At 39.2% G+C, this 72,089-nt stretch overlaps 2 protein-coding genes across 4 annotated transcripts; one reads left to right on the top strand and one right to left on the bottom strand.

Moving 5' to 3' along the window:
• Positions 1–1,327: 1,327 nt before the first annotated feature.
• On the bottom strand, positions 1,328–4,861 carry LOC149818181 (E3 ubiquitin-protein ligase, putative (DUF177)). Its single transcript, XM_089986514.1, has 7 exons — positions 4,653–4,861; positions 4,136–4,327; positions 3,871–3,960; positions 2,480–2,563; positions 2,242–2,322; positions 2,098–2,143; positions 1,328–2,014 (listed from the first exon to the last, which is right to left on the bottom strand). Exons 1-7 carry the CDS (start codon positions 4,821–4,823, stop codon positions 1,944–1,946), a joined length of 735 nt encoding a protein of 244 aa, XP_089842640.1. The 5' UTR covers positions 4,824–4,861; the 3' UTR covers positions 1,328–1,943.
• Positions 4,862–20,776: 15,915 nt separating this feature from the next.
• Positions 20,777–63,523, top strand: LOC149818180 (uncharacterized). 3 transcript variants are annotated; one of them, XM_089984831.1, is made up of 13 exons: positions 20,777–21,081; positions 21,242–21,661; positions 22,808–22,885; positions 47,713–47,870; positions 48,451–48,526; positions 58,163–58,230; positions 58,406–58,655; positions 60,670–60,831; positions 60,960–61,063; positions 61,151–61,204; positions 61,302–61,385; positions 61,623–61,786; positions 63,179–63,523. In XM_089984831.1, exons 2-13 carry the CDS (start codon positions 21,295–21,297, stop codon positions 63,324–63,326), a joined length of 1,713 nt encoding a protein of 570 aa, XP_089840957.1. In that variant the 5' UTR covers positions 20,777–21,081; positions 21,242–21,294; the 3' UTR covers positions 63,327–63,523. The 3 variants fall into 3 exon arrangements, with proteins under 3 accessions (XP_089840957.1, XP_089840956.1, XP_089840955.1); XM_089984830.1 differs by having other exon boundaries at positions 60,957–61,063; XM_089984829.1 differs by having other exon boundaries at positions 60,670–60,840; positions 60,957–61,063.
• The last annotated feature ends 8,566 nt before the right edge of the window (positions 63,524–72,089 follow it).

The following is a 72,089-nucleotide window of genomic DNA, read 5'->3' as shown; positions in this document are numbered from 1 at the left end:
ATTTGGAGACACATTAAATGAGGCACCTGAATCCAAAAGCCAAGAAGTCCTACCGGGGGGAGAGAATGTTAACATGACGGCCTTTGGGATAGATCCCTTGAGAAGAGGTTGTTAAGTTTCTACGATTTGACTTAGAGAAAGAACTCCATTGTCAGAGGTGGATGGATCATCTTCCTTATGCGGTTGAAATGTGGTGGACATAGCCACCATCTTCTTCCATTTTAGGTACACCGGTTTGATATGTTCGGGTTCTTTACAAAAATGACATATAATTTTGCTATAGTTTCTTCCTTGATATCTTTCATTTTGACCACCATTTTGTCTTGCTCTTTGATTTTGATTTTTAAAATGAGGAGGTTTATATGTTTTCAAGTTGTTCCCCAGTCTAGAAATGACATAAGCTCCTTTATTTTCTTCTTGGTTTGAAGATATTGCAAGAAGACTCAGATTGATCTTGCTCATACCCATACGAGTTTCTTCTCTACTTAATTTAGTAAGAACGTCTTCAAGTGGTGGAGAAGTGAAGGAGGATAGAAGAGAAAATCATATTTGTTCAAACTCGGGTTTAAGCACATTCAAAAAATTGAAAAATTAATTTTCTTTTAGTTGCTTGTGTCGAATCTCAATGGCTTCCTCACTTTATTTTGGTTCAAGCATAGCAAGCCCATCCTAAATAGAGGATAATTCGACAAAATATTCCCTAATAGTCAATTCGCCTTGTTAAAGGGTCAAAGCTCTTTTCTGAAGATAATATTTATGGGATAAATTCCTTGAAGTGTACATCTTTTCAAGGTATTCCCATACTTGAGATGCCTTCTTAAAATTCAAAATTTTTTCATTGATTTGGGCTTCAACCGAAGAGAAAATCAATGAAGGATTTTATAATTCTTTATTTCTCATTCCTCATGTTTATTGTTGTACTCTTAAAAGACTTTTTCTTTTTTTTTCCATCAAGAACCTTAATCTCACATTTTTCAATAGTAGTGATTTTAGGTTCGGGTTCGAGGATAGTGCCTTTGACATAGCCCCAAAGGCCTTTCTCTTTAATATGAGCTTCCATATTTCTAACCCAAACATGATAGTTTGACCCATTAAGCTAGAAGCCAAGAGAAAAGTGAGAATCTTTTTTCTCCGTGGAGAAAGTTTATGAGAAAGAAAGAAAACTTCAACAATAGAGACTTTTACCACAAAGGGTCTTTTAAGCTCACTTGAAGAGATGTATTGCACTTAGTAGTGGATTGTAAGAGCTCTCCTTGCCAAAAAAGAAAGATTGAGAAAAGTGCACCCATTTTGAGGCAACCACCATAGTATGGCAAAACACAAGCTATTCTTCCAACCTTGCTTTGATACCATGTAAAAATATCTACAATGAGACTATGTGCACAAAAGCACAATATTCTTGATGTGATAAGTGTGCACAAAGGCACAAATGAACACTCACACAAGTGCACAAAGGCACTTATACAAATGTACAAAAATAAAAATAGAATCACACAAAGGAGAGTTTTACAAAAGCTTATTTTACAATGAAGGAGAAGTCTCCTATTTATAAGAAACTAAAGAGAGCCATTGGAGGGGCTCCCATATGTGAACGTTGGAGCCCCTCCAACAGTCATCTTATTGACCGTTGGAGGGGCCCAACATTCACATGAGGTGGGTCCCTCCATGGCTAAAAGGCAAAAGAACTAAAAAATAAAAATAAAAAAGGAAAAAATAAAAAAAGGAAAAAAGGAAAAATTACATACATATTCAAGAATAAGAATATGCATAAAATAGAAAAAAGATAGATTTACCCTTATCGGGTATTAATATATAAATATATATGTATATGTATCTCTATATATATATATAAATATATATAGGAGATACATTTTAACAATATGATCTTCTATACTTCCATCAGTCTGACCATGGAACCCTGTTCAAAGTGATAACTTTTCTAGTCACATGACTCTCTTGATCTCCAGAAGTCTTGACCACCTCTTGTCAAAATATGTTTCCTTTGCTCCAATATCTGCAAAATGTAGTTTGTTATGCTCTCAGGACAATTTCTTATACCTAGTTCAATAGCATAAGATCTGTTTATGAAATGCGCACACTGCAGTGTTGGTGCCAATTTGTCGCACGCCTCCGAGCAGGTTTCCTACAGCACGAATGGTCATCTCAGAATTGTATCATCCTTGTTTTTCATGGTTCGGTGTAGAAGATTAGAGGGTGTAATATAGGAGCCAAGAATACTACCTTTACTGAGGTATATAACCGAATTGTATCTTGAATAAGAGAATCAAGATCAGCTTCTGTCCCAGGTTTCACATAGATAACCTGCAATATGGTTCTGTTAGCATGTAGTTTTCTGTTTATATTCAACAGCCGTGTTAGTGAGCATGTGCATTCAGATACTAAGAGTGTATGTGTGGGTGTGTCTGTGTTGGGAGGGGCTGGGGATGCATGGTTCTGTTGAGGTAGCGAAGAGACTTAATGATGGATCATCTCCGCCGATCTCCGGCATTGAATGGCTTTCTCTGCTTGAAGGTAGAACCCAGACATTGAATGTGGTATCAATCTGTGACACACAACAAAATATGATTACATTGGAAATTTTCAGATATAGAAGCTAGATAACAGATATTATCACTTTTTTGCGCAATGTTAGGATTAGGATCTCCACTTTCATTTGTGTACAAACCATTTTCATGAATCATTCATTAATAGAATTCACAGTAACATGGCAGAAACTCTGAAAAAATCTCAAGAATTTTCTGTGTTCTTTGGATTTGGGGAAAGTTATGTAAAAGAAATTACTAGCATGTAAAGGGTACTTCAGGCTAATATAGTTAAGAGTGCTGACAGATCTAAGCTATTGTCTACTTGAACCAACTTATCGGATACAATGATTTCCAATTTTGTGTTGCTCATGCGCTCCATTCCCATGATACTTTCAAGTCAATTATCAAGCACCCAGTTAGCTTTGCCCGCAAGGGCTCCACCTTATTGGCTAGGGGTGACCATGGTTTACTGCTTGACATGGGTCGACCAGGGTACGAAACCCATAGGACATGTCCCTTCCCGCAAGGTCAAAGCTGGGTAAACTCCATTGGTTTTACCAACCAGAGGCTTGTCAATGTGCGGTTGGTGATTGAGGGGGAGGAGGAGATGGTGATGGTTTTCCCTTGGCCTAGCAAAAAAAAATTACCAAGTACTAGTTACTTCCATGCTCTTGGTTTGTTTGGGAAGTGGGAACCGAAGCAGTTATGGGGAACCAAGGTTTTCAGATCTTATATTAGGCTGTTTGGGAAAAAGAAACCGATGGATTCATGAAAATAGGAACGGAATCCGCATCAGCTAATTCCTTCCAAATCTTTCTTCAGTCTTCTTCACAGAGGAGATTATTTCCAAATCCTTCTTTGAGGAGTCGTTTGATTCTTTTTTTCCTTTCAGTTCCATTTCTCTTGGATTCCCTCCATGTCATTTCCATCAATTCCTCCCAATCAGACCCCAACTAACTTTAATTGCTGGATTTTCTGTTTATATCATTTTAGCTGGCTTTCCCACAAGGACTAGGCCTTTCTGGTTAGGGGAGACCACTGTTTGTCACTTGACATGGGATGACCATGGTTCGAAACTCACGGAGAGTGTCCCTTGCCACAAGGTTGAAGCTGGGTGTACTTTCTAGTGGGCAGGGGGGACTTCAAGGGTTTTATTAACAACCTGAATGCTGCCAATATGTGGTAGGTGATCGGGAGGTTTTTTACCAAGTACCTAGTAACAGAAAAAAAAATCATTTGGCTTGCTTATTGTCAGTGATAACCATAGATAGAGATATTTAAGGATCTTTGGTATCATTAAAGCAAGATAGATCTTTGGTGATACCTCTTTGGTGTATAAGGAGAAACAGTTTCTGCACTTCCTTGTGAAGGATGAGGTGATCTTTCCATCAATGGAGTAACCAAAGCCTGCATGCTGGTAAAGAAAAATAACTGTCATTATCTTATAAATAAACTCTCTAATTTCAAGTTCCTAACTGTTCCAAGGTTTATTAAGTGGTCAAGATTAACCAGTTCTTATCATGTGAGGATCTCTGCAATTCATTTTCATATTCCTATTTACCATGCCTGTTGGGGGTGCTTCTGCTAACCTTTTGAATAGCTAAACTGACAAAAACCTCTTCATCTCCCTGGCCTTCTTCTGCCAGGTCAGCTAACTGCAATTCTCTGAGAGTCAGAACAAAATCATACGTCCATTGCCCTTGATATCTGCTATCAGATGCCGAAATCGTAATGAGTCCGCGAGTCTGCCCCGGCTGCAATTTTGAGCTTTTCCTTGAATACTTTGAAAACAGTAACAGAAAGCAAAGATCAGATGCTTGATGTATTTCGTAAATTGATATACTGAAAAATTAGTGGCACAATACTTGAAGAGTGAAAGAAAAAAAAGAACAGAAACCAGACTAGGAAACTGAGAATCTTGAGGGATGATAGATAAATTGTTGAAAGAGTGCATAAAATAAAACTGCTTCCATTTGAAAAGTAGTGAATGGCAGAATAGATAGTTGATGTAATAGTAGTAAATGCTTTACATATGTACATCATAGTTATATTATGAGAAAAATAAGAACTGAAGTATAAGAAATTAAGAAATGGGTATTTTTATACCTTAAGGAGTTCAGTTTTTTTTGGTGAAGCTTCTTCATATTTGGAGCTGTGGCATTGCAGACTCCTTTTGTTTGTTAAAGGTCTATGGTGAAGAGTAGTTAGTTTTGGAACTCGAGTGTGTGTTGTGTTGATTGTTCTTGGCAATGGGTGGCATAGTCCCTCCATTTTCATCAGTCACAGATCTTTAGAATGGTTATAATGAAAGAAGAGAATGCAGATCTTTTGAACCCCTCAGCCTTATCTACATTAAGAGTGGTAGATGGGGAGTGTGGCTCTGGTTGCTTTTGTTTTGAATTGGATAATTACAAAATACCCCCTTTTCCTGGACAAAGTTTGCTGAAATACTCGGTCCAATGATTGATGGCAAATTTGTTAGTTCATTCAATGAGTCAAATGGATGAAAATTTGTAAGTGGTGATGTCAATGAATCAGATTTGGATCCGAAATGAATCCAGTTAGGCGCTGTTTGGGATCGGCAATGGGGAATCCATGGAATCCCAGTCGTCTCCGTCGATTGGAGTCACTGTTTTGGGAGGGGAGATGGGAGTGGCGTTGGGACAGGCGATGGTGTTATAAATGGGCAGATTTCAAAGCCTTAATCAGATTTAGTAAAGCAAATAGAATCAAATTAACGCCCAACATAGGCACTGGGGTGGGGTCCTAGCCTCTGAGTTTTATGCCACCTGCAGGACGATCGTAGGTATGGCAGACTGAGCCAGCGTTACCAGGTTTTCATGCTGGGTGTGGTTATATGTCCAAAAAATAGAATTCAATTAATAATTGGGTTTGGATTCTGTATTCAGATTTGCATCTGAATCTGAATTTGAGTATATACCAAACCCGAATCCAAATGATTATCCAACCTGATTACATATGAAATATAACTGATTAGCAAATGGTATTCATTATTACCTTTCTCCCATCCGACTCTGGCTTCGAATCTGATTATGCTAGATCTGATAAGGTTAGATTCAGTGATGCTCAGATGCTCAGATCCAACACTAGTCCAAGCCATTCGCATCCCTATTTGTGAAATGGGCCACCAGTAGCAGGATGCATATTATGCTTGACTTGGATGACCATTTGTTCATTAATTTATGCGGAGTCATAGATCCTGTGGGTGCAAGTGAACTTTGGTTTCTACCTGAATCCAAATTGGATCCAGCCCATATTATCATATTTGGACTGGTATATGTGCGAAACTGGATTTGCTCCTAAACATATGTAGTTAGTTGGGTATGTTTGGACTGGACCCAGAATTCGATAAGCATGTAATTTTGGATCCAGAATGGAATTGTGTCTAAAATGAACCCTTTTACTTTTTGTTAGAAGAAAATGTTGGATCATATTTCGGATCACACAGTTTCACAGCCGTCATCATGATATAAATCAGGAAATACAACAAAGTATATAGCATGATCAACAGACGACCGAAACAATAACAGGGAGCAAGCATGACAGGTTCCGCATAAAACCAAAATCCAGACAGCAGCATATAAACAAACATATGCACATAACACAATAAACATAAGAGAAACATGTTAATATTGTGTAAAAGGCTAAGGCGTACGGAAGTACTCCCCTTAGAGAAGATTTGCCCCCACATACTGTGCAAATCAGGGTCCGACGTCCTTCCCCCATGATACAATAGCCACGACGAACCGAACGGTGCACTCCGGCGGGTCGTCCTTCGAAAACAACCTCCACGAACCAAATGTTGTAGAACACCCTTTCGGAAAAACTCAGGAAAGAGAAAAAGAGAGCAATAGAGGAGATGGGAAATCGCAGAGCTCCAGAATTCGTCTGTATCAGCCTGTGCGTAACCCCAACCCTCACCACGCTTTTATAACCCATGAACGGTTATGAAACGTGGAAGGACCCGTTACGGATTCTGAGGAGACGTGATCCGTTAACGGTCTTCGAAAGATCGAGACCCGTTACGGAATCTGAAGGGCCATAACGAGCACGGAATACGAGGAGTCGTGACTCGTTATCCATTCCCATAACCCGTTACAGAATCCAAAGAAACTTTGGGTAAAAAGGTACTTTGTCTTGATTGGATATGGCCCTAAAGGGCCAATTACCCGAACCCGAACCCGGCCCGGCTCAGCACGACACGACACGGCACGGCGGGCGCGCGCGCGTGTGTGTGTGGTGGTCATCCCAATCCCTTGTTCTCTGGAACAAGTGTATGAGTTCACTAGTTGCTTATAAAGCCTTCAGAAAACTCAAGCAAAAGCAATATGAGACTATTCCACCTCATCAAGACTACTTCCTTTAAACAACCCATTTTCTCCTTTGAATTTTCTCTCCCTTCCTTCTTACACCTAACGTTCCCCCACAAATTCAAAGAATGAAACGGGAGGAAACCAAGGTGCAAGATGAGACAATCTGCAACAGGACATATCATGCTTTCAGCAATGGTACCTTCCGATTTGAACCACTACCTTAGTTGACTAACTTTACCCCCACAGGAACGAAGTGAACTGAAGTCTTGAACTTGAACCTTTGGTGTAGGAGTGTCCATCAACAACAACATGATAAAGGTTCTGGTTGTAATCTTTAGGGGCGGCACGTTAAAGGCCATGCGCCCGAATCCTGTTTCATGAGTGACTTCAGGAATAACCCAATTCCTTAAATTGCGGCCACACAGTCACACTCACATAGGTCGGCTTCTCCAAAGATGCATTACTAACATCTCGCCTATAAGGCTTTGAACCCATTAAGAGTTTTAACTCTTCCTTAACTTGCAGCTACAGCATCTTTCCAGAGTAAACAGGGGAACAGACACAGATGCAAGGTATCATATTTAATAAGGTGTTATCCAGTTCACCCTACAGCTTGTTATTACCACATTGAACCTACTTTGTGGGATCTCCACTCAGATAGGTTGGGTTGCTACTGTAGATGAACTACTGATGGGTTTCAGTCCCATCCCCTATCTGGATTTTAGGACTGATGACTTATCTAGTCCTTTCGTTAATGGATCAGTTGTGTTCTCTTTGGATCCAACATAGTCCACAACAACCACTAACTGAGACATCAGTTCCCTTACAAATTTTATTCTGACTTGGATGTGTCTTCTCTGTTTTTTGTTATATTTTGTGCTTTTAATCTTTGCAATAGTGGCCATATTGTCACAATGCACAGATATCGCAGGAATTGGCTTGCACATTAAAGGGAGTTCCTCAAGAAGTCCCTTTAACCATTTAGTTTCCAATCCTGTGACATCTAAAGCATAGAGTTCAGCCTCAAAAGTAGACCGGGACAAGATGGTCTGCTTTACTGATCTCCAGGCGACTGCGCCGCCACCCAAGGTAAATACATACTCTGTCACGCCATAACTGCCAGAGTTCATGGCTATCCAGCTTGCATCACTATATCCCTCAAGAACTGCAGGGAATCTATTGTAATGCAAACTCAAGGATATAGTACCTTTCAGGTATCTAAGTACCATGTCCAATGCCTTCCAATGAGTGCGATTTGGACAACTTGTGTATCTACTTAATTTTGTCACGGAGAACGAAATATCCGGTCTTGTGCAATTTGTAAGATACATCAAACTTCCAATAATCTGGGAATACCTCAATTGAGACACAGGAACATCAGTCATATTCTTATGAAGAGGGATAGAAGGGTCATATGGAGTTGCTACAGATCTCCCTTGGTTATAGCCAAATTTCACAAGTACTTTCTCAACAAAGTGAGATTGAGAAATGGTTAACCCTTCAGCTGAACGAGTCAGCTTTAAGCCTAAGATCACATTTGCAACACCCATATCCTTCATATCAAACTTACTTCTAAGAAACAACTTTGTCTCATTAATAATTCCCATATTGGAACCAAACAGTAAAATATCATCTACATACAGGCATAAAATAATACAACCATCACTTTTAACTTTACAATAAACACACTTATCAGATTCATTGATAACAAAGCGAAATGATAAAATAATATTATCAAACTTTTCATGTCATTGTTTAGGGGCTTGTTTAAGTCCATATAATGACTTAACAAGTCTACAAACTTTATCTTCATTACCAGAAGTCACATAACCCTCAGGTTGATCCATATAGATCTCTTCTTCAAGATCGCCATGTAAAAAAGCGGTCTTCACATCTATTTGATGGACCAAAAGATCATAAATGGAGGTCAGTGCAATAAGCACTCTAATAGTGGTCATCCGGGTAACCGGAGAATAGGTATCAAAATAGTCTATTCACTTCTTTTGTTTGAACCCCTTGGCAACTAGTCTCGCCTTGTACTTGTCAATGGATCCATCTGGTTTCAACTTCTTCTTAAAGATCCATTTGCACCCAATTGTGGAACTACCACGAGGGAGATCAACCAGTTCCCAAGTACCATTAGAGATAATGGAGTCCATTTCACTCTTGATGGCATCTTTCCAATGCTTTGCTTCAGGTGAAGCCATTGCATCTCGGAAAGTGGGAGGATCATCTTCGATAAGGTAAGTGATAAAGTCACTTCCCAAATCTTTGGTAATCCTTGGTCTCTTGCTCCTTCTAGGTTCAACCACTTCCTCAGACTCACCGGGTCTAGGATGGGAACACGATGGTTCTACCCCCACATCTGTCATCCTTTCCACATGTTCGGGAATGGAACCAGAAGTTGAAGGTATATCTAAAGAAGACAGATTCTAAGGTACACCAACTTTCATGGGAAATACATCCTTAAAGAATGTAGCTTCTCGAAGCTCAACAATAGAGTTAACATCTATGCCAGATATCTCAGACTTAATTACTAAGAACTTGTAGGCATAGTTGTTCTTTACATAACCCAAAAAGACAGCATCTACTGTTTTAGGACCCAGCTTCTTCCTATTGTGCTCTGGGACAAGTACCTTAGCAAGGCACCCCCACACTTTAAGGTATTTTAAGCTAGCTTTCCTATTTCTCCAGAGTTCAAAAGGACTACTATCCTTATGCTTCTAAGGTACTCTATTCAGAATATGGCAAACCGTATTCAGAGTATCCCCCCACATATAGGTAGGTAATCCAGAACTCCCAAGTAGAGTATTTATCATGTCAGTTAGGGTTCTATTCTTCCTTTCTGCAATCCCATTGGATTGAGGAGAATATGGAGCTGTAAACTCATGAACTATTCCAATAGACTTGCAATATTCATCGAGTTTATTAGAGGTATATTCTTCTCCTCTATCAGACCTCAATCTTTTAAGTTTTCTACCAGTTTGTGTTTCTGCTTCATTCTTATAAATAAGAAACTTATCAAAAGCTTCATCTTTTGATTTTAGCAGATACACATAACAATATTTAGTGCTATCATCTATAAAAGTGATAAAATACTTTTTATGATTTCTAGTTAACACTCCATTAAACTCATAGATATCTGTATGCACCAGATCCAATATTTCAGAATCTCTAACAATCGTATGGAATGGTTTCCTACATTTTTTTGCTTGCACACAAATTTCACATTTTTTAGTTTTATCAATGGAATGCTCAGGAATCATTTTCAAGTTCATCATGCGTTTCACAGAATTGAAATTCACATGACCTAATCTATTATGCCATAAGTCAGATGATTCTATGTTATATGCAACATTAGATAATGAATCAAAAGAAACATCATTTTCTAATTTATCACTGCAAACATGTTCAACACGAAGTTTGAATAAACAATCATCTAAATATCCCTTGCCAATAAAAGTTTCAGAATGTAAAATAACAACTTTATTACATTTAAAGTTAAATTCATAACCCTCTCTAACAAGACATGAACCACTAAGAATGTTCCTTCTAACTACAGGCACATGGTGCACTCTGTGTAAAGATAGAACTCGTTCTGAAGGAAACTTCAGATCCACGCGTTCAATCCCTAACACCTTTGCAGCCGTTGAATCGCCCATAGTCACAGATCTGCCTGCAACAGCCTGGTATGAGACAAAGACAGACTTATCAGCACAAACGTGCACATTAGCCCCAGTGTCAACCAGCCACTCAGTTGGCTCATAAACGTGATAGATTTGCGGGTTAACAGAAACATACCCAGTACTGGTCCCAACGACCTCAGTCACCATGTTGACTTGAGGCGTTCCTTCTGTGGTCCCATGAGCTTTGGCCTTCTTGGAAGGACATTCCTTAGCCCAGTGCCCAACCTGCCCACAGTTCCAACAAGGTTTGTTCTTTGCCTTTTTTCTGGATTTTGGCCTTAGGTTTAAACTGGTTTTTCATTGCAGATTTCGATTTTTGTCATTTGTCCTTAAAAGCTCCGATCATCATGTTCACCTTAGGCGGTTCAGTTGTCATCACGATTTGTTTCTGGCTGCTATGCTCCTCTTCAATGGCAATGGCTACCATAAGATTATCTAGGGAAATCTTCCCTCTACGGTGCTTGAGAGACATACCGAAGTCTACCCAAGACTTAAGAAATTTCTCTACGATGGTCATAACTTGAAACTTCTCAGAAAGTTTCATTTCAGCCTCAGCCAAACTATGGAGCAATAGCAGAAACTCGTGTGCATGCTCAGTGACCGACTTGCCTTCTACCATCTGATATTTCAGAAACTTGGCCACAGAGTACTTTTCAAGACCTTGGTCTTCGGTATTGTACTTATTGTCAAGTTGGTCCCATAGACCCTTAGCAGTGGTAGACGAAGAACAGTACACATCGAACAATGTGTTGGACAGAACCAACAGTATGCAGCCACGGCATATACTGTCCTTTTCTTTCCACTGGACTGCCGCAGTGACTGCATTAGGGTCAGGGTCAGTATCAGAAACCGAAGGACAGTCGATTTCAAGAACTGACAGCAACCCTATCGTGGTGAACCAGATTTTCATGCGTTGCTGCCAACGCTTGAAATTCTGACCGATAAACTTTTCCGACATACCAGACATGTCCACTTTTGGAACAAACGCAAAAGAAGACGACATGCTTCGAATCTTCTCTAAGATTGTTGGATCATATTTCGGATCACACAGTTTCACAACCATCATCATGATATAAATCAGGAAATACAACAAAGTATATAGCATGATCAACAGACGACCGAAACAATAACAGGGAGCAAGCATGACAGGTTCCGCATAAAACCAAAATCCAGACAACATCATATAAACAAACATATGCACGAAACACAATAAACATAAGAGAAACATGTTAATATTGTGTAAAAGGCTAAGGCGTACGAAAGTACTCCCCTTAGAGAAAATTCGCCCCCACATACTGTGCAAATCAGAGTCTGGCGTCCTTCCCTCAGGATACAATAGCCACGACGAACCAAACGGTGCACTCCGGCGGGTCGTCCTTCGAAAACAACCTCCACGAACCAAATGTTGCACAACACCCTTTCGGGAAAACCCAGGAAAGAGAGAGAGAGAGCAACAGAGGAGATGGGAAATCGCAGAGCTTCAGAATTCGTCTGTCTCAGCCTGTGTGTAACCCCAGCCCTCACCACGCTTTTATAACCCACAAACGGTTATGAAACGTGGAAGGACCCGTTACGAATTCTGAGGAGACGTGATCCGTTAACGGTCTTCGAAAGATCGAGACCCGTTACGGAATCTGAAGGGCCATAACGGGCACAGAATACGAGGAGTCGTGACCCGTTATCCATTCCCATAACCCGTTACAGAATCCAAAGAAACTTTGGGTAAAAAGGTACTTTGTCTTGATTGGATATGGCCCTAAAGGGCCAATTACCCGAACCCGAACCCGGCTCGGCTCGGCACGACACGGCACGGCAGGCAAGCGCGCGCGCGTGCATGTGTGTGGTGGTCATCCCAATCCCTTGTTCTCTGGAACAAGTGTATGAGTTCACTAGTTGCTTATAAAGCCTTCAGAAAACTCAAGCAAAAGCAATATGGGACTATTCCACCTCATCAAGACTACTTCCTCTAAACAACCCATTTTCTCCATTGAATTTTCTCTCCCTTCCTTCTTACACCTAACAGAAAACAATCAAATTTGCTCATTTGGACTGCTGTGGAGGTCCAGATCGGTCCTGGATCTGAAACATATTACGATGCCTGACATAGTTTCAGCTGACTCATAACAAGACAGAACTGAACAGTTAGCAAGGTACGGGCTTCCAGGCATAATGGATGAATGGGTTGAATCTGGACCTGGTATATTGAATCTGGTAAATATCCGGCTCAATTGTGTGTGTGACTTGGATCTGTTTATGGTACTCACCAGATCCATCTTTTCGTAAATAACAAGAATAAAAAGGTCGTAAGGAAGCTGCGCGATCTGACCTGGATATAGGGCTGGTAAACAAGCTGAAAGAGACGAGCTTGAACTGTTCAAGCTCAGGTAATTCTTGTGGTGAGCCAACTCGAGTTCGAGCTGGCTTATTTATAGAAAAAAAAATACTTTTCAGTGGCCCACCTTGGTTTCCGATGGTGAAAGAAGAAAAGATGCAACTGAAAGATGGATCCCAATCGAGAGGTCATGGTGGCGGAGCTCTGGGAGCCAGTTTTCAGTGGCCCACCTTGGTTCTTGGTTGCAAATTCCATGCTGGTGTTGAGACATGAACCCTTGTTTTTTTTTTCTGATCAACTGGAGGGGTCCACGTGGTTGGTAGGAGCTGTCAGTGCGCGTCTCCCTGTGGTGGGACGTTGCAGGTTCAAAACAGCAGTGTTAAGTTGAATAATAAATGGTGCCTAACCCAGCTTGCCTTTCAAAAAAAAAACCTCATTTTTTTTTAGCGAAGGGTTGGTGACAGGAACATTGGAGGGTCATTGCAGTCTTCTTATATTGGGTAACCACATTCTAGCTTGAGTTACAGGCTCAGTTAGACCAGACGGGTGTTTGAGAATTAGTTTCTAAACTCGAGTGTTTATTGTAATATTTCAAAAGATGATCGTGTACTTGTAATTTTGTAAAAAGGCAGGCGGGTATTTGTAATTTTTTCTACATTTTTAAAAAGTAGCGACTTGCTGAATCCAAGAAATGCATGCAAATTAATATTAAAAAAGCTGCATTCAAATTAGAGAAAATTCCATTTATGCCTAATTTCAAAAACGGGTTTCACTTTTCTCTAATTTTTGATATAGACTATAGTAATTCTGGAAACACTTAAATAAGGGCCTCACCTTAAAATCCATCATTTGTTGTGAATGGGTCAGGTTTGGTTCGGATCAAGGTGGAACCAGACTCAAACCTGATTTGAGATGATAGTATCGAATCCAAACTCGGGTCTAATCAAACCCACTACAAGAGAAACTATACCTGGATTCTATAAGGATTACATGAGCCAAACCTAGACTGTACACAATAAAATAATATATTTTAATAATTTTTACATTGAAAATTTGTGAATCTTAATTGGAACTCGGGTCAAGCCCAGAACTGACATGAAATTTCACAAACCATACTAGCTCCATATATTAATCGAGCCCTTTAAGTCCAACCCTTATTCTAATCGGGCCTTCTTATTTATCAACAAACTCTAACCCTATGCGGTTTGGTATGACACGGGTTTGGGTCAAACCTGACCCATTGACACCCCTGTCTTCAAGAACGTGAATGTAACGCTTTGGATTTTCAAAACAAAGCTAAGTTGAAAATTTCATGATTTTTTTTCTTTGCAGTGGAATTTGGAAAAGGTTTTTCAGCGAAAATGCATGATAATGAGTCATCAATTTTAAAAAACTTTGGGCAAGTTACAGGTATGTGGTCAAGCACTCATTGACCACCAAGGTATTCCATGTATCAAAACTACTTGTTTATTACAAACATCATTGCTTGAAAAAATAATATTTAGTTTTATAAAAGAAGAAGTACAACACTGTTTGGAGAAACCCTAAAACTCGATGTCGCCTTGCTCTGTATATCACATCACATGTTCAACACCTAAAATCTCTATTAAACGGGGTCATAATCACTGCTGGTCTGGTAAGCATTCATCCACACATTCAAACAAGTATATAAAAATACATAGACCACTCAGGGTCACAGTTCGCAACAACGACGCTAAAGTCTTCACGACTTAGCGTATATCGCGAAAGCCTCCTGAGGGCTATGATTGAATATCTTACTCAAGTCTCCATGACTTATCGTAGACATCTTCAAGGCCTCATTTGGGATGTCAAACCCAAGTCACCATGACTTGGCACATTCGTATCCTACGAATCCAAGCGTGAGCTTAGCTTAGTAGTGCGGATACAACACGGATCTTTGCTCTATCGATCCAGTAGTATATCGATCATGACACCTTTCTCAAGGTTATGCACGACTTAACAAAATAATGTTCATTCACTCATACATTCATACATTCATACATTCATACATCATTGAACCTAGAACTAATGCATTGTTTCGATATTAGCGATTCACTCTCTGATACATAAGTGAAGTTTTGTCCAAGCATCAACGCGACGTTCTGGGGGTTGATTATTTCATATATTTTGGATACCTCAGAGGCCTGTTGACCCTATCTATGGTAGGGTAGTAGAACTCATACCGGGATTACCCTACTAGGCCAGTTCGGATGCATCATCTACTGCAGTAGTTGAGTTCAATCCTTAGATATTTAAGGATAATCACGACCTCTATACCTCCTAAGTGACGAGAGGCCCCTTAAACTCTATCAAGTTTATAATCAAATACATGTTACTCGCGGCTTTACAATCATCGTATACCACATGAGCAATAGTCCTGAAGGGGGCTGCCAATCTAATAGTTACTTGTCGGATATTCGCATGCCAATCGGGCAAGCCAGTGTATCTCGCGCTGAAGAAATATGTACCTGGCCCCATTCAAAATTCTCCAGCATGGTCAAAATCGTGGGGTCTACGACCTTAAGTCTTATTCATATGCATACTTGACTCTTCTCTCGGCATGTACGGTCATCACAAGCACCTCACCTCTTTCGGGTGGACAACATACTCCGACTCTTTGACCCTTACGAGTCTAATTGTGTAACAGTATCTCAATGAGCATGCATATGATACGATCTCAATGGATCGATTGCTAAATATATATCACTGCAACGAGCACATAATCTAGTCAAGGCACAACAACTACTTTGGCTTTTCGACCCTTACGAGTAAAGTGCCCTTATAGGCAAACATGAGAATGAGTCATTTTGGCAGCATTCCAACAACAGGGTATCCTCGTGTCATTCAACCGGTTCAGGAAAATCTTTTACCAACCATTTTGATAGCATTCTCCTTGCTTTGACGGCAGAAGTGTGATGACCCTTTCTATATTTGTAGAAAGTACTTGATAGAATTTGGGCAACACCTCATCTGTATGATGGAGTAAGATGCTACGTTTTTTCTAAGCTGGTTGAACTCCTTCAAAAATTTCAGCAGCACTTCTCTCTTTGATGGAGAAAGCATACGTTTCTTTTAAGCTCGGTGAGCATCTTTTTCAAAAATTTCAGCAGCATTTTTCCTCTTTGATGGAAGAATTGTTACGCTTAACTCGGGGATGGATACACATTGTTGCGCATACTTTGCATCTTAGGCCATGCACAAGCGACTTAGGTTTTTATGAAAAAGCAATTTTGTGTAAAAGCAAAGCTTTTTCAATATGAGTTTTATTCATCAAGCAAAATCTTGATTAAGGAGCGATAATAGAATCACATTGACGATTTAGAGTTGATCTCCATTTGAATACTTATTTATGCACAGTATATGTAATATAAGCAGAAGTTTGTGCTTTATAATGCAACAACGTAAATGAGTGCATATTTAATATTCGGTGAGAGAAACCGAACTAAATAACTTGCAAAAAGCAAATACATATATATTTGTAGAAAGTAGGAGTCTTGACATCGTTCGATGTGATGATAATCTTAAATGCGTAATTTAAATTGCAGAAAGCATGAGCCTTGGCATCGTTTGACGCAATGATAATCTTAAAAGCATAATGTAAATTACAGAAAATAGGAGCCTTGACATCGTTCGATGCGATGACAATCTTAAAAGTATAAGCAGATATATATATGTAATATGCAGAAAGCAAGAGTCTTGACATCGTTCGACGCGACGATAATCTCAAATACATATATACTGTAATACACAGAAGCTTTTATCATAAAATATCCAACAATAGTCGCAAGGCATGCACATGAATATCGAAGTGTCCTAGAGGGCATAAACCAAGGACGAGAGTCAGATGCTACTTTAGAACATATACGATATATATCACAACACAAATCGGCAAATGCTTGAGAGAGAGTGATTGACAAATCAAACTTACCCTCAGATCGGTGAAGAATGACTCTAGAACGCTTTGTCTGCTTCAAACTGAACCTTCCTTCTTTGTCTGCTTCAAACTGAACCTTCCTTCAAGCGGGCAAACTAGGTCAGATGAGTTTGATTTAGTTGAGAAAAAGGAAGAGCAGGTTAAGCTGCTAAATCCAAATGATTTGGATAAAATTGGATTTGATTCAAGTCAACTAGGTCAGGCAGGTTCAGACATAGCCCAAGCAGGCTAGGTCTAGGTCAAGTGAATTAAACCTGAGTTTAGGATCAAAATGGACTTTGACTAGACCCAACTGGGTTCAAGTCAAGTAGGTTTACACCGGGTCATGCAAGTTCAAACCAAGTCAGGTAGGCTCAAACCAGGTCAAGCAAGCTCAAACCAAGTGGGCTAGGTAGAGGAGGTTCTAAAGAGAGAAGGAGAGCAAGAGAGGGGGGAGGGACAATTTTTATAAGAAGAGAGAGAAAGGAGATGCCTATTTATAGGAAAAAGAAACCCCTTTGTGAAGTTACCTCCTTTCTATTTTGCCCTTTGCTTTCTGGATAAAGACTGAATGTTTCTTTGGTGTGAGGCTCGCATGAAATATTTCATAGAATATTTTATGGGTCCTACAAGATAATTTTTGAGAAATATTTTTGTGGGTCCCACAAAAAAATGGGTTTTCAATAAAAATTTTTAAAAAAATTATGAGTACGTCATTCTCTTCGTATCGACATAACTAAAAAAGTCGACTCGTATAAATCTCTTAATTTTACTCAGAGAAAAAGTTATGGCTCATTAACTGTGTTTGGCCATATATTTGCGAAGATATAAATATCTTAAGTATAATTGACTCGTTGAAATCAATTTGATTCGTATTTCGGGTTCAAATGCTATTTTTACATGAAAATGTCTCATAAATTTATTCAGAACTTTTGTTAAAAAATTATAAATCATATAATGAGCTTTTCAATAATCTCAACAAAAAAACCTGTTTACAATGATAAATCCTGAACTTAATCAGGAAGTCAAGCCCACAAATCTATCATTTGAGATCCTAAAAACATATATTGTTTATAAAATAAAACTTGAATTGTGATAACAGAGGTTCTCACGTGCTCTCTTATCTTGGTGTGATACACGTAAGAAAAGCGCAGGTTGCATCGGTGCTCTGCCTCAACGCCTCATGCTTCACCAAAGCTTATCAACAATAAGTACAAAATCCATTTAAGGGTCAACCTTTTGACCTAATTATATATATATGGGCCTTATGTTTCTGAATTTCTTAATATGAGAAAAAACTGCCAAACCAAAGCCAGAATTTATTAATATCCCTTTAACTCAGAATCATAAGTCGAATTACAATAGGTTCCCTTCATCGTTGAGAGTTCAAATTATTTAGCTTTTCTAAGGATGATTGAGTATTTTTCAATTTTTCAAAGGACAGTATAGAAAACCAAAAAGGAATCACCTTTTTCAAGATGATACATGTTGAGGTCTTTATTTCACTGTTTCAAGAAAAGTACAGCTTATATTTAAAATTTCATAAAGTGAGGCTCGTTTTTCAAATTAAAAGCAAAATGATGGCTCATTAACTAAATTTTCCTAACAAGAAATTTCATTTAAAACTACCTTTTACCCATATTTCTGAAAGCTGAAACACGTTCAGTTTATGAATTTCCAAACCTCATAATTTTGTCATTCCAAATAATAACATGAAGTTAACTGCCCACAGTCAGGGATGGCAGTGGAGGGAAAACAGGGCACCGCTCGGCCTCGCCTTGTTTTGATTGGGGATGAAAGACATGAAATGAAAAATGAAAATAGGATGGAGGTTAAAATCAAAACCCATGTCGGGATGGAGGCGGAGATGGACTTAATTTTGCCATCGCCTCGCCCTGCCTTGTCCCCCATCTCTGTTAACAAAATTATTATTATACTCTTATATATAACCCTAACATAAAACTCTTTCTCGAATATCTCATCTCTTCTTCTCTTAACAAATCATCCAAGCTCTTATTTCTCTCTCATTCTTCCTCTAAAAGCGGAAGGCGGCAATGGCGAAAGAATCGAAGAAACGAGACTCCACCCTGTTTGGACCGAAGATAAAAGACATGAAACAAGGAATGAATTGAGAATAGAGGTTAAAATCAAAACTCGTGAGAAAATGAAGGCGGGGACGAAGGACAAAATTTTGAGATGGGCGGTAGTAGAGACCTTTTTCCTTCCCCCCGCCCCACCCCTGTCCACTGCCATCTTTACCCACAAGGGCTTTGTTCACCTAACAAAAGCTACTTTGTAAATGCCACTAAGCTGGCTGGATGTCATGAGTTCAAAAATTGTAGGAGGCATCCCTTGTCTCAAGGTCTAAGCTTGGTGTAGTCTTGGGGATAGGAGAGACCTCAAGGGTTTTACCAATTACAAGCCTACCAATGTAACGGTGGGGAATTTCCAAAAAAAAGTGACAAAGTTAACTTTTATGCATGACTCAATGAAATTAAAAACATGAGTGTTTTTTTTAGTGAAAGCAGATCAGGTCATGCTGAACATGAGCGTTTTTTTTCATGCCCACGTGGCCGTCTGTTTGCATTTTGAATGAATGCCACTTGGTTTTGTTGGACTTTTGAGCTTTTGAAAATGCAAATCGGATGGCCACGATGTCGGCATGAGCACAAATGCTCATGTTCAACATGACCTGATCTGCTTCCCTTTTTAGTGCCCCATGACGGCCTCTCTCTCTCTCTCTCTCCATGAAATGCACCACAAAAATAATGGAGAAGATGGGCTAGAGGAGGTCTTGCTTTGAAGCTCAGAGCGTCCACAAGACCGCCAAGAGAGTCACATCCTATGTAACATAGACACGAGGATGCACGACACAGATTCGACCTGCAAGTTCGATTTTTTTTTTTTTTTGAAAAATAAGACACGAGGGAACAGATTTTAAATTTTTTGTTTAATAAATAAATTTTCATGTTTTGATATCTTAATATAAAAAACAAATTTTATTAAAAATAACGCTTAAAGCTATTAAATAACATTAAAATATTGCAAGTACGTGTCCGCTCATGTCATGGGAGACACACGACCACAAATGTCGCGTTCCTATGACATAGGTCAGATTCATTGTCGAGATAGCTTCTGTACCATGCATCTCAACCAAAATTCATAAAGCAGGATAAAAATTTACTCCCATATTTTGACCTAGTCTGCAAATCAACTAGTTCCAATGTGATATCAATTCTTCAAGCTCTCGATTAACATACGTTTTTTTTTTTCTTTTCATTAATACAGTTTTGTCTAGGTGTACCTTCTATTGTAAAAATGATTTTTTCAGAGTAAGAAGTCCTTATGGTTATCATGAAAGTAATGGCTGATGGTAAGAGGCCAGCAAGAAGGTGACAGAAGCCCCCACAAGGGCTGTGCTCATCTGGTACGGATCACTAAGTTGGCACGACGTTATAAGCTCTCGAAACCCACAGGTGGCGTTCCTTGTGGCAATGTCGAAGTTGGGTGTACTTCTCAGGTCAGCCAATTTAGGATCCGTCGATTTTTTCTTTTGGATTATCTAAAAAAAAAGCTAAAAAGATGTGGGAGAACATGGTGCAAAAATGGGTTGTTGCACCAACAGGAGCTCTGCTTGTCGTCTGTGTTGGGGAAGTTGCAGGTTCAAAACCATTGACCCCAGCTTGCCTTTCAAAAAAAGAAAAAAAAATGGGTTGTTGCGATGGAAGCTGAAATGGTTAATTTTGACATTTTATTGCACAAAGTAAAAACGTAAATTTACAGAACAGTGGACAGATGCGTCCAACGCGGTTAAGCTTCTTAACCTAAGAGGTAATGTGTAAAATCCGAAAGATTGAAGTTATTTATAAATAACCAAAACATTGGGTGTGCCTTGGTATTTTTTCCAAATAATCTCTCTCTCTCTCTCTCTCGTTTACACGACTCCTCTGCCTGTAACCTGTCTCCCCCGTTCTGCCCGATCTCGAACCCATCCTTGACGTCCACGCCAAGAACTAATCGGGGCCTACGAGTCTGTGACCTTCGAGCCAGGTTTGCCCTATTCCATGATTCAATTCCCCCGTCCTACCGTTGTGGTAGTTCGGATGGGAATTTTCTGATAAAAGTTTGGGATTGGGGGTTTGTTTTTCTCGACTCTCTAGCTGGCATTGGAGAAATTTTTTGGGTTATTCGATTGTTTTTCCTCCTCAAGATGTTGTGGGGTGTGACCAAATTGTCCACTACATCCCCTGTAAGTTGATTTTCCTATCAAAGCTTTTGATTCTTTTTATTTTTTTCGTTGGATTTTATTGGGTGCCTCGGAAGATGATTGCGGGGATTCGATCCCCTTTCTTCTGTTTTTCTGAGTATCTTTTCTGGTTAATGTGAACTCTCTCTCTCTCTCTCAACAGATTGATTTGGTACTTGTTGCCTTTAGTAAGCATGAAATGCTTCAAGCAGTCTTATGTTGAAGTTGTGGAAAGTGCACATTGAGGAAATGCCACCCAAGGTTCTTCAAAGGTCCTCCTTTTCTGGAAGTGGGTACGAAAAGCTTGGCGACCACCTTGCGGGAAATAACGCAAATCAGGCTGCTCCTTCCCTAAAATTGACTACAGATAGAGAAATCTATAGGCTGGGTGATTTGATCAATGCAACCATTGAGATTCGAAGTCCCGATGCTGCGGATGAGAGCTGTGAAACAGACCGTATTGCAGTTGATGCTTGTCCTTTCTTGATTGAAAATCTTACGATTGAGATAAAAGGAGTTGAGAAGTTGGATCCCCAGTGGTTTATCACGCAGAAACCATTGTCAGGCTCTAAGCAAAGACGAGGTTTGATTTTCTGATTTGCAGATTGAATTGTAAATGATATCGTATAGCTCAGTCTAGCTCCAAATCATTGTGGTTTGCTTACATTATAAACTAATACTATATATTTATTTATTTATGCATGTATATATGTGTCAATGTACATAGACAGACAATGAGGTTCAATAAATTTTGGTATATGATGGGAAATAATGCGAAAGTCTCGTGATTCTGTTTGATGTATCCTTTCAACATTGTGAACAGAAGAGTTAGCCCTAGATCTCTGCCGTGGTCTATTTTTTGTCATCTCCAGTGGGTGATCATCATTTCTGTTGATACCATACAGTATTCTTTTGGAACGAGCTGGATTGGTGCTTGATAAGTTGTTTTATTTGGAGAAACGCTCACTGGTTTGTGTGTGTATGAATATGCATAAAATTTTATGCTGCCTGCTGTCAACGACTTGAGGAATGATTTTCATGCAGAGGTTGTAAATACATGTACTTCTATATCATGCTGCCTCAGGAGGCAAGGCATATATCTTGTCTCAGTTTTTCATATAATCTGGAGTTGAATAAAATTCCTTTATTTGTTTCCCAAGTTTTTGAGTATCTAGTTTGTCGAACTTTTCTTTTTTTGATTTGATGAAAGTGGCACGCCAAGTAAATAACTTGATTGGGCCCATGTTTTTTCGGTTCGGTTGCTGTCAAGGATGACATTAACTAAGAACTTTCTTTTTCCATTTGTATTTTCTTGTCAACCATATTTCAGTTCTAACTTTTCATCCAGAGCAGAAGTTTACAAACCTCAACTGCATTTTTCTTTTTCTAACAGAACACAAATATGAAATTTGATGCATTAGGGATGATAACATGGTTATAACTTTCTTAATGAAGAATTGTCTTGGTATTTCTTTTCTAAAATTTCCAATTGTTGTCCTTTTTGAGTTTGTTGCTTCAAAATCATTTTAACCTTTTTGCCATCTAACTTGCATTAGGTTCGTTGTCACCTCATATAATTCTGCAAGAATATGTCTTTTCTAATTATCATAACCATTTCTTCTGTAGGAAGATTTTACATGTCATATTCTACTCTTGGTTCGCTTTTCACAAGAATGAGAAAAGCACTGATGAATTTATTTTTGAATTGTTTACTCACTTGAACATGCAGGTGAGCAGGTTTTCTTGGACTCTACCAGTGCATCTATTGTTTCAAAAGTCATTGTTTCTTCTGGTGGCACAAAAACATGTAAAAATTCCTCATTCCTTCTCTTTGTGGATCTTGTTTTATTAGGAAACTGCAATCATTTCTTGTTGATTTGATGTTAATGAGAAATGCATCCCTGGTATGCTTTTTTGTTATTCAAGTAGGTTATAATTGCTGCCTTATTTTATTAGTAATCATTTTCAAGAACTTGCATATAATAGAAATCTGATTGCAGTGGCATGATGGGGAACAACAGAACATACTTCAGATTTTATGGTCATATTCTTAGTTTACTATTATGAACTAAAGCAGGTTTCTTTTTAGTTTTATGAGTATAGAAAGCGAAAAGAACTGGATGATTTTGTCTCTCTCTCTCTCACTCTCTTTCTCTCGCATGGAAGTTCTTTAAATCTTAATTAATAACGAAATCTTGGTTATGGAAAATATTCCAAGTTCTCTCTACTTCTATTTATGGTTTCTAGTTATCATACCCTAGGAAGGAAATATGAATCACAAATCTGCAGGAAGTGAAAGGGGGAGGAAGAGGCCTTTTAGGTCTATCTGAAGCAAGAGGCAATGCACAAAAGATAAGTGAATTGGAAGCAGCTGGGAGTGCCTGAAAACTGCACTTCCAAAGAATCATATTTGGACCAACGGCGTGGTTGGTAGGAGCTGTCAGTGCATGTCTTCTTGTGGTGAGACGTTGCAGGTTCAAAACCCAGTGGTACCTTGAATAACTGGTGGGGCTCTGCCTAACCCCAGCTTGCCTTTCAAAATAAATAAATAAATAAGTGTATTTGGAAACCATGTTTCCAATATAAAGGGATATGCACTTCACGTATCATCGAGGCTTGTCTGTTTCTCTTCAGAAGTGACACAATTTGCACCTTGAAGTGTGTCTAGAAATCTCGAACAATCGCATTTTTTAGAGAATTTCCTGGTTGGTTTCCTCAATATAAAGTTCTCCACAAGATTGAATGCAAAACCCAATAACAAGAATAAGGCAAGCTGTAATCACCTTCTTAATCTTGCTGAAGATGACCAGCCTCCAATGCATGACCTTGGAAGGAACTGTGAAAACTGCCTTGAGCAGTCGTGTTTGGTGAAGGAAACGATGGGGAAGAGTGTGTGTGAGAGAGAGAGAGCTCTTCTTGAGAAATTGGCAGCCCAAAACTTTCTTGGTTACTACAACACTAATACATCATTGTTAAAACTGCTTGGATTGGCAGTTCTATCGTGAATACCGAGAAGTAGGAGTGGGAAGAGAGGAGAGAGGAGAGGGGATTTCCTTGGAATCGGCAGCCACTTCAATTCCTGCGTGCTGCACTAAACATCATTAATGTAGAATAGGTTTACAATAATATTTTACAATGGCAAGATTGCCCTTGGTTAGTAATGTAAAATACATTATGATGTATCAAACCACGTGAGGCTATTCTATATGGATATGGATCCAGTACTGGATCCATATCCAATCTATATTCTAATACCCTCCCTCAAGTTGTACATGGGATTGAACCATGTGCAACTTGTTCTTCAGATACCAAAAGCGGTTACTTGTGAGACCTTTTGTGAACATATCAGCAACTTGGTCTTCTGAAGGCACATAGACTGGTTCAATCTCTTTGTCTGCTATCTTTTGTCTGATGAAATGTTGGTCAATCTCAATATGTTTGGTCCGACCGTGATGAACAGGATTGAAAGCAATTTGTACAACACTTCTATTATCACACATGAGGGTTGAACTTGAGATACTCTCTCCCATTTCTGTAAGGAGATGCCTAACCCAGGTTACTTCTGCTGTGGTAGCTGCCATAGATCTATATTCTGCCTCCGTGCTAGACCTTGCCACAACTTTCTGTTTTCTGCTACTCCATGAGATAAGATTGCTTCTAATGAAAACACAGTATCCTGAAACCGACCTTCTTTCATCTGGGTCTCCTGCCCAGTCTGCATCTGTATAGGCCAATATGTCATGTTTCGGTGTTGCCCATGAAGATTGAGTATATTTGAGTCCATCACCCACCGTGCCTTTTAGATATCGGAGAATACGCTTGACGGCATCCATATGACCAGTCTTTGGTTCATGCATAAACTGAGATACTTGATTTACAGAATATACAACATCTGGTCTAGTAAAAGTAAGATACTGTAACATGCCCACTAAACTGCGATACTTGGTTGCATCAGGATATAACTCGCCATCACAAATGTTGAGTTTTTGATTGACAACACTGGGTGTAGGCACAAGTTTGCAATCTGTCATTCCTGCTTTGGCCAAAAGATCAAGAGTGTATTTGTGTTGGGTTAATGACATTTCTCCATCCTGTCTGTCCACCTCTACACCAAGAAAATACCTTAGCTTTCCAAGATCTTTCATCTTAAATCGCATACTCAGCAAAACTTTAATTTGTTGAATACGTTTTGGAGCATTTCTAGTGACCACTATATCATCAACATATATAAGTAAGAAAACTACAGTGGTTCCATCCCTGTATATGAATAAAGAATGGTCTAGTTGGGAACGAATAAAACCATGGTTCTGAATCTCTGAGGAGAAGCTTTCAAACCATGACCGGGAGGCTTGCTTTAAACCATACAATGCTCTGGTTAATTTACATACATATGCTTTTGGGTCTCCCTCTGCATAACCTTGAGGTTGCTCCATATAGACCTCTTCTTTTAAGTCCCCATGAAGGAATGCATTTTTGACATCAAGCTGACTAAGGCTCCACCCATGCTCAATGGCCAGGCCGAGGATAATGCGAATGGTTCCCATTTTCACTACTGGACTGAAGGTCTCATCGTAATCTTCATCATATTCTTGGGTGAACCTTTTGGCAACAAGACGTGCCTTGTATCGTTCAATGCTCCCATCCGGTTTATATTTAATCTTATACACCCATTTTGAGCCAACAACATTCTTATCGGGGGGACGACCAACTATCTCCCATGTTCGACACTCATGAAGTGCCTCTATTTCCTCATTCATCGCCTCAATCCATTTATCAGATTGAACAGCTTGACAAAATCCAAGTGGTTCTTCATGTTTTTCAACCTTGGATAGGAAAATCTGAAAATCCATAGAAAAGTTATCGTAACTTACCCATTTTTCAATTGGATGCCTTATCCTGCTTGATTTTCTTGGTGCCTCCACATTATTGGGGAATGTCATGTGTTCTCCAACAGGTGCATCTGTTTGCGCTTTGGGTCTTCTTGTGTAGACATTCCCTTTGTATCTCTGACATTCTGTTTCCGACACCTTATCTGAAACCGTCTCATCATGTATGTTTTCAGGAGCCAAAGCGGTACATTCAGCAGCATGTGAGATAAGTTCAGCACTGAGCCATGGATTATACCAATTATCAGCCATATCACCATGTTCACGACCATAGTTGGCTTTATTTTCTGGAAAGCTATTTTCATCAAAGACAACATTTCTGAAAATTCTGATCTTCTTATTGATAGGGTCATAACACCTGTACCCTTTGTGTTCATCTGCATAACCTACAAATTGGCATATAGAGGCTTTGTCCTGAAATTTGTTTCTCATGGATTTGTCAACATGTACATAACATGTGCACCCAAAAACTCGTAACTCATCATAATTAGGCTGTATACCAAAGAGAACATAATAGGGAGACTGATTTTCAAGGATAGGCATAGGAAGACGATTTATCACATGAGTGGCAGTATGAAAAGCTTTTGTCCAAAGGTTGATGTGCAAATTACAACCATGCATCATACTCATTGCACTCTCCACAATATGTCTGTGTTTACGTTCAGCAATTCCATTTTGTTGTGGAGTATACGGGCAAGAAACTCTACGATGTATCCCATTATCTTGGAGGAAGTCTAAAAACTCTTTGGAGGAATACTCACCACCTCCATCACATTGGAGAATTTGAATATTTTGGGAGAATTGATTTTTAACATAGGCATGAAAGTGACGAAAAATAAGAAAAACCTCTGATTTGTGTTTCATGAAGAATATCCAGGTAAAACGAGAGAAACTGTCAATGAAGGATACATAATATTTACTTCCAGAAGAAGAAGCATTGGGAGCTGGACCCCAAACATCAGAACATATTACCTCAAAAGGAATAGAAGATCTTTTATTTATTTGATGAAAAGGAAGTACATGACTCTTGCAAACTTGACAACTGGAACACATTTTATTCTTTAATGAAAATGAAACAGACTTTGAAAGAAAACCATTGGACACTAACTTTTCAATAAAGACTTGACTACAATGACCAAGACGAGAATGCCAGAGATCTGGCTTATTACATTTGGATAAACTTAGGACGTTTTCAGAGACATGATCAGACTTGGGCTTCAAGACACTGGAGGCTAGATCTTCATTGAAGACATACATGTTTCCACGTCGTTCTCCTTTAGCGAACATCTCCTTCGTTTGAAGATCCTTGACAAAGACAGAAGTAAGAGTAAATTCCACAGATGAATTAGTAGAGTCAACAAGTTTAGATACAGAGACAATGTTTTTCTTTATATTTGGTGCATGAACGACATCAGATAAAGAAATAGATGACTCAGACAAAGGAATAAGGACATTGCCTATGTTAGAAATAGGGTGGTGAGTCCCATCTCCAGTTACAATATTTGATTTTCCAGAATAGGGAACCAAAGTAGAGAATTTACCTGCATTGCCAGTAACATGAGTCACTGCCCCGGAGTCAACATACCATATTCCATCATCATTCTGTTTCAAGTTCAACTTGGCCATTGCAGATAAGAGAAGATCCTTAGCATCATCACTGACCCGAAAGGTACCTGCAGTTCCTGGTGTAGCAATATTTCTATTATTTTGCGCTCTGTTTCGATTCTGCGGGTTGAACCAACAGTTGGCTTTGATGTGACCCCGTTTATTCACTGATAGCATGTGGGAACATTCCTTGAAAAACTGGCTGTGGAATTTGGTGTGGGTAATAATCCGCGTCCACCCTGGATGGCAGTTCCCCTGCCTCTGCCACGTCCTCCTCGTGCTCGATCAATTATCATTCCTGTGGCAAGAACCTCATGCGTAGATGATTGTCCAGCTGAAGTATCAGACATGCTCTTCAGAGTCATTTCGTATTGAAGCAGTTTGGCGCGTAATTCCTCAAAACTGAGTAATGTAGGTAAGCACAATAAGGAGGTCACAAGGACATGATATTCGGATCCCAAGGCATTCAATGTTTGTTGCACCTTTTCTTTATCTGATACTGGATATCCAACCATGGCTAACTGGTCCGTAATGCTTTTAACTTGATTTAAGAATTCAATAATGCTCATTGTCCCCTTTCTTAACATCTGAAATTCGCGTTTGAGAAACAACACTTTAGCCTCTGATATCTGAGAATATGTCTGAGCTAAAACCTCCCACAAAACTTTGGATGTGCAATCATCGGGAATGGAAATCAATATCTCTTGAGATAATGTGGAAGTGATGTATGCAACAAGAGCTTGATCGCGCTTCATCCAGGAAACAAATGCAGGATTGCGAATAGTATTCGGCAATCCTCCATCTTCTTTGGTTTCGGTTATGATAAATTCTGGAGGTATAGGAGTAGATCCATCCAAGTGACCTGAAAGGTCTTGACTACGAATAAAAGGAGCAATTTGCCTTTTCCAAGTCAGGTAGTTGTTGGTAGTCAATTTTTCTGAAACTAGTTGTCCAAGGAAGTTGGAAGAAAGACCCGAATTGCCTGAAGTATCCATTGGTAGCTGGTTGACAAGGAGAAGATACGGCTTGCCTGAAGTATTAGTGACTGAAACTGAAATGAAAACTCTAGTGGCTGAAGCAATAAAACGACAGAGCAATTTCAAGATAAAAGGTTAAGTAGAAGATGTTCAAAATTGATGGAGAAGAAAATAGAAAATAACGACAGCGTGGGAAAGGATTTTCAGGCGATGAATGGGAATGAAGCTGAAAGGAATCTCAGCGAAGTAAAATAAAAGAAACAGTTGATAGAAAAGAAGTATTTCAGTAGTAGAAGGAAGAGAGAAAGAAATGAATCAGGCGTGACCTGTTTCAAACTCGGTTGAAGGCTCGACTGAAGAGGATGAAGAGCAGAAGACTCAGCTGAAGGCTCGGCTGAAGGGGATGAAGAGCAGAAGACTCGGCTGAATAGGAGGAACTCGGCTGTTCTGAAGAGGAGGATGAGAAGACTCAGCTCGTCTGTGAAACTCGACTGAATAGAAGACTCAGCTCGTCTGTGATGGACTGTTCACGATCGCTGATGAGGGAAAATATCTCGGCTGAAGGCTTGGCAGGAAAAGGCTCACGGTAGGTCACGGCTGATGAGGGACTGTTCACGATCGCTGATGAGGAAAAAAAATCTCGGCTGAATGAGGGAAAAATTTCGGCTGAAGGCTTGGCAGGAAAAGGTTCACGGTAGGTCTCGGCTGTTGAGGGACTGCTCACGATCGCTGATGAGGGAAAAATCTCGGCTGAAGGCTTGTCACTTTCACGATCCCTCACGAGAGCACTGTTATGCCCAGATTAATCGGCTGCTTTGATACCATGTTAAAACTGCTTGGATTGGCAGTTCTATCGTGAATACCGAGAAGTAGGAGTGGGAAGAGAGGAGAGAGGAGAGAGGAGAGAGGAGAGAGGAGAGGGGATTTCCTTGGAATCGGCAGCCACTTCAATCCCTGTGTGCTGCACTAAACATCATTAATGTAGAATAGGTTTACAATAATATTTTACAATGGCAAGATTGCCCTTGGTTAGTAATGTAAAATACATTATGATGTATCAAACCACGTGAGGCTATTCTATATGGATATGGATCCAGTACTGGATCCATATCCAATCTATATTCTAATAATCATTAACTTAATAGGGTTACAATATTTTACAAGGACGAAACTGCCCTGTATTAGTAATTCATATTACATTAAACTACAAAACATGTATGTACTGTATCGGATATGGATCTTTTACTGGATCCATATCCCCATATCTGTTCCATGTTCTAATACCCTCCCTCAAGTTGCGCATGGGAGTGAACCATGTGTAACTTGTTCTTCAGATACCAGAAACGGTTACTTGTGAGGCCCTTTGTGAACATATCAACGACTTGATCTTCTGAAGACACATGGATCGGTTCAATTTCTCTGTCTGCTATCTTTTGTTTGATGAAATGTTGATCAATCTCAATATGCTTAGTCCGATTGTGATGAACATGATTGAACGCAATTTATATAGCACTTTTGTTGTCACACATAAGAGTTGAACTTGAGATATTCTCTCCCATCTCTTTAAGTAAATGCCTAATCCAGGTCACTTCTGTTGTGGTGGCTGCCATGGATCTATACTCTGCCTCTGTGCTAGATCTCGCCACTGCCTTATGCTTTCTGCTACTCCATGAAACAAGATTTCTTCCAATAAAAACACAGTATCCTGAAACAAACCTCCTCTCATCTAGATCCCCCGCCCAGTCTGCATCTGTATAGGCCAATATGTCATGTTTTGTTGTTCTCCATGAAGATTGTACATATGTGAGTCCATCACCGACCGTGCCTTTTAAGTAACGAATAATGCGTTTGACAACATCCATATGACCAATTTTTGGTTCATGTATGAACTGAGATACTTGATTTACAGAATAGACAATGTCTGGTCTAGTGAAAGTGAGGTACTGTAGCATACCCACTAAACTGCGATACTTGCCTGCATCTGGATATAACTCACCATCACAAAGACTGAGTTTTTGATTGACAACATTGGGTGTGGGCAGAGGTTTGCAATTTGTCATTCCTGCTTTGGCCAAAAGGTCAAGAGTGTATTTGTGTTAAGTTAATAGCATTTTTTCATCCTGTCTGCCCACCTCTACACCAAGAAAATATCTCAGTTCCCCAAGATCTTTCATTTTAAATCGCATACTTAAAAAAAATTTGATTCGTTGAATATGATTTGGAGCATTACCAGTGATCACAATATCATCAACATATATAAGTAAGAAAACCATAGTGGTTCCATCCCTTTATATGAATAGAGAATGATCTAGTTGGTAACGAAAGAAACCATGGTTCTGAATTTCTAAAGAGAAGCTTTCAAACCATGGCCTGAAGGCTTGCTTCAAACCATACAGCTGGTTAATTTGCATACATATTCTTTTGTTTTCCCTTCTGCATAACCTTGAGATTGCTCCATGTAGACCTCTTCCTTTAAATCCCCATGAAGGAATGCATTTTTAACATCAAGCTGACTAAGGGTCCATCCATGTTCAATTGCGAGACCAAGAACAATACAAATAGTTCCCATTTTTACCACTGAGCTGAATGTCTCATTATAATCCTGGTCATATTCTTGAGTGAAACCTTTGGCAACAAGGCGTGCCTTGTATCGTTCAATGCTACCATCCGGTTTATATTTAATCTTATATACCCATTTTGAGCCAACAACATTCTTATCTGGAGGACGACCAACTATCTCCCATGTTTGACACTCATAAAATGCATCGATCTCCTCATTCATCGCTTCAATCCATTTATTAGATTGAATAGCTTGACAAAATCCAAGTGGTTCCTCGTGTTTTTCAATCTTGGATAGAAAGATCTGAAAATCTATAGAAAAGTTGTCATAACTTACCCATTTTTCAATAGGATGCCTTATCCTGCCTGATCTTCTAGGTGCCTCTCTGTCATTGGCTAACGCCATATGTTCTTCAGCAGGTATATCTATCTGCTCTTTGGATCTCCGGGTATAAACGTTTCCTTTGTATCTCAGACATTCTGTTTCTGATGCCTTATCTGAAGTCATCTCATCATGTATGCTTTTAGGGGCCAGAGTAGTATGTTCTGCAGCGTGTGAAATGAGCTCTGAGCCATGGATTCTACCAATTAGCAGCTGCATCAATATGATCACGATTGTGATCAGCTTCATTTCCCAGAAAACTATTTTCATTAAAAACAACATTTTTGGAGATTCTGATCTTCTTACTGGCAGTATCATAGCATCTGTAATCCTTGTGTTCATCTGCATAGCCTACAAATTGGCATATAGAGGCTTTGTCCTGAAATTTAGTTATCATGGATTTATCGATATGTACATAACACGTGCATTCAAAAACTCGTAATTCATCATAATCAGGATGTACACCAAAGAGAACATAATAGGGAGATTGATTTTCAAGGATAGACATAGGAAGGCAATTTATCACATGAGTGACAATATGAAAAGCTTTTGTCCAAAGTCCAATAGGCAAGTTACAACCATGCATCATACTCATTGCACTTTCCACAATGTATCTGTGTTTGCGTTCAACAATTCCATTTTGTTGTGGAGTGTACGGGCAAGAAATTCTACGATGTATCCCATTATCTTGGAGAAAATCTAAAAATTCTTTGGAGGAATACTCATCACCTCCATCACATTGGAGAGTTCAAATATTTTGAGAGAATTGGGTTTTGACATAGGCATAAAAATGACGAAAAATAAGGAAAACCTTTGATTTGTGCTTCATAAAGAATATTCAGGTAAAACGAGAGAAACTGTCAATAAAGGATACATAATATTTACTTCCAGAAGAAGAAGGATTGGGAGCTGGGCCCCAAACATCAGAACATATTATCTCAAAAGACATGAAAGTTCTTTTATTTATTTGATGAAAAGGAAGTACATGACTTTTGCAGACCTGACAACTGGGACATACTTTGCCTTTTAACAAAGGTGAAACAAACTCTGAAAGAAAACCGTTGGACATTAATTTTTCAATAAAGACTTGACTACAATGACCAAGACGAGAATGCCAAATATCTGACTTATTACATTTGGATATACTTAGAATGGTTTTGGAGACATGATCTGACTTGGGCTTCAGGACACTGGCGGCTAGATCTTCATTGAAGATATACATGTTGCCACGTCGCTCTCCTTTATCGAACATCTCCTTTGTTTGAAGATTCTTGACAAAGACAGAAGTAGGAGTAAATTCCACAGATGAATTGGTAGAGTCAACAAGCTTAGAAACAGAGACAATGTTTTTCTTAATGTTTGGTGCATGAACAACATCAGATAAAAGAATGTATGAAGACTCGGACAAAGGGATGAGGACGTTGCCTATGTTTGAAATAGGGTGGTGAGTCCCATCTCCAATTACAATATTAGATTTGCCAAAATAGGGAGTCAAAGTAGAAAACTTACCTGCATTGCCAGTGACATGAGCTGCTGCCTCAGAGTCTACATATCATATTCCATCATCGTTCTGTTTCAGATTCAAGTTGGCCATAGCAGATAAGAGAAGATCCTTAGCATCATCACTGACCCAAAAAGTACCTGCAGTTCCTAATGTAGCAACATTTCTATTGTTTTGTGTTCTATTACGATTTTGTGGGTTGAACCAGCAGTTGACTTTGATGTGACCTCGTTTGTTGCACTGGTAGCATGTGGGAACATTATTTGAAAAGCTGGCAGTGGAATTTGGAGTAGGTAGCAATCCACGTCCTCCCTGGATTTGGGCTCCCCTGCCTCTACCACGCCCTCCTCGTGCACGATCAACAAACGTCCCTGTGACAAGAATCTCATGCGTAGATGATTGCCCTGCTGAAGCATCAGATATGCTTTTCAAAGACATCTCGTACTGGAAGAGTTTAGCACGTAATTCCTCAAAACTGGGCAACAAAGGCAAGCATAATAAAGAAGTGACAAGTACATGATACTCTGATCTCAGGGCATTCAGTGTTTGTTGCACCTTTTCTTTATCTGACACTGGATATCCAAAAATGGCTAATTGATCTGTGATACTTTTGACTTGGTTTAAAAATTCAATAATGGTCATTGCTCCCTTCTTTAAAAGCTGAAATTCACGCTTAAGAAACAACACCTTAGCCTCTGATATCTGAGAGTAGGTCTGAGCTAAAGTCTCCCACAATACTTTAGATGTGCAATCATTAGAAATAGAAACCAAAACTTCTTGCGACAGTGTGGAAGTGATGTACGTGACAAGAGCCTGATCACGTTTCATCCAGGCAATAAAAACAGGATTGCGAATGATGCTTGACATTCCTCCATCCTCTTTTGCTTCGGTTGTGACAAATTCCGGAAGCATTGGAGTGGAGCCATCCAAATGACCTGAAAGATCTTGACTGCGAATAAAATGGGTAATATGCCTTTTCTAAGTCAAATAGTTATTTGTATTCAGTTTTTCCGAAACTAGCTGTCCCAAGAAATTGGAAGAAAGACCAAAATTGCCTGAAGTATCCATTTGTAGGCTTATGAAAATAAAGAATAAAGTGACACAGCTTATGACAGAAACAATCTAGACTGTTATCATAAAATGATGCAGCTTATGATCTATGACAGAAAGTGGTACCAAAAGAAATGAACTCAGCCTTTTGTGTAAATTGTGAATGAATGGAGAAGAAGAAGACGTGACCAGCAGTTGCTTGTGTGAATTAAGAAAAGGAGATGAAGTCACGAGGAATAAGAAGAACTCGGCCTTTTTTTTTTTTTGCGTGAACTAGGAGAGAAAAAAAACTGTTGTGCATGAAACAAGGTGTAATACAGGAAACGAGGGAAGATCTGAATTTATTTCAGATCAGTTGGAACACACACAACAGATCTGGATGTCTTTCAGATCTGCGATATAGATAGTTAATCGTTGCTGGAAAAGAAAAGGTGCAGGGGACAAATCATGTAGTCGACGATGATAGAAAAGGAATAGGGGAATAGGAAGATAACCTGATTCACGTGGATTGATTCACGTCACTGAGGAAGACCAGATTCACGTGTTCTGAAAAGAACGAGAACTTGGCATTTTTTTTTTGCAGTTTTGAGGAGAAGATCTAATTCACGTGGACTGATTCACGTCCCTGAGGAATACCTTATTCACGTGTTCTGAAGAGAACGAGGAGAACTCGGCTTTTGCTGAAGCAGATCTTGGCTAGTTCACGTAGACTGATGTCAAGGAAGAGAACTTGGCTTTTCATGTCCCTGAGGAAGGTCCTTTTACGCCCAGAAATACAGCGTGCTCTGATACCATGTGAAAACTGCCTTGAGCACTCGTGTTTGGTGAAGGAAACGATGGGGAAGAGAGAGAGAGAGAGAGAGAGAGAGAGAGAGAGAGAGAGAGCTCTTCTTGAGAAATCGGCATTTTTTTTTTTGCATTTCCGTAAACTTTTTTGGTTACTGCAACACTAATACATCATTAACTTAATAGGGTTACAATATTTTACAAGGACGAAACTGCCCTGTATTAGTAATTCATATTACATTAAACTACAAAACATGTATGTGCTGTATCAGATATGGATCCTTTACTGGATCCATATCCCCATATCTGTTCCATGTTCTAATAGGAACAAATTTTGGCTTATGGTGTACTCAAAAGTTATGTAAGATAAACAACTCTTCCTCACAACATGGTAGAGGACAGGAGGATCAGTTTACGGAAATGTTGTAAAAAGCGTTGAGGCGTAGCGAAGCGTTCCACCAAAAATGAAACTAGGCATAAAGCATAAGCCTCAAAAATGTATTTTTAAAAACTTTTTAAAAAATATCTAAAAATACAAATAAATAAAAAATGCTTTATTCATGAAGCAACAACCAATATAAAATATGAAATATCAAATAAATACCAAAAAATATGAGAATAACATGTAAAACAATAAAAGTAACATTAACACAACAACTTGATCTATCTAAGTATCTAACAAATAATATATGAGCATTCAATGAAAATTTAACAAAATCACTAACAATCAAATTCCTCAACATCATCATATAATGCACACAAATTCATCTAAAGTTCTAAACAAACATTAAACTAATATAATATTTCATGCATGCTTATTTGAAAAATTAGCTCTATCACACTACTAAAATCACACATGATAATCCATATCTACACTTAGTCTCACAAACAAAAAAAACAAACATTTTCATTTAACAAAAAAATTATTTTTAATTTCCATGGTCTAACAGTCAATTACACGTGCATACACAGTCACATGCATATTTGGAAATAATTACATAAACTGAAAGTAACAATTTAACATGTACGATTTTTATATAAACAAACTAAAGCATAAACAAACTAACAAAATTGACATATACAAATTTTATACACAGTCAATTAATTGCAAAAAAATTCAGTCATTAAGAAAATGAAAAAGATAGATGGAAGGAGAAGAAGAACTAAAGAAGTAGAAGAAGAAGGAGAAGAACTGAAGAAGAAAAGGAAGGAGGGAAGAAGAAAGAAGGGAACAAGAAAAAATGAAAGAAATAAGAGAGGAAGAAGAAGCAGAAGGGAAGAAGAAAGAAGAGAAGAAGGAGAAAAACGAAAGAAGAGAAGAGAGAGAGAGAGAGAGAGAGAGAGAGAGTACTCTTATTCTTCTTCTTTCAGCAGGAGAGAGAGGAGGGTACGTACCTCTTCATCTTCTTCTGGCAGAGGAGAGAGAGAGAAAGAGAGAGGAGTGCCCTAACTCATCGGGCCTCCCCTATTTTTTTTTTCTACTTACTAGATTTGAGTCAAGCCAGGGCTTTGATCCCATTTGACTCAATCAATTTGAGGCGTGCGCCTCAGCCTGAGACGTGCCTCACCTCAAGGCGTATGCCTCAAGGCCTATAAGGTGCATGCCTTGGTCCTTTTGCGATACACACACGCCTCAAGGCACAAAAGGGCTTTGCCTTGAGGTGAAGCGCACTTTTTGTGCCTTGAAGCATGTTTTTAACAACACGGGTTTACAGTCTTTGATTTAGAAGCGTCATGAGATCACCATATGCAGTACATGGAGCATTCTTGGCGTGACATGGTAGTGTTTGTGCGATGACAATCGCCAATGCACTGCACCTAATTAGTTAATAGAAATATTAATTTGAACTTGGAAGCTGGATGCCTAATATTTTTATTAGATAAAGAAAATATCAAGAAAGGTTTTCTTGGAAAATTTAAAAAATGTTTTCTTAGGAAAAAAAAAATAAAAGCTCTAAGGGATTTATAAAACAAAAATAAAAAGGTGAAAAATAATGTTTTAGGAAAATATTGTGCTAATAGTGTTATGTGTTCATTTAAATGATATTTTGAAGCTTTTATTTTCAAAGTATCCATGGGACACATGATAAATTGAAATGCCACATGCATATACCAGTTGGTTAATAAGGCAGATGGTAGATTAGTTAAAAGCATAGTCATGCCTCAGCTATATCTTGCTGAGGCAATATCTTGAGATATTATAAGATTTTCTATAACATGTTGGGAAAATCTCAACATTTTAAAAAATAGAAAAAATATAAAAATAATTCAAAATATGAAAATAATATGCACACACACAAATATATACATACATAAATACGTGCATGCAATGAAACATAAAAAAACTAAGAACAATTTATAAAAGGATGCCTACCTTTTGGCATATTCACAAGCAAGCACCTAATGTTTTGAATATTATAACTAACAGCCCAAAATTTGAAAGTAATGTTCAAACTGATGCTTCAGGTTAACGCAATTAGTCTAACACTGGTTTAAGATGCGGTTAGTGATATCAAAACACATAATTGCCCCACCTTCACATTTCTCTCAATGGAGTGGATTTCCGATCGACGAACTTGCAGCAATGGATTTTAACAATCTCTCTCAATGGCGGAGATGCAGGGTCGAGGTGCCCTAGAAAGCTCCTACTTCCCATGTATGTAACCTATATCATACCTATGGTATACGAGGATATGGCCATGACCATCCTTCTCCATTGCCATTGCATGATTCACCAAACTATCCTCTTCCTAACTGAAACCCCAATTTAATGGGAATGCCATCCCCATTCCGTCGTTTGCAACTCTTGCCCTCTTTGCCAATCATCAATATCATTATAACCATCACCACCACCATCATCATAGTCGGATATTGTTACCATCATTCTGTGCAAATGCAGGTGCTAGTGTAATTTATCATCCTCTACAACTCTTCTTGCAGCCTACCCATCTTCACCAACATCTTCATATGTTCATTTAGAGAGGTAGCAACATCACCCACCCTTATTCATCTTCTCATTGTTCTTGTGCCTTTTGATCTAATTTTCTATCTTTGAATATTGGTACTCAGAAAGGATGACACCGAATAAGAGGGATGATGATGAACTTGGGATGTTCCAAGATGATATTCCTCGTGCTTCGTCATCATCCCATCATCATCAACATCATAACTAAGTCACATGGGTGCAGGTGCGGCACTTTAAAAAACCTAGGGTGCGGGGGTGCGGCATGGCAAAAATGTAAATATATATATATATATATATATATATATATATATATATATATATATATAATTTTGAAGTTTTAACAGTTAACATTATTATAATATCATTCATTATCCATACAATATATCAACCTAAATATCAATCAAATAAGTAAAGCAGTTACATAAATCAACCTAAATATCGATCAAATAAGTAAAACAGAAAAGAACTAAATTACATACCAAAAGTAATGGATCTTAATAATTTTCTTCTTCGTCATCAAATGCATCATTAGAAGGAAGACTATGCTCAGATAAATCCATGTTTGTCATGTTGAAATCATAGTCTCCCTCGAAGTCACACTCTTCTGGGTTTACATCCCAAAATTTAGATGTTCCTTGTTTGCGTTACAAACGCAATTTGAAAATGTTAAATACAATAAAAATATATTTAAATGAAAAATGAAAAAATAAATAATCAAATAATTAAGAGAGCAAATTAGTACATGTATTCATCATTAGTTTGCGAAAGTAGTCAAAGATTTGAATGAACATATACTAAATCCTCTGTACGCTTGCTTGTGAGTTTGTTTCTCTTCATGTTGTGGATTTGAGAATATATGCTTCAATTTCTTTCACAACAAGATGAACTAACTGTTAAGAAGACATATTTGGATTGGATCAGATCTTGATCCAATCCATAACACCGCCTAAGGCACGCGCCTCTAGGCGGTGGCATACTTGTAATTACATTCCTTTTTTATTATGTATTTTGTAAAATGTACATTTTGAGTATAAATAGAATGATACAAAGGGGGAGAAGCATTCTGCGCCCCTACTTTATCTCTCCTCTCTTCCTCTCTCTCAGGTTTTCCTATTTCCCTCTCTATCTCTCTTGTTACAGCCCACATATATCAAAATCTTACATGGTATCAGAGCCAGGTTCGGGCTGAAGACATATCGTGCGGGATCTCTCTCTTGATCGTAAGTTCCTCTCTCCCAAAATCCCTAAACCTCTCTCCTTCTTGCCGTGAATCCCTCTTTCTCCCAAATAACCCTATTTCTCCTCTTCTTCTTCTTTCTTACCGTGAAGATCTCCTCTTACTCCGAAAACACCATCTGTTTTTTGTCTCCACTATGCCCTAATTTCTGCCCTAATTTTCAATCCGCCCCTAATTTTCTCAAATTTTGCCCTAATTTTGCCCTAAATCCCAAATTCGTCTATTTTTATCTTAAATCCCTCTATGGCTGCCCTCTCTTCCAGCTTTCTTTCTCAACTTATCTCTCAAAAACTCAATCAAACCAATTATTTGACGTGGAAACGTCAAATTATCCCCTTTATCAAGAGTCATCGGCTTTATGGCCACATTGATGGCTCTCTTCCTGCACCACCTGAGTTCAATGTGACTGATGTGAAGAATGCTGCCGGGGAAGTTGAAAGCACATTAACTGAGCCTAATCCAGATTATGATACATGGACGACACATGATCAAGCTCTTGTTGCTTATATTACATCAACCCTTTCAGATGAAGTGCTCGCAGGGATTGATGATGATCTCACTGCAATAGAGTTGTGGCAGGCCTTAGCCACAACATATTCCCAAATTTCTGAAGCCCGATTTCTTCAACTTAAGAGGCAATTTCAAGATTGCAAGCGTGGTACTAGATCAGTTTTGGAGTTTATGACTGAACTGAAGAATATTAGCGATCAACTGGCCATTGTGGGACACCCTATTAACGATAAAGACAAAGTTCAACAAGTCCTAAGTGGGTTGGGACCTGATTTCGATGTCTTCTGTACTGCTTTAGAGGTGTTGCCTTCCCTTCCCTCATTTGAAGATCTCAAGGCAAAACTGCTTCAACATGAAGCCAGCCGATTGCAACGTCAGGACTTATTGCCGCATGGTCAACACAATGTTCTTGTTACAAACACTTATTCTCATCCAGGGAATCGTGCTAGAGGGTTCTATGTGCAACCAGGGACGGGAAGAGGAATCCTTCCTACTCCTCAGGCTACCACACAGGGCAATATCCCACGGAGGATCCCTACTTGTTTTTATTGTAACAAAAAGGGACACGTAAAGTCTGAGTGTTGGCACAATCCGCAGAACAAAGGCAAAGGGGTTCGACGCGATAACACGCAGACGAGCTCACATGTGCCAGGCAACTATATTCCTCCAGATGTGCAACAAATTCTTATGACTGCTATGTCCAAGATCAATTTTAAACAGAATGAGGAAGGAACTTGGTATGTGGACTCTGGTGCAGCAACTCATGTGACTGATAATGCAGGTAAACTTTCTAGTGATCTCCCTTATTTAGCTCAAGGCTCAGTTGTTACAGGAGATGGATCCCATCATAAGATATCCCACATTGGAAATGCACAAGTGTCTTTGTCTCACTGTTCTTTACCCTTGAAAAATGTTCTAGTTGTTCCAAATATCAAGAAAAATATTATTTCTGTCTCTAAGCTTATTGATGATTCTAATTCCTCTGTTGAATTTACTCCATCTTCTGTTTATGTCAAGGATGCTCGAACCAAGAAGACATTCGCTGAGGGTGTTCGCAAGGGCAACATGTACGTTCTTGAGGAAGCTCCAACAGTGTCTGCGTCAAGTGTCTCTGTTCCGTCTTCTCCTAGTCCTCATCCTGTTGCTTTAACAGAGTATGATAGGTCATTCATTTGGCATGGCCGTTTAGGTCATTGCAGTCATTCTTTTATTCGTGATCTTGTTAAGAATGGGTTCATCTCCAAGTCCGGTCTGAGTCCTGCCAATGAGTCAGACATGTGCTCTAATTGTCATATTTGTAAGAGCCATGCCTTGCCTTTTCAGTTGATAAATAAACGAGCTTCCAAATTATTTGAGACAATATATTCTGATGTTTGGGGACCAGCTCCTCTTTCTTCTTCTTCTGGGAGCAAATATTATGTTGTTTTTATTGATTCTTACTCTCGATACACTTGGATTTATTTTATGAAGCATAAATCCGAAGTGTTTCACTTGTTTACTCAATTTCATGCCTTAGTCCGCAACAAATACTCCTCTAATATTGTGCATTTCCAATGTGATGGTGGGGGAGAATTTATCTCAAAAGAATTTACTGAGTACTTACTAAATCATGGGATCACTAGACAGATTTTCTGTCCACATACACCTCAACAAAATGGCATAGCAGAGAGAAAACACAGACATATAGTTGAATCTGCATTAAGCATGTTACATAATACTGGCATCCCCATGACTCTTTGGACTGAAGCTTTCCATACTGTCGTATATATCATCAATCGTTTGCCATTGTCATTACTTGAAGGAAACTCTCCATATTTCCTTTTACATCATGAACACCCTGATTACAATGTGCTGCGGGTTTTTGGGTGTATTTGTTATGTTCATGTTGATGTCTCTTTACGAAACAAATTTCAGGATCGGGCTATTATGTGCAGATTTATTGGTTATTCTGACAGTTATAAAGGGTATAGATGTTACAATCCCAAAACTGGGCGTGTACACATTTCCCGTCATGTTGTTTTTGATGAACTCAGATTCAAGGACTCGACAGACACATTTGTGGAATCCAATGCTGACCCTCAGTCTTATGATCCATGGCTAAGTGCTGAAATCTTATCTCCACAGGGTGATCCACATCAATCTTCGGCTCCAATATGTCATGACACTTCCTTTGTCTCATCCCAAGTTGATTCAGAACCATCCACATGTGATCCTCGACCATCTGGTTATTTTTCAGGGATGACTTATAGTAGAAGGCTTCCCTCTATCCGTGCTTCAGACACAACCGATGTTCTTCCACGCAGATCAGAACGGGTGAGACATCCAATTGACAGGTGGGTCAGCTATGACAATTTTTCTTTAGATTTTCAGATCTTTATGACAGAGGTGAACAAAAATGAGGAGCCCAAGAGTTATGATCAAGCCTCTCAAGATAGACGTTGGATTGATGCCATGAATGAGGAGATGTCTGCCTTGCATGAATGTCAAACTTGGGCTCTTGTTCCTCGACCAGACGGGAAAAATGTAGTGAGTTCCAAATGGGTTTATAAGATTAAATATAAACCCGATGGCAGTGTTGATCGATACAAAGCCCGTCTTGTTGCCAGAGGATTCACTCAACAGTATGGTGAGGATTATGATGAAACTTTCAGTCCAGTTGTCAAGATGGGGACAATACGAGTTATTCTTTCACTGGCAGTGTCACATGGATGGCCTTTATATCAGTTGGATGTGAAGAATGCATTTCTTCATGGCTATTTGAAAGAAGAAGTATATATGGAGCAACCTCCAGGGTATGCATCAAGTGATCCTACTCAATGGGTTTGCAAACTACAAAAGTCATTATATGGGCTCAAACAAGCATCTAGATCATGGTTTGACAGGTTCTCTCTCCATATTCAGCAGGCTGGTTTCACTCGAAGCGCTCTTGATCATTCTTTATTCTTATATCGGTCAGGTGAAACTGTAACTTGGCTTCTCATATATGTGGATGATATAGTACTCACGGGAAACTCTTCCTCTCATATCGCTCATGTTAAAGAGGTCCTACAAGAGGCTTTTAAAATGAAAGATCTTGGCGAGCTACGATACTTCTTGGGGGTTGAACTTGATAGAAAGGATAATGAGATGACTCTCACTCAACATAAGTATGCTCTTGACATATTAAACAAGGCAGGGATGTCGCAGTGCAAACCCATAAATACTCCCAGTGTTCTTAACTCCAAGTTGCGTGCTCTTGATGGAAGTGATGCATATCCTAATCCTCGGTTTTATCGAAGTATTGTTGGCATGTTGCAATACCTCACTTTTACCCGTCCTGACATAGTATATGCAGTGAACCAGGTCTCTCAATTCATGCATGCTCCCACAAAAGAGCATATGGAAGCAGTTAAGCGGATTTTACGCTATCTCAAAGCTACTATTGGAGATGGCCTCGTTTACACAAGGTCCTCAAATGTCTTGGATGGACATCATCTTTATACCTATACTGATGCTGACTGGGGGGGTGATCCAGATGAGAGACGATCTGTTTCGGGTTATTGTGTTTTTCTTGACTCCAATCTCGTCTGTTGGAGTAGCAAAAGACAACGGGCCATTTGCAAGTCAAGCACAGAAGCAGAATATAGAGCCATGGCTGCCGGCACTGCTAAAGTTGCATGGTTACGACACCTCCTTGGAGAACTCTTACTTCCCATTGCCAGCTCCTCCTTTCTTTGTGATAATCAGAGTGCTATTAAAATGGCTTTCAATCCCATCTCTCACAGTCGTACCAAGCACATAGAGATTGATCAACATTTCATTCGTCAAAAGGTTGAAGACGGGGTCATTTCTCCAACATATATTCCTACATCACAACAGGTGGCGGACTTGTTTACTAAAGGATTTACAGGCGAGCACTTCTGGACTTTGAAGAACAAGTTGTGCATGATTCATCCCCATGCCCAACTTGAGGGGGGCTGTTAAGAAGACACATTTGGATTGGATCAGATCTTGATCCAATCCATAACACCGCCTAATGCACGCGCCTCTAGGCGGTGGCATACTTGTAATTACATTCCTTTTTTATTATGTATTTTGTAAAATGTACATTTTGAGTATAAATAGAATGATACAAAGGGGGAGAAGCATTCTGCGCCCCTACTTTATCTCTCCTCTCTTCCTCTCTCTCAAGTTTTCCTATTTCCCTCTCTATCTCTCTCTCTTGTTACAACCCACATATATCAAAATCTTACACTAACAAGTTGCATTAGCAATCGTAATGCAAGATGTTGGAGAAGAGGTGTTTCTGATCCAAATGTTGACTACCATGTGATAGGATCTATGCTATCCTCCTCTCTCGCGAATAATGCTGGTTCATATAATCTCGAAGATAAAAAAATTTCAAACTCTTGTGTGACTTGATTTAGAAGATATGCTTCAGGAAAAAGTCTTATCATACACATATTTCTATGTCTTGATAGTTCTGGGTCTAGATTTGGAGGGACACGACCAATACCACTTGCTTGCCACTTTTTTGCATAATATTTTGGATTAAGAGAATGTGTCGTGCAATGCAAATTTGTGTTGCTCTTATCCCATCTTTTGACTAAAATTGAATGAATATGGTTAAAAAATTCTGAATCATCCAATGCAGGATTTTTTTTCTTCATGCTTAAAAACAACAACTTGTATTTTTTCAATCATATTATCTCACATTTCATAAACTCTGTGAAACATGGGCTCATCCTTATTAACTTCTCTCAACATTTTCCAAATAGGTTGGGTAAATTGAAGAAAGTATACTACTTTGTCCCAAAACTCATTATCAACAATGAATTTCTTAATTTCTTGAGCCTTGACATTATCATCAGTACAATAGAATGTCTAATTTTCATCAGTTACCATGCTAACCAAAACATTCTTAACTTTTTTAATCCTCTTCACCATCACAATGATGGACGCAAAATGTGTTTCAGCGACCTTCAACAATTTCAAGTCAGAATGCCTATTAAATATAACATTAGCACGATGGTGATTAACAACAAAATTTCTAATGCTTTTGACATTTCTTTCTAAATCTTCAATCTATGAACATAAAACATATGCTTGTGAATTTTCTTCTTCTTTGGGGTTGCATATGCTCTTTAAGGCCAGATTTAAGTTGTGTGCTACACAAGGAGTCCAAAAAATATGAGGGCAGTCACTCTCCAAACTCAACGCTGCACTTTTACAAACTGGAGCGTTGTCTGTAATAATTTGTACAACATTCTGATCACCCACTTCTTTTATGACTTCTATAAACAACCCCTTCAAATACTCTGCATTTTTATATTCTCCAGATGCGTCAACTGCTTTGAAGAATACTGGGCCACTAAGCGAAGAAGCAATGAAATTGATCATCCACCTTTGAATATCTGTCCATCCATCAGACACACTAGAAACTCCATTTTGCTCTCATGAATTTTTTTTAATCTCCAACAACCTCTCCATATTTGCCCTCTCTTCCGCAAGAAGTGTGGTTCGTATTTTTTCTGAGCTTGGAGACATGTAGCCACTCAAATTACAATTTGCCATGGATGTTACTAAATCCTTCCAATAAGGATTTCTAGCCGCATTAAATGGGAGTGAACTGGAATAAAAATACCTCTCAACTTTTCTATCCAATTCTTCTTTTCCATAAATATTGAATGCCGCTTATATCATTCATCTACCTTCTACATTTACTTTTCCTTTTTTTTTTCAGTATCTTCTTGATGGCTTACAAATGACACACTAACTGCACAAGAATCAGTCATTGTCTTTCTCTTCTCATATTCTTATTGTCTTCGTATTGCCTCATCAACTTTTCTACATCCTGAAATGCCATGTCCTTGTACTTTCAACAAATGAGCATTCACTCTTGTGTAAGACCCAACAAAATCTCTTTCACAGAGAGTGCATCAAAATCTCTTGTTTCCACCACCTCCTTCTCCAGTTTTTGCTAGTTTATCTACATGTACCCATAGTGGCCCCACCTCATCAGTTCCACTATAACTATCACCAAAACTAGTAGCAGAACTCAAATGTTGGGATGTGGATGACGCAAGTCCTTTCCCTTTATCCGTCCGTCATTTTTATCCTGAAAACACAAAAGAAAAACACATTCAAAATTTCAAATCAATTATATAAACATTATCTTGATAATATATATATATATATATCCAGCCAAAAACAGGGAGGTACTCAACCCCTCCCCTGAAATAAGAGGGAGCAGGGAAGGGGGCTCGACCCCTCCCCTGCCGAAAACAGAGGGAGCAGGGGGGGGGGGGGGGGGGAGGGGCTCAACCCCTCCCTTGCCGACCCAACAAAAGAGCGAGAGGGGGGGCTCGGCCCCTCTCCTGCCGAAAACAGGGAAGGGTCGATCCCCTCCTTTGTCGAAATCATAGGGAGCAGGGGGGGCTCGACCCCTCCCTTGCCGACCCAACAAGAGAGCTAGAGGGAGTAGGCGGGGGGGGGGGTCAGCCCCTTCCTTGCTGACCCAACATGAGAGCGAGAGGGAGCAGGGGGGCTCAGACCCTCCATTGCCGACACAAGAAGAGAGAGAGAGAGAGAGGGTACCTGCGATGAGAGAGAGGAGGAGGTGGCGTCAGGAGGACTCGAGTTGAGCTGCGGGGGAGAGGAGAGGAGATTAGGGCATTTTTTTTGCCCTAATCCTCCTTTTTCATCGGGTTTTTTTTAACGTCCAAAAAATTGGACCAAAATGATCCTCGATGCGTTGACCGCACCCAGGGCCGTGTTGACTACACCCGGTGCTGCACTCGCGCCCGCGTCGTGTCGATGCGGGTGCGGCACCTGCTTTGCCGAGTCCGTCGACGCGGGCGCGACACTTGCTTTGCCGAGTCCCTGTGACTTAGCATCATAATCATCATGGTGTGCTATCATGGTCATGATTCATGAGTGACCAAGGAACATCATTTGGCGGATGCTGAAGAAACTGGGTGTAGGCCCTGTAGGGCAACTTTATTACCTATGTCACATGGATATGGATGCAGGAGCAGACACGATGCATATACACTTGGTACAATGCAATAATTTTAAAAAAGTAGAACACGGGGATACGGCCGTACACACATAGATGTATGTATGTATAAAACAATGATTCTAGATCACTACCAAATAATGAAACAAAGTTGAAATTGACATGTAATGTAATTGATGACAAATTTTAAAAGAAAAATGAACTCAAGTGAATACAAAATAAGTAAATCAGATTATAAAAGGAAATAGATAAAGCTAATAACGCAATGTTAACTGTGTGAGAAACTGGTTTGAGTATGTCCATGAAGTGTTCGGGTGTCGTGTCGTGTTGATGCAGGATACACATGCCAAGTGAAGTGTCCATGTGACAGTTTATTTGACAGTAAAAAGGAAACATAGGCGTTTGGATTTTTTTCTATCAAAGGAAAAAAGGTAATTTATATGTTAGATAATCGTCTACTTCACCCAGCTCAACCCAGGTGGTGATTTGAAATCAAATTTCTTAGCCCAGGCAGTTAGTTATAATATTAAACAGAAGGCAACTCTTCGTAAATACTCCAACAGATAGGTGCCTTATTGTAAATTGTTCAAAAACTAATATGGTTCATACTGGTCCATAATTTAGTTAGGACAACTGATCTCTCTCTCTCTCTCTATATATATATATATATGTGTGTGTGTGTGTGTGTGTGTGTAGAGAGAGAGAAACAAAAGATAGACAACTCTTTGTAAATACTCCAAAAGATAAGTGCCTTATTGTAAGTTGTTCAAAAACTAATATGGTCCATACCATTCCATAATTTAGTTAGGACAGAATGATCTCTCTCTCTCTCTCTCTATATATATATATAGAGAGAGAGAGAGAGAGAGAGTAAATATGTGACATTTCCACATAAAAAAATTAGTTTTAGCCTTTAATTACCTATTATATAAATTAGATGGATGTAGTTTTTAGCATCTCCAATCATCTTTTCAACTTGGAGAAGGAAAGGATCTGTGCCTGCCTGACTGAGGTTTGGGGCATTTTCTTATTATTGTTGATTTTAGAGGTGGCTACCTGTCTTGGTAATTAATACAAATATTCAAGTTTCTTTTTTTTCTTTATTACTTGTGATAGAGAAAGTATATTTATTGGTGTTGGTGTTGGTTTAAGTTTTTTCTGAAATTGTTTGTTTTGCAGATTTGGTAAGAGCTGAGCTTCCTAAGGTCCTTCCACCATCATACAAGGGTACTGCCATTCGCTACTTCTACTACATGAGAAGCACTTTGAGTGGCCGGTGGTTGGTGTTGGACAATTATCGGTCTAATGGAGAAATTTTGAAAAATTCAATTCATCTGGTATAGTCTAAATTTGTTTCTTCACTTGCTAGAAAATGATGTCACACTATTCTGCCTTCTTTCCTTTTTAAGTTTCAGAAAAATATCACCAATGATGAAATAGAATGATCTGTTTTTGGATGGTTATACTCTATTAGTTTCACCTCTTGAAGAATATTTGCATTTCCTAAATATAATAAGGTGTCTAGGCTTGTAAGATTACAGTTATCCTTCTCTCTGTGGCATCAAGACATTTTCCTCACTCCCTATTTTGTATCTTCCATTTTCTTTCTTACTTTTAGTTTTAGCATTTCTTTGTCAAAAATTTCCTCATTTTCTTGTAATACTTCTTTCCCCTCATTTTGCTTGTTAAGTTCTTTCTCAGTCTTTTTAGATGTAAAAGAATGTACAATTTTAGTTTTGTACTGGTATGTTCTAATTCTGAGGCACATGAATATGTGATTGAGCATTTTGGACTGCAGGATTTTTGGATTTTTATAGGATGTCCTTTAATATAACTACAAATGCATGGTTTCTGTTGTTTCAGTGTGAGTGCTATAATACATAAATTTTTATGGCCTTTTGATGACTTTTTTGGCAGGAAGCACGGAGTCCATTGCATGTTTGGGCAATACCAAAATCTACCACCTTGCCAACAGAAGAGGGTCATACTGATGGTGTGTGCTCTTTTTGAATGTTGCAGTCCTAGTTCCATTGCTCTTGATGGACAATAATTAATAATCTTGATCTTATGCCTTTGTGTCTCTGAGTTTCTTGCTTATTATATAAATGGTTTCACCTATGTTTTTGATGATTAAAGAGAAGGAATTACATTTTATTTGTTGCTTCATTGGTTTGGAATTAATGTAACCCTTTCAAAATTTGTGATATAAGATAATCTTCATTATGTCGGGTTAATCTTTGACGTTTTTAGCCCCTTCCTACATGTTTAATCATGGTTTGCCCCAAGAGAAGTGATACAATGGACTGCATAGATCATACCATCATTTAATGCTGTCAATGGTGCAAAACCTGGAGTACTTTTCGTGAATAATGCCGCAAGGAGAGAGAGAGAGAGAGAGAGAGAGAGAGAGAGGTGGCAACCTTGGATCCTTATATATCAATCATTACTTTTTACTAAATACATGATAGATTACATCAAAAGAGAATTGTCACATAAACCACCAACAATATAAATACTATAGAAAACATCTTTCTAGCACTTTTGGGATAAGAGAAAAAGGGTTTAGATGATTTTGGAAAAAACTTCCATTGCACAGCACATGGCAGCAGCCAGTGGACATGTTTTTAAGCCTGCAGCTGGATACTTGACTGTCTTTTTTTCTTTTTGTTAAGACTAAGAGTGTCATATTATTTGATATGCCTTTTTATGTGGCTCATTCTCTAACTATTTAGGAAATAATCAAAATAGGAAGTATGCTGTTTCATTCACTTGGGCAATATAAAGTCTAACAGCAGATGACATGAGAAGCTCTTCTTCATGCAGCTATTCCTGATAAATATTTAGAATCATTAAAATGGCCTATAATGAGAACAAAAAGTGATAATGAAGTGAGTAAAATAATGATAGTACAAAACATTTTTCTGATAGGATTTGGTGTCACACTTTGTCAAGCTCACCTTAAATCTAGAGTGGTCATTGAATCAAACAACAGTGGAAGGCACTATGACTTCATAGACTAGCCATAGATCAGGGAGGGCTACAGTCTCAGTGATATCTAGAGTTTGGTGGCATCTCACTTCAATGTGATGTATTCTTGAAACAAGATTTTAGCAATGTACAATTGTACATGCAAGTATTCAGCTCTTATTGCCTTAATACTGGTGTAGACCATAGATGTGTTAGAAATGCACAGGCAAATGAGCAAAGCAGCTTGTGGCTTGACTTTGCTCAGTTTGTTTTGGACTCATAAAATAGGCTTGGCAGCCTGAGCCAGGAGCTGCTCATGAAGGGGTTACCAAGCTGAATTATTTTTGAGATAATATATTGAAAGCTTGTTGAATAATTTTTGGTTTTATTTCTAATAAATCAATCAATTATTGTGACAAAAAATGCACTGAGAGCAATGGACAAATATGATGGCAGATCTGTAGTATCATCCTCAATGTTCACGCCACCTTTAAGTGGCAAGTTTATGATGTTTTATATGTAACAAGTGGTGACAATATTGTAATATTTGGTCACATTTGGGATGTCTTTGGTAATGCCATTTTGTAATTTACTTGTAACATGCATGTAAATATTATTAACTCTATTTACGGTAGTATTATAAAGAACTAAATGTATGCTCAATTGAGAGGAAAGTTGGGGAGAAAGCCTGTTTTACCTGTATGTTCTTCCTCTTCTCCTTCCTCTTTTTTTCTTCTTCAAGTTTGATATACTTGAGCAAGACATGCTGGGTCACATGGATACGGCTGTGGATACGGGGATACAGCCATTTTTATGAAGTTTTCAATATAACTAGTAGTCTAGTATATAATGGGACATGGTATGGCGGCAAAATGGAGTACCCATGTGACATAGACCTTGTGACAAACCAGGGGCAATATCTTCTCTCTCCCAGGGATTCTAGAAACCTCTGTCATTATGGGATCCTGTCTGCACTAAAAGCACCTCATGGCCCTATTTGAAGACTTACATGATGCTACAAGAGATTATAGAGTTCCTAATACATGAGTCAGATTTGATGGATCTCCATTCAAAGTTCAAGCAAATTAATGAATCCATTACATTGCCAAGATCACACTGAAAAGAAGTGTATTCCCCTTGTTACGGGTCACGGGTCTGGAGATCAAGACCCATGATCATTAACTTCTCATTAATGGCACTGTGTAATTTACTTTATTGTAATGAGGGTACTTTAGTACCCTAATCTTTGTAATAGTATGTTAATATAAATGAGTTAATACAGCAGCCGACCCTAAGATTTGAGGGTATCGGTTTTTTCTTTGCAGCTTCTCTCTCTCTTTCTCTCTCTCTCTCTGTTTCTCAGCTCTCATGCGTGGAAGGACTTGAATATTGAAAATCTAACATGGTATCAGAGCCACGCTTCAGCTGAAACTGGATTCGATCTCAAAGGTACGTCTGAAAGATCTGTCTCTTCTCGATTTTCTCTTCTAAGTCAAGAATTTTTTTTTCTGTTTCTCCAATCTCGTCTGAATCCTTTTTTCCTGTTTACCCAATTCCCCCTTGTTCCCTCTCTATCAGATCTGACATTATTCAGATCTGACGATAATCAGATCTGTCTATTTTTTTTTCTCTGTCTCTTGAACTCGATCAGATCTGACGTTAATCAGATCTGATCAAACTCTCTTCTCTACCTAATCTGAGTTAACTCAGAGAGGACTGGGTAACTCAGCCCAGGTTTTCAATCCCAAACCCTTTGTTGAATATACATTTTTTCATTCTTCATTCTGTCATCAATACACCTTCATCGTTTTGATCACAACGTGATCTAATCACGCAATCGGGGCCCTATTTTGATCCAGCTACACCCTTGATCAGATCTGACCAAATCGATCTGATGTTACCCTCATTTCTACCATTTTATCTCTTTTAGCTTGAAAGCATTGCGTCAATACCGAGTGTGAATTCATATTCACATTTTTTTTTGTGATTTTCGTATCCAATATTCAATTTCTTATGCAAATCAGAAATCTGATAGATATTCAATTTCTGTTTCAAATTCAGCCATTGATCTGAATTAGTTTCTGCAAAAAAAAAAAGGGTTACAGAAACTGTAGACAGATTGTGCTGAACACACTCTTAATACTGTGAAACATGGATTCACTTCCTAGTCAGTCGGTTCTTTCTTTAAGTTTCCTCCGTCAACTCGTGTCTGAAAAATTAAACAATGGTAACTTCTTGACTTGGAAGAGGCAAATCATACCTTTCATTAGGAGTCAGGATCATTCTGGACATCTGGATGGATTTATTCCAGTTCCTCCTGAGTTCATATCACGAGAAGAAAGGGACAACAAAGGGGAATCTACTACAGTATATGTTAGAAATCCTGAATTTGTAGCTTGGATGAAAAGAGACCAAGCGCTAGTTGCTTATATTACATCTACACTGTCACAAGAGGTACTTGTAGCCATTCCAGATGACTGCACTGCCATGAAACTTTGGAACAGACTTGTTCAAACATACTCACAGGTTTCTCAGACCATGATTATGTTTCTTAAAAGAGAATTTCAAATGTTAAGAAAGGATTCCATGACCATCATGGAATACTTGAACAAAATGAAGGTTATCACAGATCAACTAGCAATTGTTGGAAGTACAGTAACTGATAAAGATTTGGTACAACAAACCCTTAGTGGATTGGGACACGACTATCATATGATTGTTATTTCTTTGTTATGTTTACCTGAGCTGCCCAACTTTGAAGATCTGCGTGCAAAATTGTTACAATATGAGATGAACCTAAAGGGATTTTCTGAAGTCTATGCATACTGGGGCATAAGAAGTTCTTGCTACAGGGGTTACTTATGCACGAGGACGAGAAAACTATGATATCAAGGAAAAAGGAGGACAAGGGAGAAGTGGCCAAGGAGGTCGTGGATTATTGCCTACACCCAACACATATACCAATCCACAAAGACAGAGGCAAATTCCTACCTGCTTTCTGTATAATAAAAAGGGGCATATCAAAGCTAACTGCTGGTTCAATCCCCTAAATAAAGGAAAATCAACGCAAACTGAAGCAAAAAGAGGCACAGACAGTATAAGGACCAACGAAGAAGTAAAGGAGTTATTGTTGTCAGCTTTTGCAGAATTGAATCTGAAACAAAATGAGCAAGGTACTTGGTACGTGGACTCTGGCGCAGCGACTCACGTTACTGGTGATGCCGGTAAGCTCCTAAAACTTGTTCCTTACATTGGTAGTAGTATAGTTACTGGGGATGGATCACACCACTCTGTCTCTCATATTGGAAACTCCATTATACCCTTGCCCGAATCTTCCATCAACCTTTCAAAAGTTCTTTATGCTCCTAATATCAAGAAAAACATTGTTTCAGTTTCTAAACTTGTTGATGATATTAAAGCCTCAGTTGAATTTACTCCCTCTTCTGTTCTTGTCAAGGATCTCTGCACGAAGGAGACGTTCGCTAGAGGAAAACGGCAAGGCAATATGTATGTCTTTCAAGAAGATCCTTTAGCACATATTCGCTCTACAGACCCAAACTTGAAGCTCCTTGAAGCTCCAATCATCGTTGCCTTCTGAAAATTCTACATGTGTTTTCAGTGTCTCTGAAATCAATAAGCCAAATCTTTGGCATGGTCGTCTAGGTCATTGTAGTAGTAGTTTAATTGAAAAGCTTGTTTCAAATAACCTCATTCCCAAGTCAAGTTTAGGAATAAATGTCAATGACAACAAATGTTCTAGTTGTCTCTTATGTAAGAGTCATGTCTTACCATTTCATTCTATCAATAAAAGAGCTTCAAGACCTTTTGAGACTATCTGTTCTGATGTTTGGGGGCCTGCCTCAGTTGCTTCCATATCTGGAACTAGATATTATCTTTTATTTGTTGACAATTATTTTCGTTATTCTTGGATATTTTTCATGAAACACAAATCTGAGACTTTCAAGTTGTTCCGAAACTTCCATTCCTTTGTCAAAAACCAATTTTCTGAAAACATCCTAAGTTTCCAATGTGACGGAGGAGGTGAATTTTCTTCCATTGACTTTACTAACTTTCTTCAAAGTAACGGGATAAGGAAAAAGGTGTCTTGCCCACACACACCTCAGCAGAATGGGATTGCTGAAAGGAAGCATCGCCATATTGTTGAGAGTGCGATGAGCATGATGCATGACAGTAGTCTTCCGATCACTTTATGGACAGAGGCCTTTCATTTTGCAGTTCATGTGATAAATCGATTGCCCATGACTATTTTGGAAAACAAGTCTTCTTACTTGTCTCTTTTTGGTGTACATCCCAACTACCATGATTTGCATGTGTTTGGTTGTTTATGCTATGTTCATGTTGATAGTTCAATGAGACATAAGTTTCAGGACAAGTCCCTAAAGTGCAGATTTGTGGGTTATGCTGATAACTATAAAGGGTACAGGTGCTATGATCCGGTGAGCAAGCGCATCAAAATATCAAGAAATGTCATCTTCGATGAATTGAATTTTGATTGTCGATGTACTAGTTCTTCAGAATCAAAACCTAAAATTGAGGCTTATTATCCTTGGTTGAATTATGGACTTCTCTCAGGAGCTAGTGATGTTTGCTCAAATTGCACTCAAAAGGATAAGAAATCTGTGTCTACTGATGAAATGATTGCCCATGAAAATACAGACCCAACTTTGAATCCAGAAAGGTATAAAGGCCTTGTCTACACTCGACGAGAAAGAGAGCCGCCCACCATAGTTAATTCAGACATGGATGCATCCTCTACATCCAACATCATTGATACTAGAAGATCCACATGTTCTCGCCATCCAATTGAAAGGTGGGTCAGTTATGAAAATTTCTCATTAGATTTTCATCTCTTTCTAACAGCCTTGAATAAAGAAGATGAACCCACAACGTTCTGTCAAGCATCAAATTCCAGAAGATGGATTGAAGCAATGAATGAGGAGATGAAAGATCTACATGAATGTGGTACGTGGGATGTCGTATTAAGACCACCTGACAGAAACATTGTTGGTTCGAAATGGGTGTACAAAATAAAGTATAAACCAGATGGGACTATAGAGCGATACAAGGCGAGACTTGTAGCCAAAGGTTTTACACAGGAGCAAGGACAGGAGTATGATGAAACCTTTAGTCCAGTGGTGAAGATGGGGACAATCAGAGTCATACTTTCTTTAGCTATTGAACATCAATGGACTATTTGCCAACTTGATGTGAAGAATGCTTTTCTTCATGAAAATTTGAGAGAAGAAGTATACATGGAACCCACTGGTTACGCAGAAGGCAATCCTACAAAATATGTATGCAGAATAAAAATGGCGATATATGGATTGAAGCAGCCATCTCGATCTTGGTTCGACAATTTTTCTCTTGAAATACAAAAATATGGTTTTAAGAAATCTCTTCTTGACCACTCCTTATTTATATTTAAGAACCAAGACACAGTTACTCTGTTGTTGATATATGTAGATGATATCATCATCACTGGTAATTCCAATGAGCACATTGAAGAAGTCAAACATCTCTTGAATCAGAGGTTCAAAATGAAGGACCTTGGCAAACTACGATACTTTCTTGGAGTTGAAGTCGACAGTACTTCTGAAGAGATGACTCACTCAACATAAGTATACCATTGATGTTCTCAATAAAGCGGGTTTGAAAGACTGCAAGCCCTTGGGCACTCCTAGCGTTATTCATCAAAAGCTTAGCTCTTAAGATGGGGATCCATTTGATAATCCCACACAGTACCGTAGCATAGTGGGTATGTTACAATACCTCACTTTTACTCGCCCTGATATAGTCTACTCGGTGAATCAAGTTTCTCAGTTTATGCATGCACCATGTGAAGGGCATATGGAAGCAGTTAAACGGATACTTCGATATCTGAAGGGAACGGTTGGGGATGACCTCATATATAAGCGAAAGACAAATGGGCAAAATGCACATGAGATCATTGTTTATTCTGATGCAGACTGGGCAGGAGACCCTGATGAACGCAGATCAGTATCTGGATATTGTGTGTTTGTTGGGATGAATTTGGTTTTTTGGAGTAGTAAGAAACAAAAGGTTGTTGCCAGATCCAGTACAGAGGCTGAATACAGGTCAATGGTAGCCACCACTGCTGAAGCTACTTGGATTAGACACTTACTGACAGAAGTAGGAGAATCGATCTCTCGATCACTTCTTTTGTGTGACAACCAAAGTGCCATTAGTATGTCCTTTAATCCAATCCATCATAGTCGTGCCAAACATATTGAAATAGATCAGCATTTTGTGAGACAAAAGGTAGAAGAGAAAGAGATTGAGCCTGAATTTGTACGAACTACAGATTAAGTGGCGGATATATTTACAAAAGGATTGACAAAAGACAGATTTTGGATGTTAAAAGGCAAGTTGTTCATGGTTCAAGATCATGCACAACTTGAGGGAGGGTGAAAAGAAGTGTATTCCCCTTGTTACGGGTCATGGGTCTGGAGATCCAGACCCGTGATCATTAACTTCTCATTAATGGCACTGTGTAATTTACTTTATTGTAATGAGGGTACTTTAGTACCCTAATCTTTGTAATAGTATGTTAATATAAATGAGTTAATACAGCAGCCGACCCTAAGATTTGAGGGTATCGGTTTTTTCTCTGCGGCTTCTCTCTCTCTCTCTCTGTTTCTCAGCTCTCACGCGTGGAAGGACTTGAATATTGAAAATCTAACACACACATCCTTAGTGTCTTTTCCTTTAGATCTCGCAACTGAAGATGATCATTTAAAAATTTTAATTCCCTTTCTTGTCTGATATTTTTTTTTAATTGGTAGTCTGTCTCTTCTAGTTTCAGTCTGCTTTGCTGGACTTCTTTTGCTACTGAAATTGGTCCTAGTGAGGCTACTTCTTCTGAAATATCGCCAAGGGAGCTTGGATACCTCGAAAATTCCTGTCATAAATAAAGTCTTAATTTCTGTAGTTGCAAAATACATCAACGTTTAGCGTTTAATTCCTTGTTGGAAACATTCTCAGCCTTCAACTATGCTGGTGCCATTGCACCCCACCGGAATTGAGAATAAGTGGATTTGATTTATAGGGCTGTCTTATATGCTACAAGTGACCCTGTTGCTATGTCACATGGGTGCGGGTGCGGGTGCGGCGCAATTTCAAAAATTTTGGACACGGGGACTCGGCTATATATATATTAAAAATAAAATAATATATATATATATATAAGACTCGGTCAAAGTTGTGCCCATTAGGGGACAGGTGATGAGTTGTGAAGGCATTCTGTACACTTTCTTCATACAGGAATAATTCACTTTTGGGCACTTTCTTCATACACTGTAATAATTCACTTTCTTCATACAGGAAAAAACCACAAAAACTTGAGTTGTGCCCATTCTGTACTTAAAACTTGAAAGTGTACAGGTTTTTTAGTTGTGATGGGTTTTTTTCCTTACAGCTGTAGCCCAGAAAATTTTAAAAAAAAAATTCAATTTTTTTTTTCCAAAAAATGGACCAAAATGACCCTGGGTGCGTTGACCGCACCCAGGGTCGGGTTGACCGAGTCCGAGCCGCACCCGTGTCCGCACCCGTGTCGGTGCGTGTCGACGCGGGTGCGGCGACCTTGGAGCCGAGTCCGTGTGACATAGCCCTGTTGGCATGTTGATTCAAGTGTTTCCCTCATTTTCCATCAGATGTTTCCCATTGCTTTCATGTTGTTAATGATACTCTGACGGCAATTGCCAATGCTGGCCATTTCATTGGTATCATTTTCAGATTTCCAAAGCTGGCCATTTTGTTGGTATCATTTTCAAAACTGTTCCATTTTAAACTTTTACACAATTTACATGCTTTCTCCAAGTGTTTTTTTATAGGCAAGCTGGGGATAACCCCTGTGCGACCTAATCATCTCATTTGGCCCCTCTCCAAGTTAATTATCATTAGAGGCTGTTTGAATTTGGCTATACACCCAGATGACTTTACTATATGTTCGGCTTACTGTACATTCTTTACCAGCATTTTTCTTTGTGTCTGTCGCTTAATCTGGTGTCAGTTACATTGAAACCCCTCTTTTTCTTCCTTGCCTAGTCTTGTAACTGGATGTCCAGCATCAGGGTTTACTTATTGTAGAGAAGAAACAAGAATTGGATTTCGTGCAGCTTTCTTACAATGATACTTAAGATGGATTGGTATATCATACATGCACTAGGTATATATGAAAATGAAGTATGTGAGGTTCTTAACCATGAGGGGCTCCACTCATATGGTCGGAGGGGCTTGTAAATGTCACCAAGTGATGGGATGCCATGAATTTGATACCCACTGGTAGATAGTTCTGTAACTGGTAGGGTCTGCCTAACCCCAGCCTGCCTATCAGAAGAAGAAAAAAGGAAAAAGAAAGTATGTGATGTTCTTAGTCATATTGTTATCTTTGGAGGTTTGCTAGTGATAACATCATCTCTGATGGCATCATGCAAAATAGGATAATTGCACGTGCATGCACATGCACACACTCACATATAGAAAGTTCCATGAATGATCCTAACATAAGTTTATGTTGCTTTTTACTGTTAGTAAAGTGTCCTTTTATTTCCAATATTTGGGTTGTGGTTGAGGTGATATTGCTGCCAGTTACATTAATTAGATGTTACCACCATCTCTGCAGGTAGGTTACCAACTACAGCCCTTCAGATGGATATGCTATGGAGAGAGAAGAGCATGGACTCTGAATGGGTGAGTACTTTTAGGTTTCTATATCGAGCCATGAAATTTAACAAATCTGTGAAATTCTCATGGTTGAGTGCTATGTATGACAAATCAATTAGTGGACAAATTTTGTGTTCATAATTTATTTACAACGTTGCAAATTTATTGTTCTTTTGTTGAAGAGTTTATTTTTCATGGTCAGACTAGAGCTAATGAAGTTTCCAGTGGATTTGAGGATGATTATGACAGTGCAAGAGATGAGATTTCATCTGTTGCATCCTACAGCCAGTCAAAAGGAAATCTAGAGTCTGCCTTCGGTAGTGCCTTGTCTTTGCAATCACCTACAATGATTCCAGGAAAGGGATATCACCAGGGAGAAGGTTCCAGTTTTCCTTCATTTAAGGTGGTTCCTCAAGTGTCTACAACGGAAGTCTTGTATGAAGATAGTGGGAGTAAGTAATTGTGATTGCTACCTGCCATTCAGCATATACGGAAGATATTAAACATTGTCTATTTTATATTAATATATAAAGGAGTGATCTTGGTTGGCAGTTCCACTCTCTCTCTCTCTCTCTCTATCTATCTATCTATATATATATATATCACTGTCACCGATAAATTGAAAACATCATGATATTTTCAAAATATCTCCTGAAACAAAATATCGCGATCCTATTTTTTGTTGTTTCTTTTATATTTAAAACCTTTAAAACATGTTTTTTTATATTTTTCGAAGAAAAATAATGCAAAACTTATTATTTTCTTAGCTATTTTGTTGTTATTTATATTTTTTCATTTTTTTTAAACTCCCAAGATTCTCCTGAGATATTCCTGAGATTTATCAACTTTTGAAAATCTCTCCGAGAAATACCCTCACCAAGAAATTACCTTTAACGATACAAGTGACTATGATATATATATATATATATATATATATATATATATATATATATATATATATATATATATGTCACAGGGATTCGGCTAGCAGGGTGCCGCACCCGCGTCGACGCGGGTGCGGGTGCGGTCAACCCAACCCTGGGTGCATTGACCGCACCCAGGGTCATTTTTGTCCATTTTTTTTGGACCCGCGCCGGGGGGAGCCCCCGGACCCCCCTTCCTGCAAGGGCAAACACAATGACCATAAAATACACCCTTGAAGTTTAAAAATGACTTGGCGGTTCCATGCATTAATGGACACCAGTAGCTATTTTTGCAATTTTGTGTAAAAATAAGTTACACACTTATTAGCTGTGCATTCAAAATGCACAATTATGAATATGTTTTCCTAATAATAATGACTAAAATGTCCATAATTGTGACAATTAATACACTTAATCACCATATCAATTTTTAAATTTGTTAGGGGCATAAAATTGTGGTGAACGTGCTAACATGCATAAATGTCATGGACCTTAACAGCTACCAGCCTACCATACATTCATACATATACACTATACATGATATATATATATATATTGACATTTTTGCCCCTGCCGCACCCCCGCACCCGGGTTTTTTGGAAGTGCCGAATCCCCGCACCCGCACCCGCACCCATGTGACATAGATATATATATAGTAACACTATTGTTATCTTTTTTAAACTATTCTATTTTTTAATGTTTTAAATATGCTTTTGACTTGTTCTTTTAGCTTTTTATTTTTTCAAGAACCTTTTTACATTTTCTTTGCACTTGAGAAAGACACTATGGCATATTCTTTTCTTAAATTTTTCCATTAATTCAATATTCTTTTACTTTTTTAAATGTAATAGCTCGATATTTCACCTTGCCATGATATAGCCAAAACTGATGTATGTGATTGTCTACATCATGAGACACTTCAATTAGCATGTCATGCTGACATGACACTGGATGCACAGGATACTGGGCATAATCAAACATGTGTTGGACATGGTTAACATTGTGTCTGTAACTTCATCTATTTCTTTTTATGATCTTGATTGTTTATTTTGTATTTGATTGTGTATTTTTCTTTTAAAGTTTGTCATTAGTAATATTACATTTCAACTTTTTTATGATCATACCCATTTAGAACTGCTCACCAAGAGTTGTAGTTAAGATGGAATTCATGCTTATATATATAAAATAAATGTGTGCACATATTTATGTATGTAATGTACTGCCGTGTCCTGTGTCCTTGTTCTTACAAAACTCTTGTATCGTACCTAGTATTTTCTGGTTGTCTCATATTGGTGCCCATGTCTATGTGAGATAGGTGACTGGCATACATGTATACACATGCACATATCTATGTATGTGCATATATGTATATCCCATCAACCAATTGCCTTCATCTCTTTTGTTAGACATTTTCAATCGTTAATTGGAGCACACTCTTTTTTTGATAATCAACTAGAGCAATCTATTACAATGTAGAAATATTGGTCTTTTTTGTCATCTACTCTGCCAGCATTGTGAATATTGACATTTTTTCTTGCCACAGATTTATTGTCACCCGTTGGAAATTCAACAGGAAAAAATTTGTTGCAGAAGAAGCTTGGTTCTTATCCATCAGGTGTTCTTTCTCCAAGTCAGTTGAGAAGGCATCCTAACTCCTTTTTTGGCAGTGATGAGATGGGAGAAAACTCATCGACCATTGCTGAAAGTATGGCATGTAAAACACTTTGTCTATCTTCTACCTTCTATATTATCATCATATGTTGTATTATCTTGCTTATGTTTTTAATTATAGAAAATGAGTAGCTTATCTGTGGAGCACATTTCCTGCAGCAGAGGGTTTCATTCGAGGAAGGTCTTACAATATCAGGATGGATGATCAAGTTTTGCTTCGATTTTCTCCCAAAAACTCTGACTCAATCTATTACTTTAGCGACATGGTAAAATATAATTTTTATCTATTTCTTGTATGTGGTGTTGTTGATCGTGGCTTTATCCAATATCTGTTTATTGTGTTATGGCTTCAGATCGGTGGTGCACTCACTTTTTTCCATGAAGGGGGAACTAGGAGATGTCTTGAGGTGATTAAGATTAAGATCATTTATTGCTCTTTTGATTGCATCCCCATTGTATTATGTAAATTATTATAAGGCTACTTTTTTGCTCTCTCCACATTAGGTATCAATAACTCTGGAGACCTCAGAGACTATTAATCAGCCCTTCGTGCATCCCTCACGTAGACACTCCCCAACAATTACAAAGGTGAATTGGCAATGCTTTATGCTTGTGCTTGAGAGAGAGAGAGAGCTGTTTGCCTTTATAATATAATTTCAGTAAAACTGTTTATTGGAGGTAAATACCTGCATCACACTTAGGTTACAGTTTGGTATGCAAGATCTCTCATTGAGATATGTGATGGTTGCCATCATAGTTACTAGAAGGTTATACATATCTTCGGAAGCTCATTTCCTAAGATCACAATCTATCCTCCATCCACAGGTCCACAGTGACCATTATGAAGTTGTTGCAGATCTGATTCAATCAAGTTTCCTCTTCTCCATCCCCATGGATGGACCTATGTCTTTCTCTACACCACGTGTTTCAGTACAGTGGTCCCTTCGTTTTGAATTTGTTACTACTCCCGGCAATGTTGATTGGACCAGGTATGTTTGGCATGTCTGTGCTTTTATTTTTTTTCCAAGTTTTGTTGGTGATCACTTATCTCGCGTAATTAAAATGAGAAAATAAACACATATCGGAAAAGTTATGACCTATGTAGTCAAAAGCCCCAAGTGGTCCACCTAGTCGGTAATGCCTAGGCTTTGCAATTCCTAAGTGGGTGCCTTAAAAAGGTACCAATTTTGTCGACTAGGCACTGACTAAGGGGCGTAGTCGCCGACTAAGCTGCTTCCGCCTAGGCATGACGGCAGTTTAGCCATTTATTTTTCTTATATATATTGTTATTTTTTGTATATATATAATTATATATACTTTTGTGCGTTTCTGTGAAATCATGAAAACATGCTTAGTTATTATATATATATATATATATATGTGTGTGTGTGTGTGTGTGTGTGTGTGTGTGTGTGTGTGTGTGTGTGTGTGTGTGTGTGTGTGTGTGTGTGCTACTTTGCTTTTGGGATATTTTCTGTGAAACATTGAAATCATGCACAGTTAATTTGAATTGATTATGTTTTCTATATATGTGTGTGTTTGTTTCTGATGATTTTTTGTATAAAATCCTGAAAGCATGTTTAGTATTATAAATTATGTAATATGTTATTTTTATATGTATGTGTTATTGTGCTTTTGTGAAAGGTTAAAAGCATATTTTGTTGATTATACTGAATGCGTTATGAACAATTGAAATATATATATATATATAGATATATTTGTGTGTGTACAATTATATATGTCTATTCTGGTTATGTATATTAATATATTTTATGAAAGCATGTGTAATTTTGTACTTGTGTAATGAAAACATCTTATTAGTAAATTAATTAAATATATTTATGTATATTTTGTATACTTTTTATATTTTAATTGGGGCACCGACTAGTCCCACCGAGTCTTTTTAAGGGTCTACCGACTAGACACCGCCTAGCGATTTTGACTACATAGGTTAGGACATTGAAGAGGGGAAAAAATCACAACAGTTCCTTGGAAAGGTTACCAAACAGTGATTGACACTAATGTTATTGAAAAACTGTTAGTGTCACCATGATGCACACACTCATTACCAAGATGGGATAGAGTTGGATAAAATTTTCATGTTGATGTTCCTGAATAACATAAAATTATCGTAATGTTATGCCTATTCTCACATTGGAATATTCATGTTGATTTTTCCGATTGCCTGCAGCCGTTCGTTACTTCTCTTTTCTCTTGTTATTCTTTTTAATAGGTTCAAGCTGTGGGAAAAAAAAACTGGGGAATCATGACAAGTTCAATTGATTCATGCAATTAGTATTCATATATTGTTGTTTCTGTGCTGCCTGCACTTCTGATTATTTTTTCATGTAGTACCGAGGACTAACTACTGTTGATTTTAGATATGAGCATCCTCTTCTCATAGAAGGAAGAGAGAAAGGGGAATGGGTTCTCCCAATAACAGTTCATCCGCCACCACCGAGGACACAATCTTCCCAATCAAGGAATGAAAGACCTCTCTCTCCAGATGAACTATGGATTCGGACCTGAAAGTTGGTGAAGGCCATAAATTCACCATTGTAGCTATTTTTTCTTTTTTTTCTTCTCTTCTGCCATTTTTTTCATTGTTCCTTTTTTATAATGTTATTGGGAACAAATTTTTGGTTCGTTGCAGCCATGTACCAAGCTGGAACTCCTTGTGTTAACGAAAATTGTTTGAATTGGAATTTGCATTTAGCAGAACCAAACCTGGATTGCAAACACAGCTGAATTTTTTTTTTCAAGTCTCACCATAACAATGACTAACGTTGGGAGATATTGCTGTTAGCTGTACCATTAGCTTTCTAATCAGTGATATAATCCTTACTTTCACATGCATAATTAGCAAACTGAAGCCAGCTGTACGTGTCCCTTCTGTTTACTTGCTAAAGTAGTTGTCATTGTTGTAGGCTGCTTTGGCTCAATCTTTGTTAATTGATTTTTTACTGTAGAATTTTTCATTGTGTTTAGCATGGAGTTTTAGACTGCTGCCACACGTAAAGACGCTGGTAGGGCTGGTGCTACATAGTTGTTTTACAGAAGAGTGCATGGGTGTGGCTGAGTTCTCTCTCTCTCCCATTCTTTTCAACTAATTAATCATGTTCAAGAAGAAAATGATGATTATTTAATGCAACAACAACTACCAATCCATTAGGCCAGCAACTTGATTGGCAATTTCTCATTCAGGATTGCAGGGCTCGCTGAATGGTTAGGGGACATTAGGCAAGAAACAGATAACATGGTAAGGCAGATCATAGAAACAAATGTTCAATCACAACAAGAAAGGAGCAGCAGTTAGAGGTGCCTCTTTGCCATGTGGTATATCTATTTTGGAGTCCCCCAAACAACTCTTACAAATCAATGAGATGATAATAACCCCAGTTTTTGTGGATGATTCACATGATGCAGCATGAAAGAGGATAGAAAGAGGCCACAAAACTAGCTTACCCAAAGTGGGCCTGTTCTTATTCTTTTTTGGGATTGCATGTCAAAATTTAGAATCCGCATCCATAATGATGTAAAAAAGACCACCACTCATTCTCTGCACCAGCTAAATCATTGCGGAATGTGGATGATTGCTCTCTCTTTCTCAATTCAAAAATCAAATTACAGAACAGCGCACAAGATTAAAGAGTATTCTTTGAAACCCTTTAACATTTTGGTTTTCACATTTTTTTTATGAAGTTCTCTCCCAAAGCGGATACTCTCCGGGTAGACTCACCGTCACCCAAAATTCCTTATGGCGCCCACCAGTGAAAGGCACCCACACACCCGGTGGGAGTTGAACTTCGGAAGAAGGGATCAGTACCTTCTCTCCAAGCTCGCTACCACTCAGGTCACCTGGATGGGTGTCATAAGTGCAGTCTCCCAAAAAATAGCCCGGTTACCATGCATGAGAGAGTGTGCCGCCTTTCTGGCGCAGCTTTATGTTCTGTGATTGTGCATTGTCTCGGTTTGCTGAGAAATTTCAATTTTTACCGACCGACTGCAGAGTCCAGATCGGGTGCAATATGATTGCACAAAAATTGTGCATTAAGCACCTGATCGCCCTCCATCAGGTCTTGGGCCCCACACCTGACAGGCCTACCCCCAAGATGGAGGGTGGACAGGTGCTTAATGCACAAATTTTTGTACCATCATATTGCACCTGACCTTTTCACCCGACTGCGAGCTTACGATGGATATATGCTGTCTCGTGAGCTTTTCCTCCCTGTCTTCTTCTTCTTTTCTTTTTGGCTGATCTGTCTAGTCATGCTAACAAATGCGCGTATTTGGGCTGGACTCTAATTCTTATTAGTGAAAGCATGACTAGGCTACTTAGGCTTTGGTATAGCTTCTAGCAGTTGCTAGATGCTTGGGCAAGCGCTGAGATTGGGGCACCCGAAAAAGCAGTTTATGTATGTTTTATAAAATTTGAAAAGAAAAATGTAAGCTTCTCTTAATTGAATTTTCAGATTTGTGACATTTGGAGAAAGGAATTCATTATCACGTATCAGAAGCAAACGAAAACGAATGGTAATGTTAGAATCTCATGTTTGTTTCAATCCTGTGAAAGTAAATAAAAGGCAATTATCATCTTCCTATGTTTTATACCGTATGAAGTGAGATATTTCTATAATAAGTTGAAGAGTTTACCCTATGGCATTCGACCCCGGGCCCCTCCCGTATGATTAGGGGTGTCAACCCAGACCCGACCCGGACCAAACCCTATAAGGTCCAGGTATGGTGACAAATAAGAAGACTCAATTAAGACCCGGGTCCAGATCTGAAGGTCCGATTAATACATGGACCCGGGTATAGTTTGTGAAATTTTATACCAGATCCGGACCGACCTAAGTTTTGATTAAGGCCCGCAATTTTTTAATGGAGAAATGATAAAAAAATATTATTTTATCGGGTATGGTTCGGGTTTGGTTCATGTAGTTCTTATTGGATCTGGGTATGGTTTCTCTTATAGTAGACCCACTTAGACCCGGGTCTGAACCCGATACCATACCCAAAAATCTGGTCCAAGTCTGGTTCCACCTGGGTCTGAACCAAACCCGACCTGTTGACACCCCTAGGTATGATAGTGCGACCTAATTGTCAAGATATCTTGTTCAACCCCAATTAAATGCATTTTAATGGATAAACGTTTGAAGGCTTTTCCAAGAATATAAGAACAGGTCCTAGATCCGCTCCACTTATTGACATAGATTTAGTCGATTTGGGTTAGAAGTTTTAGCCCCATCGCTATTTCGGTTTCATTGATTGAATGTGATTAGGCACGCCAAAGATAAATCAATAACTCTGATCATGGGCACTGGGCAGTACAAGAGGAGAAAAGATCATTTCTAATTCATATAGAAAGATGATGAAAGAGTGTTTTTTTCTATATTGAAAAAAAGTCTGTTGGATGAAATAAAAAGTATAATCCAAATTATATTATGTGGATATATATATATATATATATATATATATATATATATATATATATATATATATATATATATATATATATATATATATACACACACCACGTATTTTCCCTCAAATGATTTATCGTGTCTATAAATCATAAGTTTCAATCTCCAAACAGGTCAACAATGATAGATCCAGTGAGAGACACAAAGTCACACTTATTGCCAAGGGGTACACCCAAACCTAAGGAATTGATTACTCTGAAACCTTTACCCTCGTAGCAAAAATGAGCACCCTATGAGTCTTCCTGTCACTATCTTGTAACTACCACTGGTATCTCTATGAACTCGATGTAAAAAATGTTTTTCTATAAGGTGATCTCAAGGAAGAAGTCTACATGCATCTACCACCTGATCATAGGGGTGACAATTTCTGACACGACCCGCCAACCCGCTTCTTAGGCGGGTTCGGGTTTGGCTTAAACGGGTTCGTGTCGTAAACTGGTCGACCCGCTTAACCTGTTTATTAAACGGGTCAGGTTCGTGTTACGGGTATGTCAACCGGCCAACCCGTTTAATAAACACCAAGACCATATCTGCCATTAACCAAAAATGTAGGGAGAAAAAAGGAAACACACCAAAACAAGCCCCGAGAAGATATGGCATTAATTTATTCCGCCTGCACTGCAGTAAATAAATATTCATCTCATCCTTAGTCTTGTTTTGCAGCTTTTACTCCTTTTCGTTTGCTTCCACCGGAAGATACGCGATACCACCATGGATGGTCGCCCTTCGGCTCGTTCCTGAGCCCATACTCGCCAGGATCCCCTGCGTGCTCACCCTTCCGGAGAGCGGCGTGACCATCCCCCACGGCCAGAACCACCTGGTCCACGACGCCTTTGTCGGTGGCTCCCCTGAGACCGACTTCTACAAGGACTCGCACGAGGACATCGCCGACGTCCATGGCGCCCCCAGGCTCACCCTCGACCCACTCCACAACTGCGCGGGGATCGCAGCCCTCCAGGCCCTCGGTGTTCGATCCATCAACATCTCGGTCTCGCTGGAGAATGGGCTCCCTCTCGGCAGCGGCCTCGACTCGAGTGCGACCAGCGCTGCCGCCACCGCCTTTGCCGTGAATGCCCTCTTCGACGGTCTCGTCCTCGCCAACCCGTTTACCTGAACCCGACCCACCAACCCGCCAGCTAACATGTTTACCCTACCCGGCCCGTTTATTAAACGGGTTAACCGTGTCGTGTCGGGTTACCCATTTAATAAATGGGTCGGGTTCGTTTTTGCCACAGCCAACCCGTTTAATAAACAGGTTGGGTTCGTGTCGAGGTATGCTGACCCGCCAACCCGACCCAATTGTCACCCCTACCTGATCATCCGCAAGAGAGAAACTTCAATATAGCTTATAGACTCATAAAGGCAATCTACGATTTAAAACAATTCCCTCGAGCATGGTACTGAAAGCTCCAAATTGCCCTTCTAAAGAAAGGATAGAAGTGTGTCTTTGCCGATAACACAATGTTTTATAAGATCACCGGGGACATAGTCATCATCTGCAATGATGCTGCAAGAATTCAGAGCCTAAGGCTTAGATACTTTCCTAGAATAGAAATTTCCCACTCCAAAAAGGGAATCTTCCTTTAGCAAAAAAAAAATACTCTCTGAACCTTCTCGAGGAAACTAAAAAACTAAGGGCCAAACCGACCGACACCCTCATTGAATAGAACCATCAACTCAGTGATAAAGGAGAAGAGATCAAAGACATCGGAAGCTACCAGCGCCTTGTAGAAAAACTCATCTATCTCACTATTGACAGGCCAGATATCACTTACGTTGTGAGCTTGGTGAGCCAATTCACGCATACACCGAAATAGTAGCATATGCTAGCCATAGATCAAATTCTAGAGTACGTAAAGAAACTCCCGGCCAAGGCATATGGTTAAAAAGAAATGAGCATCATGACATGGTAGGATACTATTGGGCATGAAACAAATCATACAGAAAGTCCATCACCAGATTTTGCATTTTTGTGGGTGGCAACTTAGCATTGTGAAAAAGTAAGAAGCAAAGCTAATAACGGATTATCTTCTGGTGATAAGGATAGACACAAGGCAACAGACCAAGATTATTGCAGGAACAAGATAAATTAGGAGAGTGCGATATTGGAGTCTCCATGCAAAGCATGAAAACAGATTTAGTTGCCATGTAATTCTGATAATAATCACGATGATCATGGAAAGTTGTTTGAAAAAGACAAGGAATGTAAACTAAACTCATGAGAGTTGAATGTTGAAAGAGATACAAGTCCATGTATAAAATATAACATTGACAACCACCATGAATATATACATATAAGCCTCTTGATCAGTGGATGTAGGTTTTGAATCAAAACCGAACCACGTAAGATTTTATTGTCTCCTTTTTTGTTTATAGTATCATATCTCCATTGAGTGCAAGAGATTTTGTCTTCACTCATGGCTACTCTGTCTGCTTCAACATCTAATCTAGCCTCTCCTTATCCCTATCCTTATAACCTAAACGTTTCAAACATTGTATCTCTTAAACTGAATCAAGATAATTTTCTGCTTTGAAAAACACATGTCATAGCCTAGGTGGAAAGTCAAGATCTCCAGGGATTCTTAAATGGAGAGTCTCATATGTCATCTCCAAGCAAGTTCAAAATCCTGCCTACATTGCTTGGAAGAAGTCAGATCGCCTCCTCAAAGGATGGATCACAAGTACATTATCTGAAAGTGTACTTGGTCTCATCGTTGGCTTGGAAGCATCAAGAGAAATTTGGATTTCTCTAACTGATAAATATACTCAAGACTCTCAGAAAAGGGAATGTTGGGATTAACCACCACGTTGGTGGTGGTTACTCACGATGTGGGTAACGCTCCCCATAAGTGTGCTCCCTTCCGTTAAACCCATTACCGAATAAAAGGGAAACGGTTGCTTAAACTGTTTCCATTCGGTGAATATTTAAAGGGGTTTCATAAGCAACCCAATACAGTGAAAAATACAAAAATTGAAGGAGGGAAGAGGTCGACTTACCGTCTGCATACAGTGGCCTGCGCTTGTGGTGGTTGCGGATAGGCTGAGTTGAAGAACGCCCTTCTCCGGCAACATCCTTCGCCCTCCGTCAATGGCCGCCTCAGGTACGCTCTGTTTTTCTGTTTTGTTATGCAGGGCCACCACCATACAGAAGGCCGGATGCCGGTTGACGTCGCCGGAAAACCTCCAGCCGGAAAATCCCAACAATGGGTTATGGGCCCACCACGCTTCCGCTGCGGGGTATGCTCCGGTTTGACCAGCAACGCAGGTCACCGTGGGGTGATCCTGCTGCTGGTCACCGGCGCCTGGCGCCGTTGGGCGACAGATTGATAAAAAAAAAATCCACTTACCTCTGTTTTTGGGGATTTCCTGTCGGCGAGGACCCCGCCGGCGCTTCACTCCTCATCCGCCATTTAAAGCTCGGCTGGGACCGTCGCCGGCGACTATTGAGTCGCCGGATTTCTGACTCTGGCTCCGACAGTTCCTAAATTTTCACTGGTGGATGAATGGCAGCTTTCGCCGGAGAAGAAGCGCCATCAAGATGGCGGCGTTGGTCGTCGGCAGACGGCGGCATTGGTCGCCGGCAGGCGCCGGCGTTGGTCGCCGGCAGGCGGCGACAACACCCTGCAACAAAAGGCAAAATAGGGTTTAGAAATCCCTAATTCGCCTCTTATGATTTTAATGTTTTTCGGGTCGGGTTCATTTTCTGAACTGGACCCGCCCACCCGAATCCGATCGATAAAGATGATTCGGATTGGATCCGAGATTCAGGTGGGGACCCGCTCGGGTCCGACCCGGATCTGGTTATTACTGGGTTCGGCCCGGATCCAATCCGAGTCGGGTTAGACCCGGATCCGGTTTGTACCGGGTCCAACCCGGATTCGGTTACAACCGGATCCGGTCCTTACCGGGTCTGACCTGGATCCAGTAATTTCGGGTCCGACCCGGATCCGGATAACCCCGGGTCTGACTCGGATCCGGTTTGTACCGGGTCCGACCCGGATCCGGTTTGTACCGGGTCCGACCCAGATCCGGTCAGTACCGGGTCTGACCCGGATCCGATCAGTATCGGGTCTAACCCGGATCCAGTTGCAACCGGGTTTGACCCGGATCAGGACTGTACCGGGTCCGACCCGGATCTGGATAACCCCGAGTCTGACCCGAATCCAGTTAGCAGTCGGGTCTGACCCGGATCCAGGAGGGTCCAGGCACTATCTGGTCTGAACCGGATCAAGGACTGACTCAGTCCCCTTCCGGGACCGGTTCAGAGCTATTTTTGGCCGGTTCCTTCCAGTTTTTCACCGGTTCTGAGATGCTAAGACCCTGTTTTTCTTAAATATAAGAAAATACAGGGGTTTTGGCATACGATAATAGGGTTTTAATGAACTTTTGTTCATATTTGACCCAGTTCATAAGGTTCAGAACTGGTTCAAACCCTTGGATGACCGGTTCGGGGCTGTTTCAGACCGGTTCAGAGTGCTTTAAGACCGGTTCGTGGAACATATGATAGGTTCATTCAGTTTTAGAACCATTTCGAGAGTCATATGTCTAGTCCATTCGGTTTGCGGACTATTTTAAGATAATATTTTATATTGGCATTAAGGATAGTCAGATAACTTAGTGTATTCATGTCACGAAAGTGACTGAATACACGTATGTTGTCAAAATGTTATACTATCATATGGTTTTAGTCAATATTAATGTTGTACTTATATTCATTAAACGATAGACGACCCAAAGGTAGTTTTATCGTGTTTGGAATTTAAGTATGGTAGAATAAGGTAAATGTGTCGAGATACATCACACATGAGTATCCAAAGGTACCTTGTGTTGATGGTCTATCTTCACAAGAACCTTAGTTTTATCGAATATGGTCGATAGGCGAAGTGGTTTCGCGTGTCGGAGCTCTTACCAAAGTAGGACTCTGATGACCCCTTTCACTCGCCTGGAAAGAAGCATATCAAGGGCCTTTATTATTTTGCTTTTTCCACTAAAGTTTTAGTCTCGTATGAATGTTTCTTGATACGTGTCTTTTGTCATGCAGTTTCTAGTTCTGTGATTTTAGATGGCTCTAGCTCTATACCTTTTCTAGATGGATCCAATTTTAGTGATTGGAAAGAAACTGTTTTATTTGCATTAGGGTATATGGATCTAGATCTGGCCCTAAGGATAGATGAACCCACTGTCCTCACTGATCAGAGTACTGTTGATCAAAAAATTGCTTTTAAGAAGTGAGAGCGCTCGAATAGACTTAGTTTGTTGCTTTTGCAATCTAAAGTAGCTAAGAACATTCGAAGTGCTATCCCACAATGCAGAACAGTGAGGGAATTCATGAATGCCATTGAGGCACAGTTTGTGAGTTCAAACAAGGCCAGAGCCAGTACCCTGATGTCAAAACATATATCTATGAAATATACTGGAGGGGGAAACATTCGCTAGCACATTTTGGAGATGAGAAACATAGCGTCTCAGCTGAATGACATGAAGCTCACCATCTCTGATTCTTTCCTAGTGCATTTAGTCCTAACATCCTTACCTTTGGAATACGGACCTTTCAAAATCTCGTACAACACACATAATGATGAATGGACATTTAATGAACTCATGTCCAAGTGTGTTGAAGAAGAAGAGAGGATGAAAGGTGAGAAGGTGCAGGGTGCACATATAGCTTCTCATACGTCTAAAGTAGGACCAAGGAAGAATGCATTTAAGAGAAATGCTAGGAAGAAACCAACTGGGGATAAGTCATCCCAAGACAAGCAATCTAACTCTACTTCCATAAAGTGCTTCTTTTGCAAGAAAAAAGGACACA

The sequence above is a fragment of the Nuphar pumila genome, chromosome 13 (genome assembly GCF_984573655.1).
Source record: "Nuphar pumila chromosome 13, dmNupPumi1.hap1.1, whole genome shotgun sequence".
Classification (NCBI taxonomy): domain Eukaryota; kingdom Viridiplantae; phylum Streptophyta; class Magnoliopsida; order Nymphaeales; family Nymphaeaceae; genus Nuphar; species Nuphar pumila.
This window is presented reverse-complemented; position numbering and strand designations above follow the sequence as displayed.

Bases quoted from the DNA above. Each gene is read 5' to 3' on its own strand.
- LOC149818181 (XM_089986514.1), bottom strand. From the start codon at position 4,823: ATGAAAATGGAGGGACTATGCCACCCATTGCCAAGAACAATCAACACA. The intron at 2,564-3,870 runs GTATCACCAAAG...TGTGTGTCACAG, and splicing joins TCTCCTTATACACCAAAGAG to ATTGATACCACATTCAATGT. The intron at 2,015-2,097 runs GTGCGCATTTCA...TACATTTTGCAG, and splicing joins ATTGGCACCAACACTGCAGT to ATATTGGAGCAAAGGAAACA.
- LOC149818180 (XM_089984829.1), top strand. From the start codon at position 21,295: ATGTTGAAGTTGTGGAAAGTGCACATTGAGGAAATGCCACCCAAGGTT. The intron at 58,231-58,405 runs GTGAGTACTTTT...TTTCATGGTCAG, and splicing joins AGAGCATGGACTCTGAATGG to ACTAGAGCTAATGAAGTTTC. The intron at 61,064-61,150 runs GTAAAATATAAT...TTATGGCTTCAG, and splicing joins TCTATTACTTTAGCGACATG to ATCGGTGGTGCACTCACTTT.